This window comes from Garra rufa, chromosome 12 (genome assembly GCF_049309525.1).
Source record: "Garra rufa chromosome 12, GarRuf1.0, whole genome shotgun sequence".
NCBI lineage: Eukaryota > Metazoa > Chordata > Actinopteri > Cypriniformes > Cyprinidae > Garra > Garra rufa.
In genome coordinates this window covers 37586108-37658196 of record NC_133372.1, presented here as the reverse complement: position 1 = coordinate 37658196, position 72089 = coordinate 37586108, and the positions used below count along the sequence as shown (strand labels likewise).

General features: G+C 36.0%; 3 protein-coding genes across 7 annotated transcripts in view; all 3 read left to right on the top strand.

Moving 5' to 3' along the window:
• Positions 1-9613, top strand: part of grm4 (glutamate receptor, metabotropic 4) — a 204362-nt gene extending 194749 nt beyond the window's left edge. Inside the window, exons 11-12 of one of the 2 annotated variants that reach the window (XM_073851720.1) lie at positions 5019-5051; positions 8291-9613. In XM_073851720.1, coding sequence (XP_073707821.1) covers positions 5019-5038 — 20 coding nt within the window. In that variant the 3' untranslated portion in view covers positions 5039-5051; positions 8291-9613. The remainder of the gene's footprint in view (positions 1-5018; positions 5052-8290) is intronic. The other variant, XM_073851719.1, reaches the window with a different exon arrangement.
• Positions 9614-29730: 20117 nt separating this feature from the next.
• igfn1.1 (immunoglobulin like and fibronectin type III domain containing 1, tandem duplicate 1) lies at positions 29731-63812 on the top strand. Of its 4 annotated transcripts, XM_073851222.1 has the most exons (27): positions 29733-29801; positions 36865-36952; positions 38870-38899; positions 40150-40269; positions 41466-41605; positions 42016-42115; positions 42251-42292; positions 42438-42477; positions 42677-42860; positions 42977-43090; positions 45005-45173; positions 45692-45964; positions 46264-47361; positions 48252-48371; positions 49529-49903; positions 52045-52169; positions 52263-52407; positions 52502-52795; positions 57081-57377; positions 57475-57654; positions 57734-57862; positions 58112-58420; positions 58518-58603; positions 58954-59146; positions 60395-60691; positions 61432-61758; positions 63211-63812. In XM_073851222.1, exons 2-27 carry the CDS (start codon positions 36904-36906, stop codon positions 63213-63215), a joined length of 5241 nt encoding a protein of 1746 aa, XP_073707323.1. In that variant the 5' UTR covers positions 29733-29801; positions 36865-36903; the 3' UTR covers positions 63216-63812. The 4 variants fall into 4 exon arrangements, with proteins under 4 accessions (XP_073707324.1, XP_073707326.1, XP_073707323.1 ...); XM_073851223.1 differs by lacking the exon at positions 38870-38899 and having other exon boundaries at positions 29731-29801; XM_073851224.1 differs by lacking the exons at positions 48252-48371; positions 49529-49903 and having other exon boundaries at positions 29735-29801.
• Positions 63813-68273: 4461 nt separating this feature from the next.
• Positions 68274-72089, top strand: part of LOC141347592 (immunoglobulin-like and fibronectin type III domain-containing protein 1) — an 11524-nt gene continuing 7708 nt past the window's right edge. Inside the window, exons 1-10 of the mRNA XM_073852583.1 lie at positions 68274-68322; positions 68436-68558; positions 68655-68794; positions 68938-69037; positions 69163-69204; positions 69308-69356; positions 69510-69690; positions 69985-70098; positions 70197-70359; positions 71547-71819. Coding sequence (XP_073708684.1) covers positions 68274-68322; positions 68436-68558; positions 68655-68794; positions 68938-69037; positions 69163-69204; positions 69308-69356; positions 69510-69690; positions 69985-70098; positions 70197-70359; positions 71547-71819 — 1234 coding nt within the window. The remainder of the gene's footprint in view (positions 68323-68435; positions 68559-68654; positions 68795-68937; positions 69038-69162; positions 69205-69307; positions 69357-69509; positions 69691-69984; positions 70099-70196; positions 70360-71546; positions 71820-72089) is intronic.

Below are 72089 nucleotides of genomic sequence, written 5' to 3'. Positions count from 1 at the left end.
GAGAGTTTTCTTAGCAAGAGCTTAATCATTGTCAAGTTTATTTTTACTTTAGTTATGTACGCTTTAAAAAAATGGTTGTAGATACTATTTTTACTCAGACATTGCTAGTTCACAAACAGTTTTGAATTGAATGTGAATTTTTTTGTGTCATATTCTTCAATTCTTGTGTCATAAGGGTACATTTTTTGAAATTGAGATTTATACATCATCTGATAAGTAAAGTATCAGCTAAGTAAATAAGCTTTCCATTGATGCATGGTTTGTTAGGACAATATTTGGCCACGATACAACTATTTGTATATCAGAAATCTGAGGGTGCAAAACAAATATTGAGAACATCACTTTTAAAGTTGTCCAAATAAAGTTCTTAGCAATGCATATTACTAATCAAAAATTAAGTTTTGATATATTTACGGTAGAAAATTTGCTAAATATTTTCATGGAACATGTTCACATTTTTGGCATAAAAGAAAAATCTTTAATTTTGACCCATACAATATATTTTTAGCTATTGCTACACTCTTAAAAATATAGGTGCCTCAAAAGGTTCTTCACAGCGATGCCATAGAAGAACCATTATTGGTTCCACAAAGAACCATTCAGTCAAAGGCTCTTTAAAGAACCATCTCTTTCTTACCTTTTTATTAATCTGAAGAACCTCCTTTCGCCACGAAGAACCTTTCGTGAAACAGAAAGGTTCTTCAGATGTTAAAGGTTCTTTATGGAACCATTTAGACATCATGAAGCGTGAGTGTACAAATATACCCATGCTACTTAACACTGGTTTTGTGGTCCAGGGTACCTGGTTTTCAGATACCTTGATCCAAACAATGAGTCAGACTGTTGCAATTTAATATCAGAAGTATATTTCTGTCATCTTTTACAAGATATCATGCAGCTTTTAATATTTCCGAAAGCCGATACGCTTATCTAAAATGAATAATATCTTGCTAGGCTTTGGTAAAAGTATTTTTTGTTAGGATTAGTTCATGTATGCAACATATTTCTTCAGGCTACCTTTTAATGACAATTACATTTTTAATGCCTCCTGACAATTTCTGCGCAAGGTCGTTTAATTTCAGGGCAGATATCCAAGTTCAATGGGCCTTAAGGCCAAATGGGCCCCAACAGGTTCAATTATAACACAGAAACATATAAATCTGAGTTTGTTCACACACTGTAGAGCTGATCAATAGAAAGATGTGGATTTTACAGTGTAGACTCCATTCTGTTTACCCGGATTTGTCCTCTTGCTAGATTTTTAGATTTAATTGCGTAGTTGTTTCATTAAAATCAATAAATAGCACTCATGAAAAATACAAAAAACTAAATCCTAGGATCCGTTTGAAGAGTACTGTCCTCGTAAGAGCGTGTTGGCATTAGGCACTGTGTGCATGTAATGATAGCAGAGCTGAGCTGAATGCGCTCATGCATAAAAGAGTTCATAATGTTACTTTGAAATGCGTAATATACTTATTTCAGCACCAAATTATGCTTGTTCATTCATCTGCCTGTGTTAGTCAAAGCACAGATATCCATTTTGTTTAGACACGTGTGCAATGATAATACTGTTAATGTGAGGGATATATATGTTAATAGTTGTAACGTGCACTATCATTTATATTTAATCATAATACTGTTCTTTGTTTCAGAACAGGCACACACAAGCTCTCTTGCATAATACCCAACCTGTCTTTCATTTCCAGTGGTTGTAACTCTGATCTGTTTTTCAAGGACTATCTAACATCCCAGAGGATGCAAGTTCGATAGGGCTTATTTCATCCAAATTCAAATAGTATATTTTTTATAGCAGATTTCAGAATGTACTGTCTTGAGATATAGCTGAAGTGTGTCATTTTTTTAAAGCAATGTGTGTTTACTGTTCACTGAGTGCAAAGTTCCAAAGACTGCTCTGAGCATTTCTGAGCATATTTTTAGATTAGGTAAAAATAACATTACATTCTTTGTATAATTAGCATCCATCCTTATTTGCACTTAGTGTAAACTTAGTGTTAAGATGCTTTTTGTTGCTTTTTACACTTGGTGCAGACGATATCTAACAGTATATGCATTTAGTCTAAATAACAGCTACCTATTCACTTAGTTATTTTTTTATGTTGCTTTCTCCTATTTCAACTTAATATGCAGAGACAACTATAAGTAGGATCATTTCTAGGATCATTTCCCCCAGTAGTGATTTAAGCCTATGTTGTAAAGGATAAATTTGCTTGTAGCAAACTTGTGTACAAAAGAATATGGGGTCCCACTTTGTTAGTTATATTAGGTTTAATCATATAATATAATAGTTACATTGTTGACCCATCCCTTACACCTTAACCCACCCTTAAACCTACCTATACCAACAAACCTGTCCATAATCATAATCGTATCCCACCTTAATAGTGGCAAATGTGTTTTGTAATACAATATGAACACAACCTAGGATGTGCAATATATATATATATTGTCTGTGATAACATAGTAATTGTTGTTTTAACAATGTTCGATTTGACATTATCGAGTATTGATTGTCTAAAACACATTTAGAATGATCACAAAATCAAGACACGAGGAGAGAAAATGTATAGATTTATTCCACTTCATATAGTTAATCAATTTCACACAAAGAGTGAATTTTTTTCTCCAAAAATTGACCATAATTGCAAATGTGATATTGATTTTATTTTTTGCAACAGTTCAATAGACAAGAAGTTAATTAAGAGGCTTACGTTTCAGACACCATATTGCCTGTTTTTGCTCTATTTCCAACAAAAATCATTCCAAACACAACCACAGCACTGTTTTGCATCTCTGAGCAACACGACAGTGTTTAGTTCCGGAACGAATCAACCGTTTAAGGCCCTGTTTACACTAGTATGTTTTTATTTTAAAATCCTTTTCTACAGCATTTTCACTGCATTTCAGAAACGATCTCCATCTGCACTACACTAAACGACAGGCATAACCGTTGCAAAAGTTATGCGTTTTAAAATGAAAATGCACTAGTGTAAATGCAGTCTAAATTATTAGTTTTTAATAGCAATGACTATTTTAACAGTTAATTACTGTCACCTACTTGCGGTTTTAATTTCACATTAACATATTATTTAAATAATTTCAAGTATCAGTATTCAGCGTTTTATGTTTAAAATATCAAAACTATTTTTTAACTGCAGGTTAAATGCATTCCTGACCTTAAACATGGCATTAAACAGTGTATAAATACATCTAAATGTTAGATGTAGCTTCTGTGATACTGATTTTATTTGCTTGGTAGCAGCTCAAATGTATTATTATGCTAATTCACTAATTAAAGTAAGTATTTGACTCAAAAACACACTTTTAGAAAAAAAGATTTAAATGCCCATAAAAGGTGCATCAATTTAAACTTATTGGAAAAGATTTATTTCTATTAGTGTGAGCTGACCACCACACAGAATATGAAGGATGTCAAAAATTTAGGAGTCAGCTTTCCATGGTAGTCCTTAAGATACCAGCACAATAACAGCAAAATATTGTCTTAATTATCGTTATCAATAAAATACCAAAGAATATTGAGATATTATTTTATTTTTGTCAGTATTGCACACTCCTATGTACTATGTACTTGCATAAAAAATAAGTACAATTTAGTTATTAAGGCCACTTAATATAAAGTGGGACCAAATAGGGTAACACTTTACAATAATGTTTAATTTTGTAACCTGCATTGGTTAACATGAACTTACAATAAATAATACGTCTACAGAATTGACTAATTTTCAAATGTTGTCAACTCCTACATTTGTAAAATCAAATATTGCATTGGTTAACATTTCTTGATGTAAACTAACATGAACAAACAATGAACAATTGTATTGTTGCACTTTATTTTACAGTATTTGTGTTTAGGTCTAGGTTCAGGGTTAGTACCTAGCTATTACCTATTGTAATTACTGTAATAGCTACACATTATGTACATGCAGAAAAAAGACTAATATAAAGGTTAGCACTTTACAGTCCTGTTCCCTATGTGCATACTATATACTTATTATGGTAATTACAATAACTAGGTAATAACTATGTACTAACCCAGAACCTACTCCTGTATTTAAATACACATACACATTTACAAATGCTGTAGAAATATATTGCTTGTGTTAACTAATGCATTGTTAACAATGTTAAACAATGTTTAAATGAGATCTTTTTGTAAAGCATTAGCATTAATATTTTAGAGCATTTTGTTTTAAATAAGACTGTTTATGGCTTTCATCTTTAAATTATTTAGCATGATTGACATTTCCAGTAGCATGTTACTGCCTTTGAAAATCATTGAAATCTACTTCTTAGTGACATTTTAGTTAAAAAAAACTCTAGCTCAAATGTATTTTAATATAACAATATTATGTTAGGAAACGTCCTAGCAGAGATAAAATGCTGAAATGAGCTTTTTGCATGAGTATCATGTCTCCGCATCGCAGACGATCCCAATTTACACAGATGGAAAACAATTGCCCTGATGAGGACACAATTACCTCACAATTGTGCTCAGCCTGTGAATCATTAAAATAACGACCACATTTTCTGGATAAAAAAAGTAAACCTACAGTAAATGGATCGTAATTCAGGTTGTGAATATGAAGTACTTCTTCAAGGTTGAGGTACTCGAGAAAGAAAATGCTTAAATCGTTGTAAACATTAAATGCAACTCTTTAAATGAACATACTGTACATCCAGCTGAAAGTTTTCTTTTAAAGAGAGCATTCAGGGGGTTGAAGAGTCATTTGTATCCAACATTATTGATACACACTATGAAATGCATCAAAGTGTGCTATTTTTCTTTTCATGGCCATTTAATCTCAAACATGTTATACTTTCAGTGTGTTTTATTTAAATTTTGTAATGCAAAACCATTAAGTCAAAAAGCAGATATCATGTTTCAATCATTTTTGTTTGATACAGATGCAATAACATGCTGCTAAATTATTGTAAACAAAGCCTGTCTAATATATGTAACCGCTCAACCTGTGTTTCAGGATATGTTGATGATAACTAAACAATGACGACAGGTAAAGACTTTAATTATTGGTTATTGCTTGGCTTACTGTTGGACCTAATTGTTAACTCAATCATGTTCCATTTAGCGTTAACGCTTAAACTGTGCATATCAATTAGCTTATAATAGACAATGCACTGAGAATACGCTGACATTTGTTAGAACTGCTAAAGACAATAATCATGCATGCCGCATTGTTTTTGCAAATCACTTGTTTGCACAGGGCTTTGTAGGTGAGAAGCTCTATACTGGGGAAAGACCTAAAGATAGCAACAAATCTGTTTTTATGCATTTTTCAACCAACAGAGAGTAGGTATGAAAACTTTCAGAGCAGTGCATGGCCTAGATTGCATAAACACAAACACAAATTGGGATAGCAGACTCAAATAGAACAGTAGAAATCCATGCTAGATAAAATCAAGCATCTTCAATTACATTTTCTATAGAGTAAGAATCATTTAAGTCTGCTTTTTGAGACAACGTCCCTCCCTCTAAGCCGAAATGGAGCTATTTATCTAACTGTACCTATGGGTCAGTGCTCCATGCGCCGAGGGAGAGTCCAGACCGGAGTGCACCAGTAGTGTTGGGTCAAATATCACCTCACCTTCCTTATTCCAACGGCTCTGCATGATTGCATGAGGTAACCTTTTGATCTCCATATAACGATGCAATGAGCTTGAATTTTTCCATTGACCCTCCTTCTTTGGCAAGGTTATTACACGAATAGCTGAAGGCAATGTCACTCATGCAACCTTTGTGATTGTTTGCACTACACGGCTATTGCAAGTTGGATGCCGAATGTCAGGATTAGGCTGCTGATTACGGGTTTTTGTTGAATGAATGCTTTAATAGCACACTTGTCACTGGTATCTTGCATGTTTGTGAAGGTATTAAACTGTCCTCGTGTACAAAAGGTGACAACGGTTTCAGTCACGTAATCCGTACTTTGATATCAAGAAAGACAGAGTCTGATATCAAACAAGACACACTACTTGACTTCTGGCAAATTAATAGCGATATCAAAAAAGTTGTCGTCGTATTGCAAAAGGACCTGACAAGAAATAAAATGTGAGGTTCTGCGCCAAACCACTCTGGCTTTGATAAAGGTCCCTGTGAATGCTATCTACTGAATTATACCTCTGGTGTTTCACATCGAAAAATTCTAATAAAGCAACAGCGTTCGTTATTAAAGTAATAGTTCAGTTTGCTAAAAATGGACTCACCCTCAGGCCACCCAAGATTTAAATGAGTTTGTTTCTTTATCTAAAAAGATTTGCAGAAAATTAACACCAATTGCTCACAAATGGATCCTCTGCAGTGAATGGGTGCTGTCAGAATGAGTCCAAACATCTGATAAAAACATCACAGTAATTGACAAGAAATCCAGATGACTCCTGTCCATCAGTTAACATCCTGTGAAGTGAAAAGTTTGTAATAAATAAAACAAGATTTGAGATCTAAGACGTTTTTACCTTCAAGCAATTCCTTTATCCATAACTTTGCTTTCTCCAGTGGAAAAAGTCTGAATCAGGAAAGATGTATGCACAGCACAGATCAAACACAGTTTTCAAACAAAGCAGTCCAAACATATTTTTGTCAGTGGATTTTGAGAGGACAACAGAGAATGGGCTTTTTCACTGACTTGATTATAGACTCTTTGTATTAAAATAAATGTATTTAGTTACCAGCTGAAGTACACTTGAACCTATTCATACACTTTTAAATATACTCATCATACATAGAAATATATATATTTTTTAATACAGAGATAGTATGTTAAAAGCACATTTTAGTTCATATTCATGATGTCTCAAAATAGCACAGTTGAGTACACTTAGATGTACTAAAGAATGATTTTTAGTATATTAAGTACATAATTGGTGTGTGAAAATAGAGCACTATAAGCACATTGGGGAAGTGTACTAGGTGTACTGAAATAAAGTGTATTTTACTGCCCATTTTTCACCTGGGTGGTGTACTATATCTGACTACACTTAAAATCAATTTAAGTGTTAGTGCTAATTAGTGCATTTGTATTAAGTGTACTTACCACAGTTGTTTATAACTAGTACATAGCATTAATAGTAATATATTTTATTAAAATCACCTTTTAAATGTAGGATTACTATGTGAAAGTCTAAGATTGAACAAATTTTTAAAGCATTCTAAGCACACTTTTAAGAAATACACTAGTAAAACTACTCAATATATTTTTACAGTAGAAGGGACTTTTTTTATTTGCTGACATGACATTAGATTCAGATGATAAATATCACATATTATGTTGGGTGTCCATCTTAAAGATAATCACCATGTTTAGAATGAAACCATCATATTTAACATTAATCATATAATAAAATATAATTTGTTGTTGCTACTGTAAATCTATTTTATATTACTATGGGATTCTCTTTTAATGTTTTTTTTTTACATTTTAAAATGATTTCTGCATTTTAAAATGTTTTATTTTACATATTTTAATGACAGTATATATATTAATATATTATTTATTCTTGTATTTATTAAAATAAGTAGAAAATAGTACAAACTTTGCTAAAGTGATTAAACACTAAAGTTCTGAACAAGTATTTGAACAAGTTTTCTGACACCTCATACATTTCTACGATTTTTAAACAAAAAAAATGACTTGTATGATTTATTTTCACACAAAATCTGCTTTATAAATGTTCAATACAAACATATATTTTTCTTCAATCATACACTTTGGGCACAGTGAAAAGCACTTTTATTTTCTTAGGGCGTACATTTAGCCCAATTGTACCCTATACTTTATTTCAATGCACTTAAAATCAATTCAAGTATTAGTAGTATTTAGTATACTTTTTCAAATGCACTGAAGTACCACTGAAGTAGAGATGTATACTTTTAATTAGTGTATTTACAGTATAATGTATAACTTTTAATAATTTTGTTTAGCACAAATAAATATAAGAATGTTCTACTTGCTTGTAAGTATTTTTTCAGTGCATTCAAGTATACTTTATTTCTATTTGGGAATGCCTTCTTACAAACATGCAACATTTTGCTTCACAAGATGTTAATTTATGGACTGGAGTCGTGTGGATTATTGTGATTTATCAGCTGTTTGGACTCTCATTCTGACGACACCCATTCACTGTGAAGGATGTATTGCTAAATTTCTCCAAATCTGTTCCAGTGAAGAAATAAGCTTCAACTATTTAAAATTTTTTGCAAGCACTTCTGAGACTGACATTCTCTCTTCCCTTGCAGGACTCAGCCCTAAACAAACGTACATCAGCTACAGCAACCACGCAATCTAGGTAAGTGAAAAAAGGCCACTACCAAATCCCAGAAGTGACCCCTGGATGACAGCATTTCAAGATAAATCACTCTTACGTTATGTCACTTACGGAAGTGAGATAGCGGATGGTTGGAAGACCCCCACAGACATGTTTCCATTAATGAAGCTTATGTGAAATCACATAGGGAGCATCTGGGGAGGCCGAGACTGTTGAGACGGTGATGTCGGAATGACGGTCTGTCACCCAGACTATTCCATTACAGCTTGCTCTATCTATTCCAGATGTCATTGTTAAAGTGATACACACTAATTAAGGACAACATGTCAGTGTCCGCTGTTTCATTGACGCTAACACTATGTGGTGGTTTTGAAAAAAAAAAAAAAAGAAGAAGAAAAAAGTATCAAAAAATCATTTGGAGCTTTTTCCTCTTGTTTTCTCCTTGGTGATGACAACAGCAAAGACAGTGACCATTGTTTACAGATGTTGAGCATGCTGGTTTTGACATCATGTGCTGTGTTGTTTTTTCTTTCTTTATTTCTTTCCCTTTTTTCAAAAAAAAAAAAAAGAACCTTCTGGAATGCTGTAGAACTATGTTGCTGTATTGTTACCTCACCATGGGCCTTGTGAAACTGTTGAAGATGTACGAAGTGCTCTTTGGAGTAATGTTTGCTTGTGCATAAGTACACACCTTTGAGGAACTCAAATTTGCCCTGTTGTCAAAATGTGCTATAGCTGTCACAGTCACCTGTGCAAATCTGAAATCACAATTTAGAAATGGTGTGACGTTCGTTGAACACCCGAGATATCGGAACCGGCGTCCACTGGACCGGGGCGGCGCGAGCAATTTACTCTCATACAAATACAGCTATCGAAGACTCTTCTATAGAAATTGGAACAGTCACCAATCTCAAGTAAACTGGCGGTTCTGAGAAGCTCGGTTGATGGAGTAGATGACAGGATCCTGTATTCAGATCTGGAAATGTCAGGTGATAGAGAGAGACAAGCGGATTTGTCTCAGATTAGATGTTTGTGAATTTAAGATTCAGTTCTTATGATTTCTCCTCTCTTCTTTGTTTTTGCACTGTTTGTGCTGCAGAATAAAATGTCTATGTTGACCGTGGTAAATGGCAACTTAATGTGTGTTCCTGATTGCTAATGTTTGCTTTTCATCCTAAAAGAGAAAAAAAAAAACGTCAGAAACAGTGCCTGAATTAAAGTATTTGTAAAATAAGACATATGAGGTATGTGAAGCATGTTAATTTTTATACATAAATAATTTCCAATAAAGAAATTTTTCAAAACTCATTGTTTTCTGAAAAATCATCTCTGCAATGTTGGCAAAGCGTCAAATGTTTATGTGAGATATGGCTTGGGCACACTGCAATACGGTTGCTTGGCGTATGTTGTAAATCTTTGGGATTTTTTTTCCCACTTATTTTTCTACTGTCAACCAAACACCGAAAGTCAGATTGCTTAGAAAGGTGATAGCACAGCTCTCTTCAGTAAACCACAGGTTTTGAGAGAAGATTCAAGTCTGTTGCAAAACCATGGATTTTTTTTTTGTCTGCAAGAAAAAGAATATGACAAACAATAATAGTTATACAAGCATAATAATAATATAGACAAACTCTTATCTTAATAAGTAGACTCAAATGTAATGTTTTTTTTTTTATTATTATTTAATGTTAAAGCCTGAAACACACAATATTCAAAAGGGTCATCGGATGCCCATTTTCCACAAGTTCATATGATTCTTTAGGGTCTTTATGAAAAGTCTCTAATGTACTTTGGTTAAAAATTCTCAATAGTAGTGTAAAAATACACCATTTTAACCTTGTCAAAATCAGCTCTGCAAAATATCACCTCATTTTATCGCATGGGCCCTTTAAATGCAAATGAGCTCTGCTTGCCCTGCCCCTCTCTGCTGTGGGATTAGAGCTGTAATGTTTACTTTAGCTGCGTTTATCGGTGAAACTTGCCAATAAGCACATTATTAAGAAAGGCCATTCACAAAGAGGCATAAAAAACCTTTATACTCTCTTCTGCTGTGGGTGAAGCTGCATCACAAATGATTCACACGAACATAGATGCATATGTAGATCAGGATTGGCACTTTCCTTTTAAAAACAAAAGTAGCATTGTCCTCTGCCTCTTAAGGGGCTCAAAATGTCGGGAGTAAATGTTATGTCATTACATCAGAACACCTTAATTGCTCAATTAGAGTCTTCCTCTGCACCTGAGTCGACACAATGGCAATTGTATTAGGACTGTTTCAGTTCAGTGAGGGCAGGTCTAAGGTAAGGCACTCATGTCAATCAAATGTGTTTCGTCACAATGACAAGAAGCTGAGAATGACCTGATTTTAAAAGGGGATATTAGTTTTAAAGATAAAAAAAAAATACCACTGGGTGGATTTTTATCGTTGTAGGATGGTTGTGTACACAAACTGCCAACACACAATAATGATCAAACAACATGTAAAAGTTAGTTTTGCATCTAATGACCGCTTTAAAAGAACCAAGCTGTATTGCCTCTTATTGTGCTAATATGTGATTGTATTTATTTGTATTCATATTCTTGGTCAAAAACACAAAAGCAGTGTTCTTTTGGCTAAATAAAAAATAAAAGATTCCCTATTGTGCCTTTAAAATTTACTTCAAAAAGGCACTTAGTCCTGAAGATTAGGAGAGAACCTGACACAAAAGCACAGTGGAAATTAACAGAAATGTCATTTGTCTGAGATATATTTTTTTACAACAGGCAGCCGTCTATCATAATGTGCATTTCAGAAGACCCATTATTAAGTGTGAGATGTATCTGCCATCAGCGGCAACAGCGCAGAGGAAGACAGGTGCTATAAAGAAAAGCACCGGTGCTTTGACTCGGTGATGTATAACGGCATAGCTACCAGACATAAATTATAGGCCATGTTAGGCTTATTTAGGTCTGTCTCGAATACAGGACATAAAACAGGGACTTGATTGGAATGCTACTCCATCTCTCTGACAGTGCTTAGAAACTGATGGAAAGAGTGTACAGTGAAGGGTGGATCAGGATGCTGTGCAAAGGAGGTCATGTTCTCGGAAATCAATACATTGTGTGTCTGTGTGTGCGTGTAACAATGTAGTTTGATAGCAGAAGAAGGTTACTCCTTAGTTACGAGAACTTATTTATTTAAATGAATATAACATCAATTATTTTATTAAATATAAATATTGTAAATGTAATATTTTATTTTAATAGTATTATTATTATAAAATTAATATAAAAATAAATGTGCAGTAATATTATTTAGTGTGTGCATGTGTGTGTGTTTATAAAACTAATATTTATATTGCTGCTTTTATAGCAAAATAGGAATATTATTGTAAACCTGAATTGTAAATTTTCCTGTTCATTACACATCTACTGGATAAATAAATGAATTAAAAGAAAACATGAAATATTGATGTGAGTTTAAATTATTTGTATATGTGAGATAAAAGCAATCATATCATGCTATATGAAGCAATGTAGGAAAATGGTTGCCAGGGACAACAGTCCAATATACAGCTTATACAACCAGAGAATGTTGTGACTGACCAATCAGAATCAATTATACCGCAGAGGTGCAATAATTTATTAATAATCTAATAATTATACTTCATGAGCTCTTTTAATCCAGTATTTTCAGCAGGTGGTATCTTAAATATTTCTTATTTGCTTATTCACATGGCAGTCCTTCAAAATTTCCACTGAAAGACTTTGAATGTAGTCTCAGACTTTTGGACCCCACTATATGCGCATTTATATGTTTTATATCACCTTTTTCCTGAGTAACCGATGAGCGCCGCCATTATGGATTTGTTTGGATGCTCTCATGTTCTGGTCTCCATAGAAATCCATGTTAAAATGGGGTAAAAAGATTGAATTAAATAATTCAACTGTAACTGTTTAAATATGAATTGACTAGAAACACTAGAAACCGCAAATGTAAACCATCTTTCCATTATGAGACGGACGAGACTTTTGCGTTCAGGAAAAACAGAATGGTCAGTTTTGTTTTGTTTTTTTTTATTGAGATTTATTCATCACTTGAAAGCTGCAAAAATAAGCTTTCCATTGATGTATGGTTTGTCAAAGAACAATATTTGGCCGAGATGCAACTATTTGAAAACCTGCAATCTGAAGGTGCAGAAAATCTAAATATTGAGAAAATCATCTTTAAAGTTGTCTTAGCAATGTATATTACTAATCAAAAATTCAGTTTTGATATATTTGCGGTTGGAAATTTACAAAATATCTTAATGGAACATGATCTTTACTTAATGTCCTAATGATTTTTGGCGTACAATATAATTTTGACCCATACAATGTATTTTTGGCAATTGCTACAAATATACCCATGCTACTTATGACTGGTTTTGTGGTCCAGGGTCACATTTAATCCCTATTCATAGCACAGATTGTACTTTGTAAAAACCATATATTTTTTTCAAATTGAGTGCACTGAAGTAACATTATAGCCTAGATGGGTTATCATTGGTGATATGTATGGTAATTTTAAATGTAGTCTGACTTTATGCACATTGCATCTCAGATTCCATTTCAAATAAGCTGCATTCACATCCATTTGGACACATTGGAGCTAAACAAAGAAATTGAAACAAACAGCTGCTTAGGTTGATTTCAGTGAAACAGCACCTCATAGTGGTAATTTGCTGGTGTGTGTTTACCGTGTGTACTGTGGCCTCATATATCACATTCTGGCAAGCCGTGTAAGTACTGTACGAACAGCCCTGTAGCCTGTCAACACACAAAATAGACACTAAAGCTATTTAAATTCCCTGACTCAGACTAATTTTGCAGCGCTAACTCTACCTTCTGTCTGAAAGAGGGATTCACAAACACTTAAGGATAATGGATTAGGTTTTGTAAATGTGTATTTGCAGGCATACATGTGTTCGGGTGTTGGGAATAGGCTGTGATGAAAAGCGGCTTTGTTTACGGTTACAGAGGTGTCAAGTTATAGTCGGGCCAAGCAATTTGCACCGAGCCTCAATCTATCAAAATGGCAGCTGGTGCAGCAGGTCCTTAGAGAATTCTCCCGAAGAAAGTATGCCTTATTTCTTCTCTTTATTTAGTTTACTGTGTCTTATGATTAAACTGTCAAAAAGAAAAGATCATGTCAGCAGCCTTTGCAGGTTGAACTTTAACATGCTTTTCTTTAAATCTAATGCTCTATACATCACACTCAAAAATGTCAATTAGTTCCAATTTGAATGGCTGACACCAATCTGTCTGGAAATAAAGTTGTTTTTACCAAGTATCACATTGATGAAATCACTGGATTTAGCCAAGTTTGCCATGTTGGTCAATTTGCATGTCCAGAAGAAATAGCTGCAAAGTGTACTAAACTTTACAAATAACTGACAATGTACATGTCAGTAAGACAGTTCTTTCCACTTTAAGTAGGTGTTTGTGTCCAGAAAAAGCTGCAAAGTGGACTAGACTTTACAAATATATACAGTATTTGTAAAGTCTAGTCCACTTTGCAGCTTTTTCTGGACACAAACACCTACCTAAAGTGGAAAGGACTGTCTAACTGACATGTACATTGGTGACACTCAGACGCATAAAGTCAGCCATTTAAATTGGAACTAATTGACATTTATGAGTGCGACATATAGGGCGTTAGATTTAAAGAAAAGCATGTTAGAGTTCAATCTGCAAAGGCTGCTGACATTTTTTTTTTTTGACAGTTCAATCATAAGACACAGTAAACTAAATAAAGAGAAGAAATAAGGCATACTTTCTTCGGGAGAATTCTCTAAGGACCTGCTGCACCAGCTGACATTTTGATACTGTAGATTGAGGCTATCAATATAATCTTTTTGAAAATCTATAACTATATATACACAATATATATACACAATGAAACAAGATTTTAAAACAGGATTTGAGTAGAAGACAACTTAAATGTGATCTATTTCTTGCATTATATACAGTTGAGGTCAAATCTCAGAATCAGAATCTGCAAAATGTCAATTATTTTACTAAAATAGGAGGGATCATACAAAATGCATGTTATTTTTTTTATTTAGTACTGACCTGAATAAGATATTTCACATGAAAGACAAGAGAAAATAATAGTTGAATTTATAAAAATGACCCCATTTAAAAGTTTATATCCTCTTGATTCTTAATACTGTGTTGTTACCTGAATGATCCACAGCTGCATTGTGTTTTCTTCTGAAGCATTAGAGAGCGTTTGAACCTTCTGTAATAGTTGCATATGAATCCTTCAGTTGTCCTCAGACTATATGTAAATGTCTTATGTGAACCATCTTATTCAGATCAGAACTAAATAAAAAATAGCATGCATTTTGTATGATGCCTCCTATTTAGGTAAAATAACTAACATTTAGCAGATTCTGCAAGGTGTGTGTAAACCTTTCACCATAACTGTATGTTAACATTTAAAAAAAAAAATTAAATATCATTAAAATATATAGGGCCATATGTATTACCTTTATGGTACATTTTGCCTTTATTACAGCTTGACAGTCACTGTACACTATTAAAAGCAGTTTGGACATTTGGCTGAATAACACATTACATTCTATAAAGAACAAGAAGAGAGGAGAAAAACAGATGATTATTCAAATCAATATATTAAAATTTTAATTTTAGAACATCGACTTTAGCACATTTGCTGAACTTTGAAGACCAGGCACTTAAACAATAGTGAACAATGAATAAAAGAATCCAACAGGATCATAAAATGCAGAATCAGGTCAAGTGTATTTGCTGAAATGTCCCTTCTTCCCAAAGCATAAATTCACTCAGAATCTTCCCCCAGTTATGCATAATAAACTACAGGCTTAGCAGCTGAGCAGATCCCAGAGCTGCTGAACTGTGGACGTGGTCTCAAGTGTTAGTCGCATCACGTTCTGCTTTATTATTATTGTGCTCTTGAGGAAGTCATTTAACCCTAACTTGCAGTGTTGCTCCGGTGGGAAATCCCTGCAGATGTTCACACAATAACTGTGCTCTGAAGTATCCACTTACTAATACCTTTCAATCTAATAGATGGTCTCATCAGATAGCTGTGCTGGAAAAAAAGTATAATTTGGGCCTTATGAATTTTGCTTTTTTGAGAAGTTTGACTAGAGGCCTTGAGCTTGTGGCAATGGGTATAAAATATTTAATTTAATTGCGCAAACCATGGCTAAGAAAAAAGGGCCTTCAAGGTCTGTAAATTTGGTAATTACTGTTTTTTATTATTTATTTATTTAATTTTAATATTTATTTTCTTTTTTGAAGTCACCATTGTAAAGATTACAGTTTTGTTTTTGTTCTACTTCAGGGAATATTTTCAGTGATGAACATACAGGTAAAGCTCAGTCAGTAAATTTATTTAAAAAATGAAAATTGTGTCATTATAATTACTCACGCCCATGTCATTTCATTTCTTTAAACCTGTACATTTTTGAAGAGAAGAAATAGTTGAATAAAGTTAACAAGAAAACAGAAAGTATTCTTGTAGCTTCATAAAATGAAGGTTGAACCACTGATGTCCCATGGACTATTTTAACCATGGGACTTACCACCTTTCTGGGCCTTGAATGTGTCAGTTGTGTTACTGTCTATGCAGGGTCAGAAAGCTCACATTGACCATTCAAAATGATCACATCTGTTAAGCTTCATTAATGAGACAAAAAAGCCCTTAGAAAAAAGTCAATAGAAAATACACCAAACAAATAGAAGAGTCATTATTCACTGATAATTTTCCACTCCATTGAACTGTTAAACACCACCAGATCATTGAGTGAACAAATCGTTATTTTGGGCCGGTTCTTTTCAATAAACTAGTTGGTCTCATTTCCAAAACAGCATTTCAGACCTTTCTGGGCTTTGAACGTGTCAGTTGTGTCAGAAAGCTCTCAGATTTCATCAAAAATATCTTAATTTGTGTTCCAAAGATGAACGAAGGACTTCGGAACGACATGAGGGTGAGTAATTAATGACAGAATTTTCATTTTCTCTTTAAATATGCGCAACCACTTATCTCTAAAAAATGAGTAAAATCAAACAGCCATGTTTCTCACTTCACAGCACATATGATGTGTCTAATGTAATTATATTTTGCATCAAATGCCAAATGTGGTGAGCTAGATGAAGCAATAAGCACTGTCAATATCATATGTTTTACCCGGTGGGGAATCCAGAATGCACTGCTGCGTCAAAACCCTGGGAGGCCAATGTGCTCTCCACTCAGAGCCTCTGGGTAAACGTGCTGCACAGCTGTTTGATTGATTACGAGCGAACCACAGTTGCTTTGATTAACAGCCAGTCTCTAGATTGTCACCGAAGTATCTGGTGTAATTTCTCGCTTTTTACTTGTCAGCAGATTGAGAGTGGGTAATTTTGACCAGTGCACTTGTCACTGGTCTCTGGGGGATATAAGCGGTAATCACATCTCGATTAGGGAGCTGTACACTGCAAATTACTCCATGTTGGTGTTGTGACAGTGTTAATTTACACCAGTTGAAAGATGGAAATAGGATGTTCGCGTAATGTGCAAAAGGCAAGATACAAGCCAGCAAGCGACCAAATTAGTAGTGTAATTAAAAACATTTGTTTTCACAGATCATTGATGCCTTACAGTTGGGAACAACTTGTAAAGTGTCAAAAGATTTGAATCAACTGAATTGCAAAAGATCATATAAATTAAATTCTAATTACAATATATTCTGTAAGACATTAATAAACATCATAAGGACTAGAAAGCAAAAAGGCATTAGTGAATGGAGATACTAACAAATTAACATTGGTATATAGCTCTCAAATTTGAGTGTAATTATACCTATAATTTTTTTTTTTTAATTTTAGCTCTTTTTCCTATATTGACCATTCAAAATGACCACATCTGTTAAGCTTAAAAAATGAGAAAAAAAGCCGTAGAAGTCTATAAAAAATACACCACACAAATGGAAGAGTCATTATTCATTGATAATTTTCCTCTCCAGTGAACTGTTAAACACCACCAGATCATTGAATGAACAAATTGTTCTTTTGGGCCGGTTCTTTTTAATAAACTAGTTGGTCTGGTTTCCAAAACAGCATGTCGGACTAAATATATATATATATTAAAAAGATTTGTGTTATATTTTAGATACTTTTATAATTATCAAAAATAAAATATTATAAAATATTTTAAAAAATTATATATATATATTTATTTATTTTTTGTTTAGTTCACTGTTCCTAAGAAAAATTCTTCAGGTTTTTCAGCATTTTTGTGTATTTGAACCCTTTCCAACAATGACTGTATGAATTTGAGATTCATCTTTTCATACTGAGGACAACTGAGGGACTCATATGCAACTATTACAGAAGATTCAAATGCTCACTGATGCTCCAGGAGGGAAAATGATGCATTAAGAGCCAGGGGTGTAAACTTTTGAACAGAATGAAGATGTGTACATTTTTCCTATTTCCTAGTTGGTCTGGTTTCCAAAACAGCATGTCAGACTAAATTCTAGTTGAGAAAAGCTTAAATATATTTGCATAGATAAATAATTTCATTTTTTGGACCTTATAAAATATTTGTAAAAATTATAAAATATATATAAAATAGATTTTTGTTATATTTGAGATACTTCTATAATTATCAAAATATATTTTCGAACCATACTAAATATTTTGTACAAATTATATGAAATATTATAAATATATAGATAATACATTTTTGTTATATTTTAGATAATTTTCTAATTATAAATATTTTTTAATCCATAACATGATACACTAAAAGTATTACACCATGTAAAATTACATTAACATTTTGCAATAATAATTATAATTTATATATATTTTTATCATTTTCTGTAGCTATGTATTTTGTATAATGAATATAAATTATAGAATGGAATATATAATTGGTGACAGATCATTCATGTAAATAAAATTACATTGGTATGTCAAATTAAGTGGTATGTAAAACAAAAAAAACACTGATGACTCAGAAAATACATATGTGTTTCATAACAGCTTATGTATCAATGTATCACGCTGTTATGCAATGCTTTTTGTCACACAGTAAATTTATCATGTTACAGTATATATTTACATTACATTCATCATAAAGTCTATTTGTCATCTTGTTATTGAAAGCATATATATCAAAGTTAAATCTTAAGCCCCTTGAGGTTGTTCACTGGTTTCCAGCCCTGCAGACTTTGACTTTCCAGGCTTGAAACATTCCAGGCTTATAATACACCAAGGCTGTCTGCTTTATCACAAGACTGTGTTGATACCCCTCTGACACGCAGCCAAGTCAGGTCCCAGTGAACTTTCACCTTTTAAAAGCATTTATTCATGTCGTAACACGGGATCTAGTGCCGTTAATTAGATGCGTCACAAGTGCACCAGTGGCGGTAGGGTCATGTCAACAGAGAAGACACTATGTCTGTGAGATTCTGGCTAAAGACCTAAAGAATTCACACGACAGGCGGAATCCTCATGGGACAGCTACTGATTTAGCCTCCTATAGAGAGGGAAAGAAAGAGAATACAAATAAGATAAGACAGGGACACTAAATATTTGGATGAGATGGCGAAAATATATTGCCTAATGGGTAACAAGAGAATGTACGAAAAATCACATTGAGCGCGGGGCAAATACCTCGTCAATTAGCTGTTGGCTAGGGGTGAAAAATGAAGCACATCGACTGCAGCTGTAAATAGAGACATCTCGGTTTTCAGCGCCCCACCCCCACCCGGCTCAACCTGCCCTCGCTGATCACATGACGTACAGAAAATACCATGCTGGCCACCCACACATGCTCCCCTCCCTCTGTGGAGGACTCCTCTGATAGTACTTCCAGGTGGGTTTGATCGACAACTGCAGCACTGGAGGCTATATCTAGTACCTAATACATGCATATAGTCGTTCATGTGGCACTCGTGATATGATGTTGCTGGTAGCAATATGTCAGGCTTTTTGGGTCGCGTTCAAGGTTGGGATTGTTCTGGTGTCAGCATTCAAAGTTAAGATCAGGGTATTATTTATCAGGATTATACAATTGACTTAAAGCTTCGCTCCACCCACCTTGGTTACTGATAGTCGCTCAGAGGAGCTTTGCAGAATGTAAACAGTAAAATGTAGTCATAAATTGGCTAAAAAAAGAAGAAAAAAGTAATGTAGAACACATTTAGCTTAATGGCCATATGTGCTGCTTATGCCTCTAGTGTGAAACAGGCGGTATATGTGCAGTAGTTTGCATTACAAAAAAAAGTCATAAACCATAATTGGTTAACATAAACATTCAAAACATATTTATTCATCCATAAAAGAACAATACCAAAATGAAAATAGAAGTCCACTAAATTAACTCGATTTGCAGCAAAAACTTGTAGTTGTCTCCTTATTAATGCTGCGATGTACAGAGTGCAACCACCCACATTTTCAGCCACCTTAGTTACAGAAGTATAGGGATTTTAAAAAGTCTTAGATAAAGTGTTATAAGTCATGAACTAATCCACCCAGCTACAAAGTGAATCACATTATGAACTTGGATTTGAAGCAACAACAAGAGAAAAATCTGATGAGGAAAGCGATATCTTTGTCATACTATCCTTTTGTCTGTTAAGTGATTTCTGATGACAGCACTGCTCAGTGTGTTTGTTGGCTGTGTCTTACAAGGTGCTGTTAAAAGTAATAGCAAAAAAGTCTACGTAAAAATAATGTAGTCGGAATCTAATAGCGGAATAATGTAACTAAAATCACCATCACAAACACACACAGTGTTTCCCAATACTAAATACTAGGGCTTCCCTCGACTAAAGATTTTTTTCTAGTCAACTATTAGTCGCAACTTTACCATATAAATCATAATAATGAGCCTTTAATTGCCTACATAACCTAATAAGCGCTCAAGCGCATACAAAAAAAAAAAAGCTTGCCACAGCACACCAGCAGATATAGTAATTATGAATGTGTCTGGGAAAAACAGCAAGGACACTGCATTAACGTTTTAATAATATGTTGATACAAGGTTTCTTTGTTTTCAGCTTAGGAGATGAGGTCAGCGACACTGACTCGTCTTCCTCATAGTAGTGATGTGCCTGTATGCACGTTTTTATATGGATTACATCATCTGAGAATATTTGAATTGGTTCATTTGAAAGTAGACATTTCACTCTCTATAGATATATTTTTCATGTCTTTAAAGCAAGTATACACAGAGTTTTGAAGTTTCACGCTCAAGTTCACAGAGACTGAGACGGCAGAAAGCACATTTTGTTTGCTTTCTTTTACAAAAGCGCAGTGTTTTGTTATTATTGTGAGTGCACACTAATAAACGTAGAGTGTTTACAGATTCGAAACATGTATTACTTTATCTGTATGACCAAAAATGACATAGTATTCTAAGCCCAAGTGACTGCACCAGCGCCTCCATCTGTCATTAGCACGCTACTATTCCGCTTCCACACTCCGCACACACACTAGAATAGTGCACATTTTTAGTTTACAAGTTAACATTAGATTGAGCTTTGCCAATTTCTGTGAAAGTTTTTTTTTTTTCTGCAACTAAACTATTCATAAAATTTTGGTCGACCAAGCTTCTTCTCGTCGACTAACAGTTAGTTAGCCCTACTAAATACTATCATTAAATACTTCTGTTATTTATAAAAAACATTATTTTTTGAATAATAATATTTAATAAACAACAACAGCCATGATAAAAGTTACTAGGAAATTTAGTCAAAAGTACAAAGGTAGCACTGATAGACCACATTAAATTTACTTTAAAAAGAACATGAGATTTTGCTCCAGCCAAAACAGTATTTGCTCAGGAACAAATAATAGATTCATGGGACCAAAGACTGCCCCTTATTTACTCAAAACGAATTATATCTCATGTTTAACCATTATAGCGACATCAGATTCAGCAGCAAATACCAGAAGATCTGGCCGAGGTAAAGCTGCTCTTGGTGGGTTTGTGATCGCTAAACGGCTACTGATGCCCTGGAGCTCACATCTCTGAAAACATGAAAGCAAATGATTAAATAGACATTATCTTAACAAACTGTATATTTAAAGTCTGAACAAGTACATTCTCACCTAAAAATCTCTTAAAACTATATTCCATGGCATGAAAACAATATTATTTATAAAATCATAGTGGATTTGGGCGTCCTCCATGATACTTGCTTTGAGAAATACTGCAAGCGAAGTGATACAAATGGTGAAATGGAGTTCTGATATCACTAGAATATCACACTACTCTCAGCTTCATATTCAAGGACCTTAAATAACTGTTGTGTATACAGTATATACATAAAATGTAAGTAATCTGAGAGCATACAGTGTTAATTAAATGATTCACATTGTTTCATGAGAGTGGGCAGGCACTTTATTATTATTTAAGGAAATTTTTTATTATTATTGATATTGAGGGAAAAAATGCTGCGTGATTGGTCAGTATTGTGTTTTAAGGTAGGAATATAGCTTAGTGTTGATTTTGCTGCTCTGCTTTCAAATAGCCTATTTATGGCGGTTTTGTAAGTTAAGTGCACCTGGTGTTTCCAAGTTGTGTGAATATAGAAGAATGTAAAACAGTTGTAGCCTCATGATTGATTTTGGAAACCATTCATTTTTTCACTCACAGTGACTTCAAATGAATCAAGCTTTGACCTGCTGGAAGCCTTCTAATACCCTCTCACTGGTTATCATTTAGCCATGGGAGAGCTGGGTAATAGACTCTTGAACTAGATTTCCAACATAAACATGCCACTGAGAAGTTAAGACAGGCCTGAGTGCAAAAGCATTAAAACAATTTTCTCTGCAATACAGCGTCTTGCTCACCAAAATTGCAGCCTGTGGAAGCATTTTGAACAAATGAGTAAGCAATTAATCCAGTCTGAAAGACCACAATTAGATTTTAGGTTTTGAAATTAATTGGTGCTGAAAATATGTACTGCAGCTAAGCTGGTATATACGGTATCATGTTTGTAATCAAAATGCTGTAAGATCATCATTTAAACTGTTACGGCCAGAAACAGACAGCAGTGGTATTTACAGATTATCATGATGAATCACATCTTATTTGGAAATGAATATTTGCATGCGTGACATGACATATTTATAACTGCAAGATGCAGCAATTCCAACTGATTAACTTTGGTGCCTCTCTAAAAATGTATCCTCGCGAGCTGAAATTCACAGATAAGCTGTTGACATTTCATTACGCACATACACCATTTTTCTGTCCAAACACTGTGATTTATCCTTAAAAAAACTGCATTAGTCCCTGTGCTACAACACAAATTTAATATACTGTTGTTTCTTACCAAAAGTTTAATGTAATATTCTCAGGCATCTCACAATTTCATTAATTTTGGGTTTCTTTGTCCCACCAAAAAGATATCCAGACATCTTAGAGATGCAGATGGTTCTGGAAACTTATCTACTATGCTTAAATTTGTAATTTTAGAGGTAAGGTAACAAAATCCTCAAAAAAAAAAAAAGCATAATTGCTTATACTGTACATATGTTGAAAGTATTATGTAAATATCTGTCTAGAGATACATTTCTTAACAGACCAAGCAAAATATTGTTTAAGTCAGTACACTTGCTACATGGAGGCAGAATGTGCATACTAAATCAGACAAAAACTGGCCTGGAGCATACATGGATGGATTTAATTTATATATGTCTTTTTTGCATCAAAGGTGCCAGAATGATGTTCTGGATCTTTTCGGCCCAATTTGACCCCTGGCGTTCCTTGTTGAACTGCCAACGTCAGCCTGGAACTAGAGCAATATCAAAATGATTGTGAGGTACAAACTCAACTTAGCATATTAGAATAAATAATAAAAAATAAAAAAGTTTATAATTAATAAATTATAAAAATAAAAATTGCATGTTCCAAGTGTTTTTATATTTAAAAAACTCTTGAATGTATTTTAAAAAATGATAAAGGGTGAATATTATTAATCTGCCAGTAATTTCTGTAAATAGACTGCAATTATATAAATGTTCCCTCAACGACAACATCATGGGGTGTCAATAGATCCGGATTACCTTGACGCAATGTCTCTGTGGCAAACTTTTCTCACCTTCCAGTAACCTCTCCACAGCCAGTCATTTAATGAGGTCTTCCCTAAAAATAACTGCTGATTTACATTCTGTCTGGAGTTCTGTTCTGTGCACGCTGCGTTGGAATGGCTGTCCTGAATGTGCTGTAAATCTGGAGTCCCGTGTTAGGGCTTCAGTGGGTGACCTTTTGCCACTTGAAGGTTTCAAGAGTGATGTCACCCTAACCGTTGCTTACAAGTCATCGAGAGTCGCCACTCTAGACAAGGACTAACTAGAAAACCAATTGCTTCCTGTGAGGCATGAGCCATGCAAACATTAGCTGTAAAATAAAGGTTTATGTATAGTTGTTCGCTGCAAACTTTTGATTTTCTGGGCCACTGAAGCACAAATAAAACAAAAACAGAAAACCTCATGAGTGCCGCATATTTTTCTGAAGTATAATTGAGTCATCATAACTGAAGTTTCAAACATATTTAAACAAAGTCAGTTCAATATGATTACAGCTAGCGAGAGAGAAAAACATGCCATTTGGCTGTTACAGTCTGGATGATGGTGCAAATACACAGGGTTATCTCAGCTATTTTTATAGAACAAGAGGGGGTGTGAAAGATCAAAAATAAACAAATATGGGAAATTACTGAAGTGACAGAGCTGACAGGTTGTCACATTGGGGAAAGTGTGAATGATGAATGAGAGCATGTGATGGAAGAGGAATATAAAATCCACTTGTTGGACTCGCAATTGAGACAAACAGCAAATCGACAAAACATCTCTTGCAAAGGATCACATTTACATTTGTGTAAATAAGATTATTATATCTATTAGGTCTAGAAAGAAGACAAATGAGACCTTCAAATGAGAACATGGCACAAGATTTAGATGTTCGACTGTTTAAAAATGGTACGTTTTGACTCATAGCTTGCTTAATTGCATTTTCAGAAACATATTCCTAGTTTACAAATATTTGTCTGCATTGAAATAACTTTTCGGTGCAGGATTGCCATTTCGTGTGGATTTGGCTAATCACTTCATTTGCTACCATTGGCTAACACCTTGAAATCAGACTTGTTCTACTTCCTCATTTGCATTTGCACCACAAATTAACACCCTGAAAAAATAATTGACTTTTTCACTTCCTACAGATGTTGTAATTAATTAACAAGTTAGGCAGCTTAAGATAGAGAATAATGCTGGAATAAAACAATTACAAGTCATGTAATATGTTGAGGCCATGGTTTTATTAATTAATGCAGGGAAGCTCATCAGTTGTATTTCCTTAGTATATTAAAACAATACAGTTTGACATTTAATGTGTACTTCTCAGGATTTCTATTCTCAATGCTAATGCGCATAAATCATTTAATGCACAAATCTGCATGTTCTGTTTGATCTTCCAAATGATGCATATACTGTATTATTTAAAAATAGTAGTTGACTTTTTTCATTTCATTTACAGCATTCAGTTTACTACTTCAAGACCTTTTGATCTTCAGAACTGAATACAACACAGACAAAACAACATTATAGTCATGCAACTGACATTCAGTGTGTTTGGCAATGCTGTGATTCTCTGAACATTGTTCATTTACTACCAGGGCCACCAGCTGTGTTCACTTGTTAGAGATTGTCATATATAAATGGAAACTTGTAAACCAAGTGCAAAGCATCACAGAAGGTGCAAATATCCTCTGAAGAGTTTTAAGATGAGTTCATTTTCGGGCCATCTGTATTATTTTAACCTGCTGTGGTGTGAATTTTTGTGAATGTCATATTGTGACGTGATATAATCTAATTAAATAGTGGTTCTGTTCCATGTATTAATATGGTTAATTTTAGTATGCAGTGATTTTATGAACGATATAATGTAATAGAAATATGTTTAATATTGTATTTGTCATATAAATTAATATTTTGCAAGCAGATTTGATACTGATCACTTTTTAAATAAAAAAGTAATTTAATGGAAAATCAAAAATAGGTCAGTACATTTAAATCAATGGCAATGTGTACTGTGAAAAGAGTATTTAGATATGAATCCTGTATGTTTTGCTTGTCTCTGTGTAAATGAACAGCGTAGACGCACGATTTCACCTACTTAAGCACACGTGACGTGTTTTCAGCATCTGCTGCATGTCTTACTAAATGAACACATATAAACACATGAACAACATTGTCAGAACTGCTATAGAGTCACTTTGTGAGCATTTGACTGTTTCAGTTGAGAAAAATACCATCATATATATATATATATATATATATATATATATATATATATATATATATATATATACACAATCAAAACTCTTCACAACTCGTCAAAAAAAAAGTTTGGTTTAACTTAATTAAACAGTGAGAAAAATATATTACTATTGTATAGTAGAATGTATGTCTTAAATCTTACTACCATAATAAAATTATTATTAAATCTTTATTTTTAAGGAATAATCACAAAATTTCTTCCATGTTTAAATTTTAATAGTAAACCTCTATTGTCCAGCACTTTTTTAATATAAAAAACATGTTTTTTTAATTTTTTATTTGAATAAAATATAAATTAAATGATTGTTCAAAGTAATAGTTTCACTACCCAAAAGATTAAAGTACATAACACAGAATTTTTGATGAATGAATGAATTAATAAATAAGCAAACAGAAGCACATTTCAAGGGGCCCTATTATTGTTAAAAACCATCAAGTTTTAATTATTAAAATTTAATTGACTGAGAATTTTATATATAATAAATTTCACAATTAATCACAAAGAAACAGAAATTAAGTTGAGTTAAACATAATTAGAAAGACTGAAATAAATGTGAAACGTGTATGTAAAACATACTCCAATAATTAAATTCATATAAAATGTTATAGTTTTAATTACATTTTATAATTTTATTTACAACTTCAAAAAATATATTTTTTATAGTGAGTTTGAAGAGATATGATTTTAGTGTGTTAAGTTTTTATGTTGTCAAACAAATAATGTTCCTCAAGACAAATGCAGTTACTGTTCAGCTATTGTTTATCATGCTTGGCAGTCTTCTGATTACGAACAAATTTGTTCTGTGTCTATACAATATGTACAGATTGTTGCTCATAGCAAGAGCGACTGCAGGTAATAACAATCAATCATTCATCAACAGAGAACAGGCTTCTTGACTTTAAGCCTTCCTTACATAACTTTGCTCAGTGTGCAATGTCACCCATTCGTCCTGCTTCCATTTGCAGACTGAGCAGCAAGGCCATGGTGCAGTTTAATGAGAGGGTAATAAAAACTAGTGACACAGTGACCTTTGTGGTTCATGACTCCGAGAGGATTAGCCATCTTTTCTCACATCTTACCATGAGTGCTCCAGGTCAGCCTTCATGTGGTCAGGAGAAATGATATTCTGCTTCCCAGAACACCCAGGTCATTTCAGACGCAATTCAATGGTTTATGTGTTGGATTCAATTCCAAGTACACAGGAACTGAATGGACAGAATGTCAAGGAGATTGCAGTGAAACACGAGTAACAACAAACTTACATGGGTACACTAATGCACACTACACTTTTTACATCTAAAATGTGGCCATAAACACATCTGATAATTATGGAGGAGATTATATTTATGTTCTAACACAAATACCTGTTTTATCTGGCTGAAATGAGAGGAGTATTGCTTTCCTAACACTTAAATGCAATTATTGCTGCACTTCATGATTGTAATCTAAATGATAAACACAAACATAATTGCCCAGGGGATTGTTTACTGAATGAATTTAATTATGCAAAATAATAATGTCATGTATTTTATGATTGGATTTTTTTTCAAGGCTTTTTCATGATGCTTTGTCACATGGAAACATAAAGGCCAAAGGTAAAAAAAACAAAAAAACATTGAAAATCTGTGATATTTTGATTTAAACTAAAAAAAAAAATAATAATAATAATAATAATAATAATAACATTTTTGCATGCGCATAAGTGCTCATTCTGTTTTATAGGCTCACTATAAAAAAAAATATTAACTGTAAAAAATGCTACAGAAAAAAATTTAAGTTCCCTTATTATATACGGGGGAAACCTGTAATAGATCCAACCTTTAATTTCATGCAACTTTACAATACTGTTAAATGTACCATTTTTAGAAGTAAAAAAGCACAAATATTATAATTTACAGTGAGAACTTATGAGTGAACACACATAATTGTGTTACTTAAAGGGGTCATCGGATGCAAAACGCAGAGGATTAATGTTACTTTCATTTTTGAAAGGAAAGCGCCGATCTACATTTGCGTCTATGTTCGTGCGAATCATTCATGTTGCAGCTTCACCAACAGCAGAAGTGAGTAGAAGGGTTTTTTATGCATCTTTGCAAATGGATATTCTTAATAATGTGCTTTTTGGCATGTTTTGCCGCTAAATGCGGCTAAAGTAAACATTATGGCTCATCATCCCATGGCAGAGAGGGGGGAGCGGGGCGAGCAGAGCTCATTTGCATTTAAAGAAACATGCAATAGAATCAGTTTATTTTTTGCAAAGCTGATTTTGACAAGTTTTTTTACACTACTATTGAGAATTTTTAACCAAAGTATATTATAGACTTTCCATTAAGACCCTATAGAATCATATGAACTTGTGGAAAATGGGCATCCGATGACCCCTTTAATCATTTTTGCTATCACGTATGTATATGAGGGTTTTAGATAACATGTTTATTTAATGTTCTTTGTATTATTATGCTGTCATATTTGTTACTATTATGGCATTTAGTATTTGTGTGTATGACAAGTTAACCTTTTATATATTAATTTACTTCAGTGTGGAAAATATATGTGATTTGTTAATGTTTCACAAAACACAATTTAATAGTAGTGTGTTTTTGGTTTGTTTTGTAAATTACAGTTTTAAACTAGAATTTACAAGTTGATGTGTAAATATGTTTATGTTTTACTGTATTATTCTTAGAATTATTCTGGCAACCATCGCTGCTGTTTTTTTTCCGTAACAACGACAGGATTATATGAAAGCCCGTTAATGCCACTGAATAAAAAATTTAAAAAAGGTAATTGCAATTTTTCTCATATCTTCTCATATATTTTTTTTCTTGCAATTGCGAGCTTTTGTCTATATTTGTTTATATCACAATTCTGAGAAAAAAAAAGTCAGAATTGCAAGTTTATATCTCACAATTCTGAGGGGAAAAAGTCAGAATTGCAAGATGTAACCTTGCAATTGAAAGAAAAAAGTCAGAATTGTGAGATAAGTTGCAATAACCTTTTTTATTTTTTATTCAGAGGCGGAAACAGGCTTTCATTTTTTTACAGCATTATTAAAATATTAAAAACATGAAAAAGGTACATTTTTCAGCAACAGTACATGTGTCTTTGCTTTCTTATTATGAGCTTTACTGGTCGATTTACTTCAAGTTCATTGATGATGTTAGACAGCAGGCAGAAGAAATATGACTGCAAAATATGACTTAAAATCTGTGATTGATACTCTGGCTTGTATTTTAGATCCCATGTTCTCTGTGCAGCTAAAGGTACATAAAATGCTTCATTTTATCGGTGACATAAAATCAAGTTTTTGCCAAGTCAGTTGTATCGCAAATGATTTCTTTAATTGCTCTGTTTTAAAGGGAATTAAAGAGCAGAAACATCAAACATTTAAACTACTGCTGAGATATTACTAAACGTTCTCTTTGTTGTTTTTGTAATTTCAGAATTTTAATGCTGATTGTGGCAAATAAAGCCAATTCACCAATTAATTCTGGTATTTGGCTGTCAATATGAAGTGTAATTATACACCTCCAAGTTAATATTAAGAAAATATCATGTCAAAAGTCATTTGATAATTATAAGATGTCAACAGGAATGAAGTGTTCCCATAGACCCTCCCTTGAAAAAGGGGAGCCTTCTTTTGGCGGAAGCCAAGGTTGAGTACATGTTGGGTTTACATGTTTTATGGGGACATTCCATAGGCGTAATGGTTTTTATACTGTACAAACCGTAATTTCTATAGCCCTACACCTACCCTACACCTAAACCTAGCCCTCACAGGAGATTGTGCACACTTTTACTTCCTCAAAAAAAACTCATTGTGCATGATTTATAAGCCTGTTTCCTCATGGGGACCTGAGAAATGTCCCCACAAGGTCAAAATTTACTGGTATTCCTATCCTTGTGGGGACATTTGGTCCCCACAACGTAATGAATACCAGGTACACACACACACACACACACACACACACACACACACACACACACACACACACACACACACACACACACACACACACACAGAGCTCAAAGGATTTATTACCTTGGACAACTTGGAGGCAGCACTCAAATATCAGAAGAGGCCAGAGCACTTTGAAAGAGGCAAGAGAGGAGCACAGAGAACTGTGAACAGGTAGGGATTTTTTTTTTTAGCCTTTTTGTTATTGTTGTGTCAGAAATGAGAGACATGCACAAAGAACCAGAAAACAATAAGAGCTTCATATCTTTGTATTATACCCAAGTTTCTCTCATCACCCTGTGTACCTTGAACAGACACTTGTACGTTTTCTGTGTAACACAAACTAAGTGGCAAGTTTCTCACTCTGTTGGGTGGAATGAACTAATCATGTACTTTGACTTAATATAGCGGCTGTGGAGTTTTTACAATCCAGCGCTGACAACTTTGAGTTCTAACACCAGAGACTCTAAAATCCAAAATGATCTTGTGCTGCTTCATACTTCTACTCCCTGTTTATAGACTTACTTTATACTATCTGACAACATTATTAGTCTCAACATAGTGTTTTAAATGCAATTTCTTACCACACATCAAAACCATTCGAGTCGGTCTTCCAGATTTGGGTTTCAGGTTCTGGAATCTGTAAGAGCCGCAAGTCAGGTGGCATGAAGTCAAATCAGAACAGTTGCAGGGATGTTCTAACTATAGATACAGTAAAGCCAATGTACGGGAAGGATTTTGAATCAGTGAGATGATCTAGCTCCATACTTTTTGTGTGTGGCAGATGTGTCATGCAACACATCGGTTCTTCCGTAAAATAATAAAAACTATCTGCTTATTGATGGTTAGTGAACTGATCAGTTTTAAGCTCTGGAGATTTTAATTTAAACAAGAGCAAGTCATGCAAAAGACTATTGTAATAAAAGAGAAAATGCAAATAATAGTGTTCAGATAGTATACGTATAATATATATATATATAATGCTTATACATTTATGTAGGTGCATAAATGTATAAGCATAAGCATGTATAAGCATATGTAGGTGCACTTTTCTTGGGTGATGATGATAAGGCTGTGCATGAAAAAAGCAACAAGACCTTTTGGAACAATTAAATCTTAATAGATATGGGAATTGCTTTAAAATATTCAGTGTGACTATAAAGTGAATTCACAAAAGCTCCTCTTGTTGGCATATGCATCAATGCTTTACAATGTGGTGAAGTGCTAAAGCAAATCTAAAGGTTTAAAGCTGTTCTTGAAATATATATATATAAAAAAGAAAATAAACAACAAATTGTCTCAGCAGTTATTATTCACTAGTAAAGCTTGGCACCAACAGCGGCTTTATGTAAATTTATCTTTAAATGCTTTCTGGGAGCCACAGATTTTTATCCTGCACACTGAGAGGGTTAAGAGGTGCATGGGGACATTTGAGATCCCTGGAGAGTCTATCCACAGGAGCCATTTTAACTGGGCAAGGCTGACAGGACAGAGGAAGAGATTTTATCGCCAATCAGAGAAATAGGAGGGTGATAGACTGAGCAAAATTGGCCTTACCTATTACTGAGGGTGATTTTGCTCACTTAAACACCCTGTGGAATCGCATCTTCCCTACTCTAAATAAAGTACTGACAAGAAGGCAGATTTATAACGCTGTGATTTCCTCACCTAAAACATGTGTTGCTTCAATGTGAGACCTAAGGGGCTCATTGCCAGCCTTCCCTATAAGACAAAATGTAGACTTGACACTTGCATCGATATTGCATTTAGTGTGTGCTTGGCTAGTGAATAGGGTTGGGCGATGTCTACCAAATTGGCATCAGACCAACTACACAGAAACTATTACCCAGCAAACCACAAAAAAACAAAACACAATTTGTTGAGTCAACTTAAAATAATTTATTACCCTGCTTCAGTCAACTCAAATAAGTTTAGTCAACTTGAAATGTTAAGCTGTACTAAGTGACAACTTAGATATTTACTTACAAAAGTTGGTTTGTTAAACTTAAAAGCTGGGTAAGTTACCCAGCTGCCTTAAAATTTTAAGTTGAATCAACTCAAATATCTAAGTTGTCACTTAGTACAACTTAACATTTCAAGTTGACTAAACTTAAAATTTCAAGGCAGCCGGGTAACAAATTATTGTCTCAACAATTTGTTTTTTTACAGTGATACTGAATTTGAAAACTCATGCACATGACGCTGTATATGTGATGACAACGTTCAGAAGTATCAGTTTTCAAAGGCAGGATGTTAAAATCGTTTTGAAGCCATAATATAATATTCTGCAAGTAATTGTGCCTCCAGTGTCAACTGGAAATGGCAGTGATTCGTACATATAAGTACATGTTTTCAGTTTTGCAGAAATGTATATAGAGGTATATATTTCCAATGAGCCTATTTTGTAAAAACAAATAAAACGTAAACTGTGTGGTAAGTACTGACACTTCATAGTATTCACAGAGTATGTGTGGTCGCAAATCTCGAAAGTGAAAGTAAAAAGTGTGTGTGCATTTAAAAGCTATTTCAATGCCCCACATATTAAAAGAGAAGTTCACTTCCAGAACAAAAATTTACAGATAATTTACTCACCCCTTACCATCCAAGATTTCTTTCTTCAGTCGTAAAGTAATTGTGTTTTTTGAGGAAAACATTTCAGGATTTTTTTTCCATATAGTGGACTTCAATGGTGCCCTTGAGTTTGAACTTCCAAAATTGAGTACCAGTGTTGCTTCAAAGGGCTCTAAATGATCCCAGTCGAGGAAGAAGGGTCTGAAACGATCAGTCATTTTCTAAAAAAAAAAAAAAAAAAAATTACAATTTATATACTTTTTAACTTCAAATGCTGGACTTGACTAGCTCTGCGTGAACTCTGTATTCCCACATCACTGTTTTGACTTTTTTTTACAGTTTGTAAACACTGGGTTGGTACTTCTGCAGTGATGTAGGACGATTTTGAAGTTGGAGAAGAAAATGAGACTGACTATTACCCTAACTGTATTGAACCGGAATACACAGAGTTCAGGCAGAGCTAGACTAGACAAGCATTTGAGGTTAAAAAGTATATAAATTGTAAATTTTTTTTTAGAAAATAACTGATAGTTTCGCTAGATAAGACCCTTCTTCCTAGGCTGAGATTATTTAGAGCCCTTTGAAGCAGCATTTAAACTGCATTTTGGAAGTTCAAACTCGCAGACACCATAGAAGTCCACTATATGGAGAGAAATCCTGAATGTTGTCCTTAAAAAACAATTTATTATCGACTAAAGAAACAAAGACATGAACATCTTGGATGACAATGGGGTGAGTAAATTATCTGTATACTTTTGTTCTGGAAGTGAAATTCTCCTTTAATAGCGGCTCCCCGATGCCCGCAATTTCTATACAGTACAATTAACCAACGATATACTTGTGAGAGAAAGTATTGCATTAATGAATCACGACGCCAGCTCAAGATCGTGATGTCTGTCAGCCATCAGCGATGGCATCGTCTATAGGCCTAACCATATAGTGAGCGGTTTGAGAAACCTAGTTGTGCACCGTTGTAAATAGGCGATTACTAATACAATCCCTGCTGTGGAAATGAGACTTCTCTTCTCTTAAAGCTTGTTCGTTAAATCCTCTAAAATGAGTCAATTTTTGAAAGAGAATGTAATTTTAGACATTTCAGACTATTGAAAAGGCCCTCTGGCATAGCCAGAGTAAAACGTACCCATTGGGTTCACATAAATGTCACTTAATGCATTGTATGCTAATGATACTTATGCTATTACTCCCAAGTGTCTCTCTTTCTGAACTTCACTAGTTTCGAGAAATGTAAATAACTAGCTCCAACCGAGGGCTGTGCTAGGCTGGCATGATAGCCTATCATTTGACAAATGACTGTGTCCTACTAAACATGTCAGCAGGGCAATTCTGAGAGAGGGAAAAAAGGTTAGCGGTATAGTTTAAAACTTGAGCATGTCATTAGACTTGCTTTTCATATAGTCGTGTGAAGTGGTAGTTTACTCATGCACTGTTATTACTGCTATACAGCCCGGCCTGCCGCTGGCATGTAATTATGTTATGAAGCATGGCTCCAGTTTCTCAGCACGATGAAAATGTCTCCTTTTATGCAGCAGTTCTTCTGATCTGAGATACAGGTGGAAAATCCTGGAAGCTAAGCTAACACAGGCGAATTTTGCACAATAAACCACTAATTTGTTAAGTTAGATGGGAATATACCTACTTTAAAGTGTAGAATGCCCAAGATGGCAGTGGGATGGAGTGCTTTCTTGTCTCCATATAAGCATGTGATTACGCTGAGTGGTGTGAAGCTCAGGTTGCGTGTAAACTGAAGACCCTCAGCTTGGCAAGCTTTAGTGTGGGGATATTTTGCTTAGGAGGGTTAGATAGCTTGTTTTCCAAAATGAACTGAAGCCAAGGTCTGTTCAGGACAAACTGAAAACCGACATGGGTGTTCAAATAATTTGTCATTCTGAAGACCTTGTGGTGTAATCAGAGAATGTGTAAAAGTGTTCCTCGAATAGTTTTGTTTTAGCAGCCAGATTTTAAACTGGACATCAAGTGGTGACCCAATACGGTAACGGAACCGTTTATCAAACAAAACCAACGGAAATGGACTATTTTGTTTTCTAAATGCCTCTTGAATTTTGATAGATTCCATGCTCTCGGCACAAAACAAATTGGGGTTGGCAGAAACTATGTTTACTCTCGCTTAAAGTGAGCTGTATTTAATTTAGTCTGGGGCCATTTTGTTCAAACTTACATCATATTGTTCATGGTTTTTGAGGATGAAGTGATGTCACACAACCTGTTTTGGCTACTTCTGCCAAGTGACAGATGAATTTGCACTAAAATAATGAATTTGGTTAGATGCACAGCTGTTGAATAGCAAAACATATGGGAAGCATATTCCCTTTCTTATTAAAAAGTGATGTTGCTATTTATTTTGCTATCATATAAGATCCCAAAAAGGTTATTATTTATATTTAGCATTTTTTTCCCCTGCTGTTCACAACCCTTTCAGATTCATAACAGACCTGAAACCCATTTTTGAGTTATGACCAACAGTTGAGACCACTGGCATAATAGTGGTTAAATGTTCAATTTATAGCATTAGTTTATACATTAGATATCATTAAGAAACTTTTTACAGCATTTATTGATCTAGGTTAATGATTATAGTAAACAATATAAACTAATGCTAATTTAGGCTTCTTGTAATGGTATAGTGTAAATGTATTAGTAAATGAACACTGATCTAATAAATGCTGTTGTTTTTTTTTGTTTATGATGCTTAATGCATTTACTAACATAAATGAATTCAACATTACTTAACTTAGGTGTCACCAGGACTTCATTATATGCTACATGCGTTCACTTGTTCAACCTGAAGCTGATCATTATTAGCAATTTTTTTATTACTATCTGAAGCAGTAATATAACTGCCATAGTGTTACTCTCTATGATGCAACCAATTGAAATAATAACTGTCAGGTTTTACGCCAACCGAAATGACAAGGCAAACCATGCATAATGATGAGTGCAATGAATCACATGCATGTTGAAGGATGACACTCAAATGTCAGATTTCAGCAGCTTGTGATCCACAAACCGCTTGCATTTATATCTCATTATGCCCTGTGCAATCTCAATAAGAGGCCAATCAGCATGCTATTGTGTATGGAATATGGCACTCGGTCAGATGACTGATGTAGCATAGAATGCAATTTCATAGAGTTATTTATTGAAAAAGATAGCCACTGCATAGAACAACCTGCTTCGTTCAGGATCTGAGATGAGATTGAGACTACCATTAGCAGGAGTCAACAACAAGAGAGGGAGTCATTGAGGGCCCTAGACTACTAGATCATTCCAAATAAACAATCTCTGTCCGAAACCCAGACAGCTTTTTCCATCGCTTGGCCAAAATTATTGCACTTACCCTTAAATAAGCAGTGAAACCTGTAATGTATGGAAGCCTGTTTCAGCCACAAAATAAAAAAGGTGATTGCGACTTTTCACAATTCTGACTGTTTTCGCATTTGGGGGTCTATATCTCACAATTCCGACTTTTCATTTCAGAATTGAGTTTATAAACTCAACTGGGAGTTAAAAACAATTCTGAGTTTATATTTTCTTAAAAAATCTGAATTCTGAGACATGAACTCAAAATAAAAAAAAGTCTGTGTTGTGAAATCATCACAATTAGCTCTTTAATTTTTTCTTCCTTGGCGGAAATGGGTGCTCAGAGAAAATGTCAATTCCATACTGAAACATTGAATAAGTTTGCCCAATATTTCTGTATGCAATTTTTTTTTTTTGCTTGTTTGACTATTACAATGTGGCTTTAGCTACATGCTAACTCCAAATTGTATTGAAATCAATTGCAGAGCATTTCATTTCAGTTAGGGCGCTGCCTTATAGGAGTAGTTCACTCAGGACATGTTCTTGCTTTCAAAAACAGCTTGCTTACTTGTCACTGTGAATTAAAAAGCAGTGCACATGAATCAAAGATATCTGTCCACCATTTGTTTACACAGACAAACGTTTAAAACAGCACAAATGGAGTTTGTAGGCAGTAGACAGTACACTAGGTTTTGGAGAGCTAAAAATTAGGTATGCAAAGCTAAAAATCTCAAACATATGCTCACTTAAATATTTTCAGATAACCTCGTCAAAGCCAATATGTCTCCCTGCAGGAGACAGTTAAATCCAAACATGTCAAAATCCCATATTATGGCTACACTTGTGCTAGCATACTAGTGAGGACACACTGACTGGATCTGAACCATATATGTGAGTGGATTTGAAAAGATGAATGACTAGAGCCGTGGAGGTTTTGCTGACTAGGCCCAAAGCCTCTCTAATGGAACATAATGCACTGCACTGTCACACTGCATCACATCCCAACAGATGGGATAACCGCCGTCCTACTTTGCTTCATCTTTGTGCCTATTTCACCTGAATTGCTCTTTTCCCTAAACCGTTTGCACTTAATAGGTTATTTTAATGTGCAAATGCTCAGTTTTACCTATTTTGGGCTTTGGGCTTAATGAGGATAAGTGTTGCAGAAGCACATGGGACAATTTTCCTAGACAGATTAATTTATAAAATTATCTTTTTCATACATTTTCTAATTGCGTCTTGTATTGTGCAAACATTTTTAATCTATCCAAATGTTTAATAAGACTGAAATTGAACTGACCTTTCATATTGCTTTTCTCACACCCAGAGAAGCTTCTGATTTCTTGAGCCATTGGACTGCATCAAGATGATGAAAAAAGCCAAGGTTTTAGATCCAACTGCTGCCGGGCAAGGCGGTAAGAACAATATAATTGTTCTCTCTCCCATATGGCAGGCTGACACCGGCACCGAACCTTATCCAACTGCTCTATTACTGAATTACCGAAACAACAAATCCAGCCATGTTCTCCATGAAGACCAGCTAGAGATACGCATGGAGGAAAAAAAATATCCTTTTTTGTTTTGTAATTCGTTGTTTCTGTTTCTTAATGGTCACTATTCCCAGAGGATGTAATTTAGTTAATCAGTTTTCATTGTATTCATAATGACGAGAGTATAGCAATGGAATTTGACACACTTGATAGGACATGGGTCTCATTTAGGAAAGTTCTACCACAGTACGCAGGCAGCTGCGTTAAAATGCAACGCCGGATTTTCCAGATAAAATCTAATGACCTCCTCTCCATGGTAAAGTGAATAATATATCTCTCCCTGAGGGGTAAGAAGAGCAAGATAAAAGCAAGTGTTGAATCTAACCTACTGTAAACCTAGCCACACAAATTTATTTAAACACATGAATGATCAAACAGCTGGTTAAAGTCGTAGGTTGGAGGTTTGGAAACTGGCCACTGTGCACAAGATGCAAATGAAGAGGAGGTTGTGAATGTGGCTTATGCAATCAGAGCCTTCATCAGTGCCTAGTGCACCCTTCATCTAGACGCTCACTAAACAGCCCAGTGAGCATTTGCTGTCATTCAGCACGGGTTTCTTTGAATCGTGTAACCATGGATGCGAGGGACAACCATCAACCGACTAAATGTGAAGTGCCTGTGTAAGTGAAGGACAGTAAATAGAGCTAGAAAAGAGGAGTGGGAGAACTGGACCCAGCTGGAATCGAACCTGTATGCACAGCAGCTCTTACGTTTCATCATTAAACGTTTCCACCCACTTAACATTTAATTTCTTTGATTTTCATTTTTATTGATTTCTCACTTGCTTATTTATTTCATTTCCTTTGAGGAGGGGATTTATTTTTCCTTATCTAATTAGACATTTTTATTATTATTTTTTATTATGTTAATTATGAACCCCTCCTTTTTTTTACGATGATGGGTGATAATATAACTATACACTCCAGGACATGACAAGTGTCCTCACTTCAATGACATTTCTGCTCAGGCCTGTTTCACACCGCAAATTTAAGAAAAGAAAAAGTTAAATGTATATTAACTTTAACTTCTAATATGGAAAAATAGTCGGTGTCACAACCATGATGCTGCAGTAACACTAATATGTTAAGCTAATATTTTCACAGCAATCGATAACTGCGACACACATTGACGTCATTTGCTTTAGTGTAAAGCGCCAGCCTGCGGTGTGACATGAGACATAACAGTAATGCCGTGAGCAGATATCTGTACGGTACAATGTTGCTAAAAGAATGGAGTATTTAATAGCACTACATCACCTTCCGGCAGATTTACTAAATAGTATGCTAACTATCAAGTGTGCCGAGGCATGCATTTTTTTCATGTATAAAGGTGTGAGAAGTTCACTTACGTAATTCTTATTACCTCAAAAAACCTTGAATCTTTTAAAAGGCTGTTTCTAAATAAGCTTATAGTATATTTTCACCATATTACCTGCAGCAGTGTGAATACTGTAACCAGAATAATCACTTGCTGATAATATATGCTGTGTGAAACAGGTCTCACTTTTATTTCCTTCCCAGTTTGTCTGCCTTTTCTCTAGTCTTGTCTATTGCAGCCTAATCTCACATTCAACCACTTTGTGGTTTGAATAATTATGTTTTCTTGGTTTAACCTCCCCGTCTTTTCCCCTGTCTTGTGTCTTTTGGTCGTATTTGTGAGTAATTTTGTGTTTCGTTCGAATCTGTCAAAGAATGTCAGGATTCACAATGTTGTGTTCTCCTTCTTTGTTTCCCCCTTCCTTCGTCGCTGTTGTACTGTAATGTTGTGTCTATACTGTACCAGGACTGGAAATTCTACCTCTCAGGAGACAAGGTAAGGTAATCGAATGACAGCAACCTGAACATCTGCATGCATGTCATGATATCCAGTATATCTTAATATTATCCTATAACATATGTGACCCTGGACCACAAAACCAGTCTTAAGTCGCTGGGGTATATTTGTAGCAATAGCCAAAAATACATTGTATGGGTCAAAATTATTGATTTTTCTTTTATGTCAAATACCATTAGGAAATTAAGTAAATATCATGTTCCATGCAGATTTTTTGTAAAATTCCTACTGTAAACCTATCAAAATGTAATTTTTGATTAGTAATATGCATTGCTAAGAACTTAATTTGGAGAACTTTAAAGGTGATTTTCTCAGTATTTTGATTTTTTTGCACCCTTAGATTTCAGAATTTCAAATAGATGTATCTCGGCCAAATACTGTCCTATCCTAACAAACCATACATCAATAGAAAGCTTATTTATTGAGCTTTCATATGATGTATATATCTCAGTTTTGTAAAATTTAACCTTATGACTGGTTTTGTGGTCCAGGGTCACATATCATCTCATAACATAACATCATATCATATATGTATCAAATAATACATCATAACATATCAAGTTTTCAAGTCATATCCAGTATGTCATAATATCCAGTCAAAGAAGCATTAAGAATGTGTATCAGTATGCTATTTATAATATGAATGTTCAGATTGCTGTCATTTAAACACCATGGAAAGATTTGAGAATTTTCTTTCCTATGTTGATGTATTGAAACATGATGAGATGTTTATAATAACCAATAGACATTTTAACCAAAAGGTTTTCAGGACAAGAAAATGTTGGTTGGGGCATGTTGTCACACAAATGCTAGGATTTAGTACAATTAATGACAGTATTTACTGACCAAAACAAGCTGTTTGATATTTTTGTGTGTGATGTTTTATATTTTTGCTATTATTTTTTCCCTCACAATTTATTGAAACGTGAATTGATACTGTTTATATTTTGCTGTATACGCCTAAGAAGACAAAATAACAAAAGTTACAAAGCTCAACACGTGTGTTGAGCAAACTATATCTTTTGTAGTAATAATAGTGTAAATTTAGGGTGTGTGATCATACAGAACTTTAAGAAATATTCACCCATGGAAGGTTTCAAATATAATAATATATAGACTGCAGTCATGCAGATGAATTTTCAGCATATGTTACGTCACTGTGCACCTGCTGTGTTCTTGTTGTTTCCCCTGATGTTCTGACATTGTACCCTGAATGTGGATTCTCTCAGGCATCAAACGGAGATCTAAGGTTCCCGGTGTTATGATTACACAGTACATTGAGGAAATTCCTGAGGGGTTGACAACTCCAGACTTCACACGTAAACCCATCGCTTTAACCATTCAAGAAGGTAAGCACATTAAAAGAGAAGAATCTACAAAAGTGAAAGCAAATATGATTAGAGGCGACAGTTGCAAGCTTAATGATCCTGCATGTGAAATACAGAGGATTACCACACAGATTTACTGCCCTAAATGTCTAAGCTACACCGACTTAACTTAGGCACTAGATGAGTGATTTATCAAGTTCGCTGCTCGTCCTCCAGCTTTACCATGTGACCTCAGCTATATATGCACCAAGGGAAAGAAATCAAATAGCATATATCCCATTTCATGCTAGTTTGACATGCAAAGACCGCAAATGTGTAATGTATGCTTTCATTTTTCGTTTTTAATGTCATGTGACCTATCAAGCTATAGGTTTTTGCTCTTTATTCTGCCTGTATCTAAACCATTTGACTTTGCCAAAGTGTCATCTGCAATATAAATAAGAGTGTCTCTTGAAAAACAGAACAATGTCAGCCATGTTAAGCATTTATGGGTTGCATTTACTAAGGTCCCATTAGTTAAATGCATCAACTAACATGAACTAACAATGAGCAATATCAAATACAGTATCAAATGTGTATATAGTTGAGATACAAAACTTTACATACACCATGCAGGATCTGGGGGATCATACAAAATGCATGTTATTATTTAGTTCTGACCTGAATAAGATATTTCACATAAAAGACATTTACATATAGTCCACAAGAGAAAATAATAGTTGAATTTATAAAAATTACCCACTCAAAAGTTTACATACCCTTGATTCTAAATACTGTGTTGTTACCTGAATTATGTGGGGTTTTTATGATAGTTGTTCTTGAGTCCCTTGTTTGTCCTGGAGGATTTTGAGATCCATCTTTTCACACTGAAGACCACTAAGGGACTCATATGCAACTATTACAATGCATTAAGAGCCAGGGGGTGAAAACTTTTTGAATTTGAAGATCAGGGTACATTTAACTTGTTTTGTCTTCTGGGAAACATATACATATCTTCTTTAGCTTTTGAAGGGCTATACTAAATAATAATAATAAAAAAAAGATATTTAGGCAAAAGTTCTATTCAAAAGTTTACACCCCCGGCTTTTATTGCATCGTTTGTCCTTCTGGAGCATTAGTGAGCGTTTGAACCTTCTGTAATGTGTCCAGACCTTTGACTTTTTGAAAGCCTTTTAACTTATACTTATGAATTATTTATACCTTTATTTCCTAAACAGGAAAACTAGCTGTTTTTAAAGCCAAAGTGTCTGGAAACCCAGCACCCACTGTAACCTGGCGTAGAGCGAAAGGAGAAATGAACGATCCCCAAAAGTTTCAGAACAAATATGACCCCACAACCAATGAACACACTTTGGAGGTACGCACAGGCTTTTAGCCTCACTTTAAATCCTCTACTTAACATTTAAGGTGAAGTGTGTAATGGTTTAATTTTAAAATACCTTCTCATATCCCAGCTTAATGCGAAGAGACTGTCAGTAGGATGATTCCCACAGAAAGCGTAAACTCTGTTGCCCTGTGCCATCAAAGCATTTGGCAGCCCAAAACAGCAATACTGTCACAACCAATGGCACAATTTTTGGGCGGAACTTCCTGTTTGCTGGTCATCTGGGGAAGTGGTCAAGAAACCTGTTTGGAAACAGTCATTATTATTCTCTTTAGCAGCTCAGACATTACACACCTCACCTTTGAATGTTCATTTCATTATCATTGTCTTCCTATTACTACCCCAGATTCATAAACAACCTTTTTTCTGATTTAATTTTGCAGATACCTAAAGTCAGTGGTGATGAAGCCGACACTTACAAATGCTATGCCTCAAATGAATATGGAAAAGCTGTTTGCACTGTTGTACTAAATGTCATTGAAGGTACAACACATTATCTTAAAAGCTCTGCTTGTTTATATTGTGTTCCTTTCATTACTAAGTTCTTATTCTATACACACAAAAAGTAGCCAATACTAGAAAATAGCTGAAAACACAGTATTTTCTTTTTCTTTTCAGTTGGATTCAAAAAGGACAAAGCATTGCAAAAGACTGAACCAGGTGAGAACATTTTGGTAGCTGCTTTTCCCCAGCTTAGCATGATAGTTCATCATAAAAAAGATTTAATGGGATACTTCTGACATTGAATATGGCACACACAAGCATTCACTTTCTTCTGTTTGTTGATTGCATTTTGGGGCTACAGCAGGTGACCCAACAGGGTTTAGAAAGATGCTCAGAAAAGGGTGAGACATTTGTTTCCATTACATTACACATTAATGCCATGCCATCAGCAGTGCAGTTTCACATTAGGCTCTATTTATACGTCTGATTCTTGCCATAGTTAATTAGCTCATCTTATATTAAAACATCAGTCACATTAACCCAGTTAAGTGCTAGCATTTGGCCCTGAAGTTCATATTTGTCATTACAATCTTCTTAAAGTGCTGGCAAAAAAGTTGAGGACAAAAAGGAAGGTGACATTGAAGACTCTGTATGGGAAGTGCTGCTGAGTGCTGAAAAGAAAGACTATGAGCGCATTTGCATCGAGTATGGCATCACTGATTTCCGTGGCATGCTAAAGAAACTGACCGAGATGAAGAGGGAAAGAGAAGAGGAGCAGGCACAGGTAAAGAGCTGCCATAAATGACATAAGGATTCTCAAAGAATTGCTTTCATGTCTTCATGACTGGATGCACAAATCTGAAAACAAATTGTTATGTTCTGTTTGTTTCACTGATTTAGTTCATCCAACATCTCAGTAATCTCAAACCCATTGAGGTGAAGTCTGAGGAAGCTGCCACCTTTGAACTGGAAATGGAGCTCAAAGACCCCAACAGCCGCGTTTTTCTGTATAAGGTGAGAACTGTGAATCAGAGGATGTGAAATACCAGTGAAAAAAGGTGTGACAGGTACATTAGATCAATCAATGCTAGTTACAAACAATCAATGCCTCTCATTGAGCAACAATTAGTTTACATCAGTATTATTTTAGTATCATTGAGATACTATTATATAATTTTCATTTTAAGTTTAGTTAAAGTTTTAGTCATTTTGTTGTAATTTGTAATTTTAGTATAAATGAAACTAAATTAAAATGAGAAATATTGCTTTGGCAACTAGTTGAAATAAAAAATAAGCTTTTTTAGATTTTATTTTATTTCAGTTAATGTCTATTTTATTTCAAGCATATATATTTTTATTATTTTTGCTATACTTACCTATAATAACCCAGGTTCATATGCAATAATATTTGAAAAAACACTCTGATATTTAAGCAATTTTAACATTAAAGGTCCCATATTGTCAAAACCGAAATTTCCTGGCTTTTTTCATGATAACTAATGTCTAGGGGATATGTAACTACCATATAAGTTTCAAAACAGTCAATCCACAGTAAAATGCACACAGCCTGCATAAAGTAGCTGTGCTTTTTCATGAGCCGCTGTGACTTCCGTAAAAATGTGACGTCCGATCTGCTCAGTCACCGCCTTCAGTCACCACCCTGAGCACCGACCACCGTCCCACCCTAAGACAACATCGCGTCCATTCCATTGCTGAACAACAATGCAAAAACAAGTCGAGAAAACGCTGTTTAGTCGATGGATGTCAGGAAACTACATTACACAGGCTTCCGAACTACATTAATATAAGAGACTAGTGGCACGTCAGCTTTAGCCTCTTTCACACAGCGATTCCGGAAAATACACGGATAATGTGTCCCATGATTTGTTTCGGAATTTGGTTCATTCAGTAAGTAATTTTCCGGAATCTGTGCGTGCTTTATACACAACCCATAAAGATCCAGTAAAGACATGTAATGCAACGCCTACGTTGCACTAAACGGAAAGTGCCGAACGATAGTCGGTTTTCACATATTTTTTTCATTGTTAAGAGTCGCACGATAACGTGCATCATCACTACAACACAGCCTTTATAGCATTGGTTCTGGCTTTTGTTCACACAACGCTCATTCCAGGACTGATCCCAGTAACGTTACTAGGTTCCCAACCCGGGATCGTTCCCAGAACTTTCGGGCAATTTTCCAGAATCAACGCACAGTGTGAAAGAGGCTTTAAGCAATAGTTACATAGCTTACTGCAATCGTATCTTACAAAAAACATTAATTACCATTCTGAAACATCCCGTTGAGTATCACAAGCCACAGCAGGCTACAGAATACATGACAGTAGTTACCTGTGGTTGGCCTGGTCGTGCGTCACTCAGAAAACAACAGGCCAATCAGAAGAGAGATTAATGAATATTAATTAGATGGGCCAAAATCGACCTGTTCTTGACAGAGCTCCTAAAAGAGGAGCTGTAAAAATATACTGAGATGGTTTTTGGCACTTATACCGCAAATATATATTCTTAAGGACATCAACAGCTAAAATAAACCTCCAAAAAAAGTGTACAATATGGGACTTTTAAAATCATGGAGCTGTCCAACACTTCGAACTTCAGTCCAGTAGGTGGCGTATTACATTAGACTGAATTCACCCAGCCAGAAATTCATTTAATTATGATGACATTACAATTCGCTTAGCTGGATAATGACATATTAGGCCACAATAACCAAATAATTTACTAACAATTAAAAACAAAGATGCATATGACTATGAAGGTTTGTTTTATCGTTGCTGTACTCGACTGGGAAATTGCATATTTTTCAAATGAAAAGCTGTTGTATATAGGCTGCACAAAAGATACTGGTCTTATTTTTGTATATGCTTCATAAAAATGCATCATAGTTTCTCTTTCCCTTTTGTTCAGGATGGCGTCATGATTCCATTCACCAAAGAGGCTGAAGGCGAAATGAAGCACTGTCTAAAACAAGTTGGCAAGAAGTACATTTTCACTGTTAAAAATCTCAATCCAGAAGATGCCGGAATCTATCAAGTGGATGTTGAGGGTGTCAATATCTTTTCAACAGATTTCAAGAGTAAGTATTTTTACACCACATTTGTCTATTTGTCTGTTAATCTCCTGCTGAAAAGACCAGCACGAATTCCCATGCCTGTCTATGCTGCCTTGGTGTTTCTCTGGCTGGTTAACCAACATGAAAACACGTCTACACTGGCTGTGAGCTAAGTGGCGTTATGCCCCAAAACTAAATTGATCTCATTATAATCAATAAAGCTGTCTACAGTGGAAGCATCTGTTTGGTTGCATGTCGGACAGTTACAAAGTCAGCATGTGATGTTTCTGGTTTGCTAATATAAATTGTCTTTTGCTTCTGAACATGTTGTTGCAACACCAACATAACATAAAATTTATAGTCAGGTTTTAACTAATGTATTTCCATTGGAAATAAAGCCAGTCGTGCTGTTTAAGCTTGTTGAGAACCCTATTGGAGACACTAGCATTCAAAACCAGCTTTGCTGGTCTTTTCAGCAGTGTTTTTATAGAAAGCATAATGCCATGGATTGACTGAGGTGTGTTTATCCATATTTAACACAGTTCCCCCTGTGGACTTTGCCCTGAAGATTAAGGAGGTGACGGCCCAAGAGAGAGAGGATGCCATCTTTGAGTGTGTTTTATCTCAGCCCGTTAGTAAGATTTCTTGGACCCTAAAAAATGCACCTCTCTCTAACAATGAGAAATATGAGATTACTTGTTCAGAGGATAAACTGATCCACCGCCTAAGAATTATTGATTGTATGCCTTTGGATGCTGGAATCTATGCTGCTATAGCCGGCATTAAGTCTTGCAGTGCTTGGCTGATTGTAGAAGGTGAGTACAACTTTTTTTTTTACTTAGTAGAAATAAGAAATAAAATCTAATTAAATACATCATGCTGATTAATTAAATTAATTGCACATGTTTGCACATCACATACAGGATACCTGTACTGACTTCTTTTTTTTTTTTCACAAAAACAAAAACACAAAAAAAAGATGTTTTGAAAAATGTTTAAAAAATTAAACAGTTTCTGGTCCCCATTGGCCATTTTTTCCATACTATAGAAGTCAATGGGGAACACCAACTCTTCTACTGCCCACATTCTTCAAAATATTGTATTGTTTCCGCAGCTGACAAAGATCCTGCAACAAAGGGCAAGAAGAAACCACGTAAAACCACTCAGGCAGGTGGTGCTGGTGAAGACTTGATGAAGATTGCTGCTGAGCAGGCAGAGAAGAACAAGAAGGAGATAGCAGAAGCTTTAGAGGCTGCTAAGAAAATCAAGGCTGAAAGAGAGGCAGCAGAAGCTGAAGCTAAAGCCAAAGCTGCAACTGAAGCCGAAGCAGCAAAAGCGGCTGCCCAGGCGGCAGCGGCTGCCGCGGCTACAGCCGCTGCCAAAGCTGCACAGGACGCTCTTGCCGCAGCTAAAGCCAAAGGCAAATCTGAGGCTGAAGCTAAAGCCGAAGCAGAAGCAGCTGCACGGGCTGCAGCAGCTAAAGCCAAAGCCAGTGCTGAAGAGGAGGCCAGGAAGCAGGCTGAACTCAAGGCCTTAAGCGAAGGTCTCAGTGCTCAGCAAGCTGCTGCGGCAGGGGCAGCGGCAGCTGCTGCCTTGAACGCACAGGCAGCTGCTGCGGCAGCAAGTCTTGGGAAGGCTGGAGCTGCTGGTGGAGCTGGAGGTGGTGCTGCAGCAGTGGTAGGAGCAGTATTTGGCGCAGGAGCTGAAGGAGCCGGAGGGGCTGGAGGAGCCGGAGGGGCTGGAGGAGCTAGAGGGGCTGGAGGAGCTGGAGGAGCAGGAGGAGTCGGAGGAGCTGGAGGTGCTGGAAGAGCAGGAGGAGCTGGAGGTGCTGGGGCAGCTGCAAAAGCAGGAGGGGCTGGAAAAGCTGGAGGAGCTGGAAAAGCTGGAGGGGCTGGAGGAGCCGGAGGAGCAGAAGGGGCTGGAGGAGCTGGAGGTGCCGGTGGAGCTGGAGGAGCTGATGGAGCTGGAGGAGCCGGAGGTTCTGGTGGAGCTGATGGAGCTGGAGGAGCTGGTGGAGCTGATGGAGCTGGAGGAGCTGGTGGAGCTGGAGGAGCTGGAGGAGCCGGTGGGGAGGGAGGAGCTGGAGGTGCTGGTGGGGCCGGAGGAGCTGATGGTTCTGGAGGAAGTGGTGGTGAAGGAGGAGGAGATGGAGGAGATGGTGGAGACAAGAAGCGTCAAAGAGAAGGACCTCTTGTACCAGAGACTGTCGTAGGTAAGAAACTATACAAGGAGACATTAAATATATCTATACTATACAAATTCCTTCTTGCTTTTATTTGTAATTGAAAAAAAATATGTAGTGTAACATTTCAGGAGTGATTGGCTCTTACAGAAGGCCAGACTTTCATACAGTACACATTTGGTGTTGTATATACCCAACAATACCATTAAAAGTAAGATTTAAGATTTTTTTTAAGTCTCGTATGCTGACCAAGGATGCATTTATTTGATCAAAATACAGTAAAAACAGTAATATTATAAAATACTATAACAATTTCAAGTATTATAATTACAATTTTATATAATAAAAATAAACATTTCTTATGATTATCACTTTTGAAAACTGTTTTGCTCCTTAATATTTTTGTGATTAATTTTTTCATGATTCTTTAATAAATAAAATATTCAAAAGAGTAGCATTTACTTGAAAACAAATATAAGTAAAAGTCCTTACTTTCACATTTGATCAATTAAATGCATCCTTGCTGAATAAAAGTGTTGATTTCTTGGTGTGTAGTGTCTGTATACAGTATATACATGTATACACACACTACATTCAGCAACGAAACTAATACATGTTTAATTTTCCTTGCAAAACTTACTATGGATACCCTTTTACAAAACTGTTCTTCTTGCTTCTTGCTTCTTTTAAAGTGACAGCATTCAGCAAGTTTTGTAAAAGAGATTTTTTTTGTGCAACATCATTGCACAGCTTTCTGTTTGCTTATGCGCTGATGTTACTTTGTGCATTCATATGCAATCATCCTGACACAACTACATCCTAGAGGTGTTTTAGCTCAAGCGGGACACCCACACAACATAATCAAAACATTGCACATCCTGTGCTGATTAATTGACAGTTTACATCAAAAATCATGATAGGAATCTCAAACACACCCAGCACAGTTCCAGATGTGAGCATGGAGTCTTGTAAGCAGGAAGGGGAAGCCGAGGGCCGTACTCGTGTAAGACAAGGCCCACTGATACCAGACACAGTGACTGGTAAGAGTGTGGGATGAACACACTAAATACAGCTCATCTGTATTAAAATCATGTGCAGTGATTACCGAAACTAAACAGTGTCTTTTCTATTAAACATCAACAGTAACACAAAAAGTGTTTACTTGAATGATTGATAAAATATTGATCACGAGAAAGACATTTCATGTAACATTAACAACCTATTTAATATTATTTTTTAAATATGATTGTTTAAGCATGAGTATTAATTTTCAGTGATTAAGAGTGATTAATATTTATGTTTAAATAATAATACTTTTAACCTGGGGGCAAACAGTGGAGTCTTTAAAAATATCATCCTAACTAATATAATTTCCAATAATGAGGTCATCAAACTGAAAACTTGACATCAAATAATCAGCCTTTTTTTTATTTTCTGTCATTAGATCCATAAAATGTAAAATTTTCGGCTTAATGTGCTACTCGGTTTGTCTGTCTCAATTGTTTGTTTGTGTCATGTATTTGTTGTTCATTTACCTGTATTGTGGTGTTTGTCAGTGTTTTTCAACGTCAATGTGTAATGTTTCAAATGTTTGAAATGTTGTGATTGTTTGGTTTCTATGTCTGTGGTGCCACACTGAGTAGCCCCTCCCACTGTAAAAATCTCATTGGCCATATATCAGGCTCTCGATAGTTGTATGTTCTGATTGGTTGTGCAGCATTTGTCATACAGCATTATTGTTGCAGTTTCTGGTAACTTTCTTTAAAAAAAGGCACAGAATCTTGATAATAGTATTCACAATATACAAAAATATATTATCATTTTGCATTATGCATTTTCCATTGTTGTGTAAATACATTAAAACAAAAACAGTGCAAAAAATAACAATGTAACAGCCAATCAGAATATTTGATAATAAATACAGAGCTTTGTGGAGCAGGATTTTTTGACCAATGAGATTTTAGTGTGGGTGGAATTACCCAGCATGGCACAAAAGCAACAAAATTGCTGCACGTTTAGAGCCTCGACCTCGGAAAATGTTCATTGTTTGCATTTGTCTGGTGTTTTTTGTCAGTTTTCTTAAATGTTGTTGTTTAAGTGTTTTTCTTTTTATTCTAAATGTTCTTTCCAACCTCTTTATCATATTATTGTCAATCTTCAAACTGCTTCACCGACTGACCGAACGACATGAATGAAGGTGGAGGTAACCCATCACATAAAGAAACACCAGCAGGATCTGGCAAACCAGCAAAGTCTGGCAAACCATCAGGTTCCGGTAAGCCATCAGGTTCTGGTAAGCCAGCAGGATCTGGAACCCCATCAGGTTCTGAAAACCCTTCAGGTTCCGGGAGCCCATCCGGGTCCGGTAGCGCTTCAGGTTCTGGTGGCGCTTCAGGTTCGGGGGACCCACCAGGCCCCGGGAAGCCACCAGGTCCTGGAGGGCCATCAGAGGGCAGCACTGAAGCTACAGAGGAAGAAAAAGCGTCTGAAGATGAAAAGGATGAGTCAACAAAAGCTGACAAGCGTTCAGGTCGTAAAAAACAAGGCCCACAGGTTCCGGAGACAGTTGTGGGTAAGAGATGTTTGAAGTTGCACTAAATAATGGCATTGCTTCAATGCAAATGTCCAAGTTATTCAGAATACTCAGGAATAACTGTGCAATCGCTTGTAGGAGCTCTGGGTCTAATTCAGTCACATCATCTGAACAAAAAACAAAGTTATCCAAACAAAGTTATTGCTATTCCTATACATGTCTATGGAGAGATGTTTGCACATTGTTAATCAGAAAATGTCTTTAATTGGATGTGGGTGGTTATCAAGTATTCAGTTGTTGTGTCACAACATCCCTGAAGGATTTAGGTCTTTTTAAATATTTTACTTAAATTAGATATTGATTCCGGACATATGTTGGATCATCTCACAACCTATTTGGGGACTTGCTAGATAACATCCCACTGAGAAATTTTGTCAGATTCATTGTCCCAAACACTCATCATTTAAAGAGTATACCCTTAGGTTCCACAGCTATGGAACTGGCTTTGTAAGCATATGCATATTCATATCAGCAGTTCTTGGACATAAAGTGCATGTTAAAACTTAGGCATATGTGATGAGCAAGCTCAAAATAAGTGAGGGATATATTGAGCAAGGCGGGCTGTAATCAGTAACTTTAATAACCTCTTTAATTAGGTTGATTTGAGTAGGCGGGAAAACCTACAGTTTTTTTTTTCTTTTTACATAATGCCAGTGGGTGTTGGATAACTTTGTTTATTAAAAGTATAAATCAGTCAAAATTGAAAAGTCTGTCTTTATGTGTGTTTACCCTCATGCCGTTCCAAACCTGTATGTTGTTATTTTTGTTTCTATGGAAGACAACAATTAAAATAATATAATTTTCATTATTTTAATTTTTTGGTAAATTATTTTATAGTATATTATTGATTTTATTTTACTTTATTTATTGTTTCTTTGTTTGTATTTGTTTGTCATATGGTTTACTTGGTGCTTTTGTTGTGCTTGACAACCTGTGATCAATATAAACTGTTAAGAAAGCATATGGAAAAATCCTATATAAATTATATTTACAACAACAGCAATATATAGGTTTGGAGGGGAATCTCTGAGTAAACTATTCCTTTGAATAAATTAAATGAAAAAAAAAATGTAATTGGAGTGAGGACCAATAATTTTGTGGAATTTTGTGTTTATGTTTTATTGTAAGATTCAGTAATAAGGAAAAAAAATAATTGAAGCCACCCAGTGTGCAATGTGCCAGATATTTCTTATGCACTGTTTGTGTGTCTGCTGTCTGTGTATATCAGTATGCGCTTGCATTGTCTTCACCAAGCTTGCTTGCCTTGCCAAAGGCCAATCACCTCGCTCACTAATCAGAGGAACCAGGACATGATAAGATCTTAATACATGCAGCCAAATAGGACTTCACAAACTTTAATTACGAGAGAACAAATTAAAGATTTTATATGCCCTGGAAGACCTGAAAATTCAAGAAGTCATTCCAGCAAGATCTTTCATTGCCTAAACACTTGGCATTCTTCACAAAAACTGACTTAATCAGCATTTACCTGGAGAATTTAATGCAAATTCTGCACAAGTATCCAAAAAACAAATAATACAAAATAGGGGAAAAAATGGAGGGAATTATATTAATCTAATAGAACAGTAACATTATTGGGTAATACCACTAAATCCAGGTGGTTTCCGTCTTTTTCCCATTAGTGGCGAAGCTAACAAATAATTACAGTGACTTTAATTCAGAGAATTATCTCAACTGAACAACTTCACCCAAGACTGATAATTATGTACTATTAAAATGTCTGTACAATGCAGTTCAAAACAAGGCCGGTTAAATGTGTAGCGGCCATTTAGAAATGCTTCATAACTGGTTTTTATCATCACGATGGACTCTAAGAAGATACGGATTCTAAGAAGTCAGCACTGAAGACAATGGCAAGATATTATGTACCTGTTTTTTTTTTTAGACAACTGTCTAACTTTCCTTCACAGTTAATGCATTTTAACACATGCTATAAAATATGTATGCCCATACTTACTAAGTGTACATTTTCACTGTTGTAGAATTGCTACAGTAGGCCTCAATTAATGCGTGTGGACTACAATTCAAATAGAAGTGCTGCAAAATGATAACCATGCTTGAATTATTAATTACTCATTTTGTTCACAAATCACCTGCAGATCCCGGTGTTCAGTTTTCTGCTGGGCTGGAAGACTGCAAAGCTATTGTGGGAGAGGCAGCTGAGCTGGTCTGCAAACTTAGCAGTGCTGACTGTAATGGCGTCTGGTCCAAAGATGGCGAGGAGGTATAAAGATGCCATATGTATAATATATAGGGTGTGTGTATGTATACACCTACAAACATACACTCAGTTTTTTTTTTTTTCATTTCTCTGTAGATTACTGCCGCCAGTGAGGGTATGACTATCAGTAAAGATGGAGCCACTCACAAACTGACAATTGCCAAAGTAACGGAAGAATTTGCTGGAAAATATCGATTTGAGGCTGATGGGCGTAAAACCGAATGTGTGATTGCTGTTGAAGGTTTGTTTTGTAATATCTGCTCATTTGTGCTAATGCATATCCACATGTTTTGGGATTTAACATTTATATGTTTATACTCTGTTTGTGTGTTAAGATCCACCCAGGTTCAGTGACAAGGAAATTGAAGAATTTGCAAAACCGACAGTGATCAAACACAATCAGAGAGCCACCTTCAAAATTCCATTTGTTGGCCGTGAGCCTTTCAAAGTCCAGTGGTACAAAGATGGTGAAGAGCTCACACCAGACTCTCACTGCAAGATTGAGATTTCAGAGAATGAAAGCCGCCTGCTTCTCAGCAAATTGCAGCGTAAAGACACCGGGGAAATAAAAATCAAAGTCAAAAATGAGTTTGGCGCATCTGAAGCCATTACTAATCTAGTTGTACTTGGTGAGTATAAAAAGTGAACTTATTTAAAAGGTTGTACTTTTAAAGGATTAGTTCACTTCAAGAATAAAATTTTCCTGATAATTTTCTCACCCCATGCATCCAAGAAAATTAAGGTTTCTGAGGAAAACATTGCAGGATTTTTCTCCATATAGTGGACTTCAATGGAGTACAGTGGGTTGAAGGTTCAAATTTTAGTTTCGATGTAGCTTCAAATGGCTCTACATGATTCCAGCTGAGAAACAAGGGTCTTATCTAGTGAAATCATTGGCCATTTTCTAAAAAAAATTTAAATGTATAAAATCCACAATTTATGAAAAACTCCATCTTACCTCATCCATTTCTCCTCCAACTTCAAAATCATCTGACATCGTTGTTTTACCTTTTTTTTGGAAAGGGCATTTGACTTTCTTTGCACGTTCACTTTGGAAATACTGGGTACTTCTGGCTACACCACGTAACCTTTCCGATGTGACTACGTAATGCATAAAGTTGAGCTAGTGCAAGACAAGCATTTGTGGTTAAAAAGATGAAATGTTTTCCTCAAAAACCTTAATTTCTTTTCAATCTAAGAAAGATTGTGGAGCAAGATGGCGCCTGTGACTGGCGGTACCACGGCTCGTCTCCTGTTGTGTAGATTGCTAATGGTCATTTTGTCAACATATGCGATCATATCAGCCCTAATAACGAAAGGATATCTGGCTTTACGGATCGGGACTCTTTGTTTCAAATAAAGCAGTCAATGGAGGACCTGTTTGATACGTGGGACAGTTACAAACAAGCGTTTCCTCCCTCTTTCATCATCGATCCCGGCTCACCTGACTACTTGTTGCTGTGTCGGGTGCCAGGTAGGGTTCGCAGGAAAAGAGGTTCTCGGTCCGGTGTCCAGGTTAAGCAAAGGCGTGCCGCAGCGCGTGGGGGCTACGCTGTCTTCGGCCGCCGGGATCGCGCTCGGTGCCTGCGCTGGATTCCTCTCCTCGATGTGTGTAACAGGGTGTCCATGCAGACGCCTGTTCCGGCTATAACGAGTGTCCTTGACCCATTACAGCGCTGGAGTTGTGGTCAGGAGCTTTCATCACTGTTGTTTACTTCCGTGTTTGTGCCGGCTCTTCCAGCATGGACCAGCTGGAGTCCACGTGACCACGGGACGTGCCTTCGACCAATCCCGCTGCGCAACTCGGGCACTGCCTTTGTGACGTCATCCACAATCCACGTTGGCCTGTTGAATACTCGTTCAATTGCGAATAAATCTCATTCATTGAATGATCTTTTCGTAAGAGAAAGCTTGGACATCATGTGTCTTTCAGAGACTTGGCAGAGAGAGGAAGAGTTCATTCATTTAAATGATCTTTGCCCAGCTGCCTGCTCTGCTGTTGGGAAGCCCCGCCCCTGTCGCCGTGGTGGTGGCCTGGCTTTTGTGCACAGGGATGTCCTCAAATGCAAAGTGTCCCAGTCTCAAGAATTCTCATCTTTTGAATCGCAGATGGTTAAAGTGGGATTTTCATCCCCATTTTACTCTGTGTTGATTTACCGTCCTCCTGGCCCTGCTGCTGCCTTTTTAAAGGACTTTAGTGACTTTTTATCCTCTATAATAAAGTTGGAATCTGTTTTGATCCTTGGGGATTTTAATCTTCATGTTGATGACTGCTCATCTTGCCCCGCAATGGAACTGTTAACATTGACTGAATCTTTTAATTTTGAGCAGCATGTTTCTGAGCCTACTCACCAAAAAGGCCATATTTTAGACTTAGTTTTTACGCTTGGCCTAGATATTTTAAGCATGTCTGTGATTGATGTCCATATGAGTGATCATAGCCTTGTTTTGTTGGATCTGCATTTTAGTCCTGAGCCCAAGCCTTCAGTGGTCAGGTCTCAGAGGCGTGTCATCTCTGCGAATACCGCAGATAGTTTTTGTGAGACTGTTTTGATGTGGACGATTTTATTCACTGTTTTAATAATCACTGTGTAACAATTTTGGATCAAGTGGCTCCTGTTAAATCAAATTTGTCACAGAAAAAAGTTTGTCCTTGGATGAATGAAGACATTTTAAAACTCAGGAGGCTGTGTCGAAAGATTGAACGCTTGTGGAAATCCACTAAACTTGAGGTGCACGGGCTCTATCTTAGGGATCTTGTGTCATCATACAATGTGATGGTTGAAAATGCTAGATCTGAATATATTCGTCAACTGGTAACATTAAATAAGAAAAATCCCAAAGTGTTGTTTGACACCATTAATTATCTTGTATGTCCTGCTGCTCCAGTTACTCCTGTTTTTTGTGAAGCTGACAGCAATGCCTTTTTGAGATTTTTCACAAACAAAATTAAGATGATCAAGGACAACATCCCGCCCCTTCTATGTGGTACCCCTGCTGTGTTTGAGCCTGTAACCAGCATGTGGTCCTCATTTAAGACTGTGACATTTGCTGATATTTCAGCACTGGTGTCTAAGATGAAGCCCTCCTCTTGTCCATCTGACACCATTCCTTGCAGGCTCTTTCAAAAAGTGTTTGAGGTAATTGGCCCTTGTGTTACCAGAATGGTTAATGTCTCTTTGTCAACTGGCTGTTTCCCAGTGCCTTTAAACATGCCATAGAGGAGCCATTATTAAAAAGAGCAGGCTTGGACCCGACAGATCTCAATAGTTTTAGGCCTATTTCAAAACTCCCGTTCCTGTTCAAGATCCTTGAGAAGGTGGTCTGTGAACAGCTTACGTTTTTCCTGGATCAAAGTAACATTCACAAGCCATTTCAGTCTGGTTTCCGTAAACAACACTCTACGGAAACGGCCTTACTGAAAGTGTCTACTGACATTATGATGGCTGCTGATTCTGGAAAACGCACTGTTCTAGTTCTCTTGGATCTGTCCTCAGCATTCGACACTGTTGACCATCAGGTCCTGCTGAAAAGACTGAGGGATCAAGTAGGACTGTCTGGGTCAGTTGGTTCTTCTCATACTTATCAGGGCGTAGCTTTAGTGTTTCAGCTAACCAAATAAGATCCGAGTCTGTGGATTTGCTGTGTGGAGTGCCTCAAGGGTCCGTTTTGGGCCCTGTTTTATTTTTGTTGTATTTGATTCCTTTGGGAAAGATTACCCAAAGGTTTAGTGATGTTTCTTTCCACCTATTTGCTGACGATATCCAGCTTTATTGTTCCTTTAAGCCGTCTGAAATCCAGAAGCTAAACTCTCTGCTCCATTGTCTAGTGGAGATTAAACACCCTGCTGAAAAAAACAGCATATGCTGGTTTTTTCAGCAGGGCAATGGCTCAGTGAAAACTCTCTGCAGTTAAATGCAGACAAAACGGAAACGCTGGTTATCGCACCCGATGATGCAATTCCTGGGATTAAACAATACCTGGGCGACTTAGGCCAGTTTGCGAAGCCAAGTCTTCATAACTTGGGAGTTATTTTTGACAAAGATATGTCATTAGCCCAGCACTGTAAGCAGCTAACAAGGAACTGCTTCTTTCAACTAAGGAAAATTTCTAAACTTAGGAATATGGTTGCACGTAATGGTCTGGAGCTTATCATTCATGCGTTTGTATCTTCACGTTTAGACTATTGTAATAGTTTGTTTTCATGTTTAAACAAGAAGGAGCTCTCTCGACTGCAATTAGTGCAAAACTGTGCAGCGAGAATTCTGACCTGTACTAACAAGAGGACCCACATATCTCCTATTTTAAAACAACTTCATTGGCTGCCAGTGTCCTATAGGATCAAATTTAAAATTTTGGTTCTAGCATTTAGAGCCCTGCATGGTCAGGCTCCTTCTTACCTCAGCGATCTGATTCAGCCTTATACCCCTGCCCGGGCTCTGAGGTCTGTGGATCAAACTCTGCTGAAGGCTTCACGCACTTGGTTTTGGACTAGAGGTGACCGATCCTTCCAGGCTGTTGCTCCTAGGCTTTGGAATGATCTTCCACTCTCTTTGCGCTCTATTGATTCTGTGGATACTTTTAAAAGTAATCTTAAGACTTATTTATTTATTCAAGCTTTTAATTAGCAACTTTTTGGGCTGTTATGATTTCGGTGTTGTTTTTGACCCATTTATACAGTACTGTATGTTATCTCTGATTTTAACTGTGTTGTGAAGCACTTTGTGGCCTTTGCCTGTGAAAGGTGCTATATAAATAAAGATTACTTACTTACTTACTTAAAGATCTTGAATGACATGGGGATGAGTAAATTATCAAGAATTTTTATTCAGGAAGTGAACTAATCTTTTAATAAGAATGTAGTACAGTTTGACAATAAAATTACACTCCCTAATAAATTTTTACCTCGTTTAGATAAACCTACCCCCCCACTTGGACCACTGGAGATTGTTGAAGCATCTGCCAACTGCATTGAGATCAAGTGGAGACAACCAAAAGACAACGGTGGTTGCCCTATTAAGCATTACATACTCGAGCGTAACCAAATTGGACGCAACACATGGAAAAAGATAGGCCAGATCCCAGGTGAAGCCCACTACAGAGACAGCGATGTTGACCATGGCAGGAGATACTGTTATCGTATCAGAGCGGAGACTGATGAGGGCATCAGTGAACTGATGGAGACTGAGGATGTGCAGGCTGGCACTAAAGGTGACCTTCTAAAAAATTCTCTCAGAGTAGCCTTGTTCTAGTCAGTGGCTATCTAGGCTCACCTTAATATAAACCTCTGAATTGTTTTACTTTCCAGCATATCCTGGTCAGCCATCTGCTCCCAAAATAGCCAGTGCCTTTAAAGACTGCATTAACCTGACATGGACTCCTCCAACCAAAACTGGAGGAACTGGTATTTTAGGTTATAATTTAGAGAAACGCAAGAAGGGCAGCAACTTGTGGGGCCTAGTCAATCCACCAGATCAGCCAATCCAAGGTTCGTATCTCACATTTTTACATGAGTTACTTTAAAGCACTGTGTAGTAAAATTTTTTTCTCTCAATTACCATCCACAGCAAAGAAATACGGTGTAAAAGATGTTGTTGAAGGAATGGAGTACGAGTTTCGTGTGTCTGCCATCAACATATCCGGAGCTGGTGAACCAAGCATCCCCTCAGAATTTGTGTTTGCAAGAGATCCCAAAAGTGAGTAATTTCTCAGGTTGCTCATTATCCTCAAAAAGAGAAGTGGAATTCAGCATAAGTATTCTCAAGGCTGTACATTTTGACAAATGAACCATGGCCTCCTCTCAAAGATATGCAAAAATAGCAGATTTAGGTCAGAATTTTCTGGGTTTCAAAATAACAAGCTAATTCAAACTCTTCTTGCACTTCTCCCTATTTTCTCATTCAACGTTTTCTCATGCAAATGCTTTCGATTCAATTTCCTGTCAGAACCCCCTGGAAAAGTCATTGACCTTAAAGTGACAGACTCCACCTACACTACCTTGTCCTTGTCTTGGACTAAACCAAAAGAAGAGCCTGGTGTTCAGGATGAGGCCAAGGGATACTTTGTTGATGTCAGGCCTGCTGAGAACACAGAATGGGATCGTGCAAACTCAAATGCCATCATCATGACCTCCTACACTGTAAAGGGAATGAAATCAATGGGCATGTATTGGGTTAGAGTGATCGCCGTCAATGAAGGTGGAGAGGGTGAGCCACGGGAGCTGGACAACTACATCTTGGCTATGCCTCCTCCAGGTGAATCATCTATGGTCAGAAAGACCCAAAATTCTGTAATTTTCAAAAACTGAACTGAGTATGCCACATCATTAACTCAATGTTTTGTTTTTCTTAGTGAGACCGAGATTCACAGATTCAAAGATTAAGAGCTTCATGGTGGTCAGAGCTGGAAATTCTGCTCGATTTAACATCAACTTTGAGGTAACAAGCAAAACTAAAACTACACTTTTAGAGAACTTTTATCACATAAAGTTTGCCACTTTTTGGGAGACAATCATTATATACTGCCTGCGGTGCGAAGGGATAAAATATAACCGCTGTCGTGCAGACTCCTGTTCCCCCTCCTCGATTCCTTGATCAAAAATGTAGTGCTGACTTACATCAGCAAATCATTTGGGACTACCAGCTGAATATTATGTCCCTTAATTAATATTCATGAGCCAGGCTATAACATGCTCCCTTCCCATACACTTTTTAGATCATTCCTTCTCTCCTCATTAAAACTATATTTTGCACTGGTCCGATACTTGTCCTATATTACCTTTTCACAGGCTTCCCCATGGCCAGATGTCATCTGGCTTAAAGATGGTGTCCCTGTGTCCAAACGTGTCACTGTTAGCAATGCTGAGGGAGGCTCTCAGATCCTGATCCCATCTGCAGATCGCTCCGATACAGGAATCTATACCATCATAGTCAAGAACGTTGTGGGACAAGAGACCTTCAGTACTGAGATGAGAGTTACAGGTAATATGAGGGAACCAGTGTATGTCTGTAAATCAAATATACCATCTTAAATTGTTTACTACTGTAGCATCACCAAATAGAATTGATTTTTTTTTTCAAATGTGTTTTCCTAAATAGTCCTAGTTTGTCACTGGTTAAAAAACAGATAGCCGTGTCCCCAGCTCACATGATTGGTTAAATCATGTTACTAGGGTTGGTTGGAATTCTTAAACAAAGCAATGTTTTGTTAGTACTGTACCACAGAGCCACAGTGCTTGTACTTTTTGGTGAAATCATCTTATAAATAACTGATAGTCTCTACATGTTAAACTGGGACTGTAGAGGGAACCCCAGGGCTAAAGTGGAGAGAACAAAGAGGCTGTTCTTTAGGAAGTTTTATTCGTCCACAGGCATCCTCCTATTCTTTTCTCCTCATCTTATCCTCTCCTCACTAGGAAAGCAGTAAAGACTTGCATCACTTCTCTTGTTGCCCTTTGACTAAAAATTACAATCAAAAGCCGCAGAATGTGGCATTGTATCAGTATTTTATTTATCAGTTGTGTATTCCGAGCGTTGTAAAAAATAGCAACAGTTAGCGCCAGTAGCTCACTGAATGCAGCCATTTCACGTCATCAATAATGGCACCCCCCATAGTCCAAAACATGTATAAAACGATGTGTTTTTTTTTTTTAATAACATAAATCTTTCATGGGTTTTCCACTACATATTTCAGTAAGAGTAACATCATTTATGTTATATTAAGGCATACACGTCTTAAGGTTCCCTTTAATAAACTCAAAGAAAGAAAAATGTACACTACCATTCAAAAGTCACCAAGGCTGTATTTATCTAAATACAGTAAAAACAGTAATATTTTAAAATAACTTTATGCTATTTTAGTATAATTAAAAATGTAATTTATTCCCATGATGGCAGAGCTGAATTATCAGCCATTACTCCAGTCTTTAGTGTTGTTGATCTTTCAGAATTTATTCTAATTTGCCAATTTTGTGTGCAAGAAACATTATTAATATTATCAATACTGAAAACAGCTGTACTACATTTTGAAAAAAAAATTTAAACAAAGTAAAAATCTTTACTGATGAAAAGTATTCAGTTCCTTCAAAAAAATGTTTTTGGAAAGCAGTGTAGATTTATAGACAGTTATGAAAACAATATACTCAACTACGCTTGCTCTGTAGAGGAATGTACATCTAATAGCCTTGATCCTCCAGTCCTGATGAACTACGACTGATTGTTTTGGTGCAGATGAGCCAAAGCCCCCAGGCCCCGCAGAGCTGGATGAGAATGTTCCAGGCACCGTGACAGTTTCCTGGGAACCATCCCCAGATGAGAAACGCGATGATCGCCTGCATTACATGGTGACCAAGAGAGACTCCAGCAAGAGGACCTGGCACACTGTTGCAGACCGTATCTTCAACAACCGTTTCACAGCCTGTAACATCATGCCAGGGAGAGAATACCAATTCCGTGTGTACTCCAAAAATGACATTGGCCTGTCTGCCCCTTCAGAGTCACCAAAATGGCTAATCACATGCAAGAAAGGTTTGTGATACTGGGGTATGGGGATTCAAACTACTAGCATTATTTATGTTCAGTGTTTTGTAAAGGCAGTGGCCATTTACACTAAATGTAAAAATGGAAGATGCTATTTATACTGGTATAATGGTAGATACTGTATGCACCAACTCTAAATAGCAATAAATAGCATAGATGTAAGTAACAGATGTTATTCACACAGTGTAAGTAAAATACTATTAGTAATAAGGGATGTCTGGGTGGAGTTGGCTATTTGCACTTAAATGTACAGTAAATAGACTGACATTTATAAACTGGTTGATGATGAAAATATTTCAAAGTAAATAGCAGCTGTTAATATCCGTTAATATTTAATAGACATGAACTAACTAACAAAGAACATTTTACATTTTATTAAATAACAATGCTAGTTCATACATGAGTCATGCATCACAAGTTTAACAGAATGTCCCTCAACAACAAATAATATGGGAAGTATTTTTACCCAAATGATAGTTGCACGCTATTATCTGCGTTTAGCTATGTTTTTCCTGTTATCACAACCCTGTCAGACCTGTAAGCCATTTTCAGCTTGCGGCCCACTAGTTAGAATATGCCTTCTCTGGTCTTACACACGTTCTGCCACTAGGGGGTGTCTGTTTACTGCACATACACTACAATGACCCTTTAGGTGACCCACCCACTGGCATGTCAAGTACACAGCATTAATTAATTGTTTTTTAACCAAACTCCTTCCATTTTTTCAGAAAAATTCAAACTGAACATCCCCGAGTCCAAGACCTGCAACTTGGAGAGTCCTCCGAGGTTTATGGTCCCCTTGAAAATTCACACAGCCCCACAAGGCTATGAGTGCTACATGAGCTGTGCCGTGAGGGGCAACCCCACACCCCACGTCACCTGGTACCGCAACAACGTCAGCCTCAACACTGACACCAACTACCTCATCACTAACACCTGTGGAGTTTGCTCTATGCTCATTCTCAGGGTTGGAACCAAAGACATGGGCGAGTATAAAGTCATAGCTGAGAACCAGCTGGGAAGATCAGAATGCACCACCAATCTCACAGTGAGAGGTAAGGGTCTACATGAGGAACTCACCTCAGTGGTTGAAAATTACACCATTAAGCACCTGATGACAGCTGGGTTTCCCAAAGCTCTGAGTACAATTTTAGAAGTCATATTTTATCCCTAGGCTAGTTTCCCAAAAGCATCATTACCTACTTACTATGTAAAACCATTTAGAAATTCTCAGACCTTTTTTAGCTGAAACAGAACTTTTATGAAACTACCTTACTAAAGCATCAGTAATCAGGGGTTCAAGCATGTAGCACCAAAACCCTTTTGTAATTTTTAGAATGGCCAAGGATCAGCAATCTCCACATAAAAGTGATTGGGCAGACTAAACTGTAAGTTGTAGAGACTTGAAATCTGGAGGGATGGTAGTACTCACACCATCTACAATGTCACCAAGGCTTGCCCCAATCAGCCTGACGGGGGTGCTACAGCGGTCAAAAACACAAAATTGTTCATAACTACTAAACCGGCAGTCGCAGGCTCAAGTGTCTTCTGTCGTTGGAATCTTTGGCTTACGCTGGACAAAACGCATGATTTGGGCCAAAACTTTTGAAAGGGACAGGGTCATTTTTTGCCTTGACATAACTTTACATATTCAGCAGCATTTTCAAACTATTTTCATGATGTGGAGATAAACTCCTAAAGATCCTGGTAACCATGTGGTCTTTGGACCTGACAGTATCAATGCACTTACATTTTACTAACAAGCATTTTATGTGCTGGTTTGAGAAACCAGCATCAGTCTATCCAAATACAGGACTTATAAAACTTAGGAAATGCCACTCAGAAAAGTTACTACATGACAAAATTAAAACATCTAAATGCTCCTGAATCCAATTTCTAAATCCAACACTATCCATATACAGCTATATGCAGTATAGTGATTTCTAATTATATCTTCAGAAATCCTAAGAATACCTTGGTTAACACTGTTTTTTCCCTTTTTTTAACTACATTAGTTGCCATTAACTAACTATTAAATACTTTTGCATTTGTTAATCTTAGTTTATTTTGATTATTTTTATGTAATCAAAAGTTGTATCTTAATATTATTTAATGGAACTGAGCAAACAAGAACTAGCAATGAGCAGTTGTAGTTTTTATTAACTAACATTACCAAAGATCACTCCAACAAATATATTGTTAGTTGTTAGTGATTGCATCAACGAATGCAACTGAGACAGAATGAAAACATCTAAATACTTATAAATCCAATTTTCCAGGAATTCCTACCGATGCACCACTCACTAGCTAATAGCTACAGTATATGATGTATAATGTTTCTAAACATATTTCTCAAAATATCTTTACTAATCCTTAGAATAACTTGGTTTTAAACATTTACTCATAAAAGTTTTTAAAAGTAAATTCAAAAAGTGTAGAACAATTCATACATAGCACTGCAAATACATTTAATCTAACACCTTAACCATATTTTCTTTGTTTTTCAGAATAAAACTTAGACGTGGAGAGGATGTCAACACATACCGCTTACAAATCACTGTGTTGTTTTTTGGATTTTAGGCCCTTTGTAGAACTACAGCATTGAGTATTTTTGCAGAAAGATGGGAAGACCATTGTGTGGCCTTATGAGACAGAAATGGCAGAATCAAATGCATGTGATAAACTATGTATCGTCTTACTGTGTTTAATACCACAAAAACCTGAAAAAGTAAAAATAAAGAAAAAAACTCTTGGTGTTGTGCCGCTTGGGTGGCTGATGCTTAATACGCCATGCTTACCTAATCCTGTTTGGCAATGATTTTACTTAAGCTTAGTTCAGGTTTGGGGGGTTTTATTGTTCTTGTACGCAATTTAATTTATTAATTTATTTATTCTTGGCTTTTGTGTACGTACCCTGCTCTTTCACACTTTCACAAATTCAATTACACTACACAAGAAAAAAGTGTAAAGTGCTGATTTCTCGCATCCATTTTTTCGTTTGGCTTGTCTGGAAATGAAAAGTGTAAAAGAAGCTTTTGCTTCTTCACATATGCTTTATCAACAAAAATGGTTTGGTGTAAATAAAATATTCAGGGTTCTTTGAACAGCGCACTTGTGTATCGACCGTTATTCTACCTTATCATTACAAATCCATTACTCTGTGTATGAATTTAAAGCACAGTGATCCGATTAGTAATCCATGATCCTATGCTCCTAAAATTCTCAGGAGCTATTTTTTCTGAACACATCCCTTCACAAACAGACAAAGTTAGAAAGAAATAGTATATAGAAATGCCATATGAATGCATACTGATGACACCATAAAGTCTCACTTAGAAGTACATGCTGTCCTTGTTATATTTGGACTATTTTACTGCCAATAAATTTGGTAAATGGCCTGACAGGGTCCAGCACATGTAACATCAGTACAGTGCTCCTGTGGCGTGGTTATGTGTATATGTCAGACTTAAGAGTCACTATATAATTATGATTTATAACCTTCTCTGTCTCTTGTGATCCATATATGGGCCATAACATCCTGGCCTGACCATACCAATGCAACTTTAAACTCGTATCCAACAAGCACAGGATTTTCAGTCTTGGCTAGTTAAAAGTTTACACAACCTATAAACCATTTAACATAATTTATCTCCAAACAATTGCATTGTTTTACATTAAGCATCAACAAACAACATTTTTTCTTATTTCGTCTAATGAGAGCCATTCTGTTTTATTAATATAAGCTAGATTCAGTAATTTAGAAACAAAATCATCATTATAATTAGGTTCAAGGCACATCATTCTCATAAACACAAGCTTACCTTTCTCACATCAGGAGAAAGCTGCTCTTGCTGTCACCGCTGTGCCGCACGTTAACTCCTGGAGTTTCTTTTTCAGTGGATAGTTTATAAGACCCTCTAAGCTTCATTCTCCAGCCTGGTCCTATATCTAAAGGAGGAGTCACAGTTCCTCATCACATTCATGTCTTTGATCAGTACTCATGGGTAAGCCTATCCCTCAGCCAACACCCCTGAGGAGCAACAGGACGCCTTTGAGGACCATCTCAAGTTGGGTCGCAAAGGTAAAGACAGCACTCAAAGCTGAACAAAGAGCACGGGGCACAAGTCACAAAGTAAGTAGCCAATGCAATCTTTAGTATTTATACTATTATGCTACATTGCATCAGGATTATACACAAGGAGTAATGCACCTAGCCAATCAGCATAGGTTGGGGTTTCCTTAAGTGTTAAACAGACATTACTGCATATCATTGGATAACAGCTTACTCTGACTCTGACTATAACTATGCACTGATTTTGTGACTTTTATATAGGAAAAAAAATCATTTGAACTGCACTTTCCATTAATTTACATATAGAAAGCAGCATGTACAGTATTATTTGTAATTATTGTTAAAGCCAACAGGTAAAATACATTTTTTATGGTGTTTCTAAACACAAATAGAGATGAAAATGTTTGATTCCCGCTGGAATAGTTCTTAGGAAGATGAACAGAGACATCTGTTGAGCCAAAAAAAAAATAGTCATGATGGTCTCTGTTCCTTTTAAAGTGGTTTCCTATTATAATGCAATGATAAAAGGATGCTACACCATCTGTTTTCTTAGTTTGGAGCAATGTGTGTGACATGCGGCATTTACATTGATTTGTAAATGTAAACAATGTTTATTTTAAGCCATTATGTTATTTTTATTGGTCCCACATCGGTCCACAGCCAGCAGCTCTGAGATTTCTGGTCAATTATATTGGAGTGCAATTACTTTTAATGGGTTAGGGAAACTTTAATGGTGAAAATAGATCAGAATTTATTTATCAGAATTATTGTGAAAAACAAAGAACTGATATATTCACATTATAGATTTGTTTAGCAATTCCATACTGTATGTTATAAAATAACAATAACTAATGTACAAGAATAAATATGTAAATGGATAATGATGATAAGACCAAAAATTATATCCCTGTAAAGTAGCACAGGCAATCCTAAGAGCAGAATAAGCAGGGTAAAGGAAAAGATCATTTAATAAGTCATAAAATCTGACATAAAAAGGGTCAAAGCAGAAAGTGAAGCCTTGCTGCCATTAATGGGAGGTTGACATCTCAGGACACAAGAGCCTTTCCAGGCCTCCCTTGGGCATATTTATAAATCAATCATATGTCTCAGCTGCTAGGGATGGCTATTTTTCATCTCCTACAAATATGGTTATCCCTGATAAGAAACTGTCTGCAGATAAACTTATCTTGATGTACTGCTTACACTATAAATCAACACCTAATTTATAGTTGTATGATTATAGTGTGCTCTGTCACATAGTATTTAACTACATCTAACTCTCTCTCTCTCTCTCTCTCTCTCTCTCTCTCTCTCTCTCTATATATATATATATATATATATATATAAAACTAGAAAAATATTACATATGTAATAGTTATATAGTTTCTAACACAAATGCATAAAGTATTTATATAAAATGTTTTTATTATCTTTTTTTGTGTGGATGCACATATATATGCATCAAATCACCTAGGCAACTGCTACACATAAATATTAAAAGGCATAATGGCATAGTTTATAAAACCTTTCAATGTAGCTGTTATGAAATGCATCTGGGAAAAGCATTACCATCATAGGAGATTGTGAAGAAATAGAGCTCCACAAAAATGTTGGCACTCTGCATTTAAGATGAGAGTGTGCGTCAGAGGTGTTTTGATGGATAGTTTTATGAGGTATGTGACCTATAACAGACAAAAACATGCAGTGCTACTTGACTCACACAAGTGGCACATGCTATAGTGTTAATTGAGAAAAGAAACCTTCAGTTTACCATAGCTTTAAATAACTACTCTATGGAACGCAGCAGTTTTGATGTATCTTTAGCTTTGCTGTTCCTTGTGAATAATTTTATTATACACTTTTGAAATTTCTGAATCTAGTTTCAAGTGTCAGTTTAGGTTACATTCAATATACATGGATGCAAGATCCGTTAAGTCACAACCTCTTATCAGCTCACCAGAAACAAAACTAATGAGGCTTTACGGCTAAAAGAAGCTTTAGAAAACCTTCCCGTCTCAAGATGTAATCTAAAGAAACATAATTGCTGCATATTTCTTTCTAGCAATTTACAGCCACCACCTCCAGACACAATTATTGTCTCTATCTTCATTCTAAAAATCCCATCTAATAGAGACTTCAGGAGGTATGAGGTTTACTCGAAATGTGTCAGCATTACATTCCAGTAGCAGACATATTGCTTAAATCCCGAGGTTGCGGATTGGTGTAAGTGACACTGTTGCCATCTTTTTTTCCTTCCTGTGACTGGCCCATGAATTACATTCTAGACAGCTGGAGTGTTCGTGTTGCTGTAGAGAAAAGCTGACAGAAGCGCTTAGCTTAGCCCTGCTGCTAAGCTCCATGCTCCCTGCCTCAGGGAACAGACATGATCTGAGTCAAAAAAATTCATTATGCTTCCTCATCAGAACTACGTCTAGCACTTTTTCAAAAGCAATATGGTCTGGAACTTTGTCCTAATTTTATAACAATCACAGAATCCTGAAAGATTAACCACATCGACCTCAACAAATACGCTGAAAGATCTGTAGTTAGAAGTGAATTCAAAACATGAGTCATTATTTACTATTAGATCTTTCAAAGCTATTATTTTTCTGTGGAACCCAGAAACAGATGAAAAAGGTGCACTTCCATAAAGTACTGTACTTAAAGTGGTCTATTTTTACACACTAATTTTGTACTTAATATACTAAAAATTATTCTTTAGTACTGCTGAAGACAATCTTAAGTGTACTTGAATGTGCTATTTTGGGACACCATGAATATGAGCTTTTAACATACTATCTCTGTATTAAAAAAAAATGTATTTAGTTACCATTTGTAGTACACTTGAACTTACTAGTGTATGAAAGAAGCTCATTTCAGTTCATATTCATGGGATCCCGAAATAGCACATTTGAGTACACTTAGAAAATTATCTTCAGAAGTACTGAAGAATCATTTTTAGTATATTACAAATTTAGTGCATGAAAATAGAGCACTTCAAGAACATTATAGAAGTGCACTCTTTTTACCTGGGGACATTTTACAAAAAAAATCCATGTTTTTCATAGTAAAGAGAGTAAAACTAACACAAATCAGTCCCATTTGTGAATGAATCGTTTGGACTGATTTGTGAAGCAAATCAGTGGTTCAAGGGAGGGGAAACCCCCTAGCTCAGAAGAACAATTTGTTCTCTGATCCAATTATTGAGTTCAAATCATTGACTTAATGGTCCGGTTAAGGCAGTTCTCGAGTTAACAGCGTATAAAATAGAGCAAAAGATTCCTTTTGCAAAAACACTTTAAAATATCTCATCTCATCGTTTTTCTATAGAATAAAGAAACTCGTGCAGATTTGGAAGAACATAAGGATGAGTGAATGATTTTGGGTGAACTATACCCCCAAAACAGTTAAGATTTCATAGGTGTAATGATTTTTTGATAAGCCTAACTAATGTTATTGATCTCACAGGACTGAGTTTTCTGAATCCCACATACCAAGATGAAATTTACAAAAAGTAAAGAAGAGGAACCCACTGCTCCTGGGCAAGGTGGATATTCGTCTACACACATTTTCAGCAAATCACTGAGAACCTTTTCAGAATCCATTGATTTTATGTATAAAGTATAGCAGCTTTTAAAATTCTCTTTTCATTCCATTCAGTGGCCATTAAGAAGCGATCTAAAGTCCCAGGAGTAATGATCACACAGTTTGTGGAGGTAATCCCAGCAGGAAAAAGTCATCCTGACTTCTCCCGCAAACCCATCGCCTTGACTATTCAGGAAGGTACAGTACAGCAGCTCAAAGCATCTTTAATGCTGAAAGAAAAGACATAATGACTGTGTTTTTTAGAAGTACTGACTTTGTTAAACCATTTGACAGGAAAGTTGGCAGTTTTCAAAGCCATCATCACAGGAGATCCAACACCAACTGTGACATGGGCTCGAAACAACGGAGATGTATCTGATCCTGAAAGATACATTGTATCGTATGATCCAGTCTTGGGAGAACATCAGTTGCAGGTGCCGTATTTTCTGCAACTTGTTCAACAGCATAAATTTTTCATTAAAAATCACTTTTATCCATGTATTGTCAGATTTTTAAAGGAACAGCTCTTACATCTGCTATTGTATTATTAATTAAAACAAATTGCATTTCCTAATAGATGCCTAATGTTGGAGTTGATCAAGCAGATACATACAAATGTTATGCAAGTAATGAATATGGACGTGCTTTAGTCACAGTCACACTCAACGTGATTGAAGGTCAGTACAAAACCTCTAACAATTGTACCTGGGAAATTTGTGGCAAGCAGAAAGTACAAATAAATCAAGTGAATCAATTATCGGACTCGGCTGTGCTAAAAAAAAACTATTTTCTTTTTTTTCAGTTGGGTTCAAGAAAAGCAAAGCAATGCAGGAGGCACGATTAGGTCTGTTTGCATTCAAGTCACAAAAGCAATAAACAACCAAATATTTTAAATGCAACCTCTCGTGCAGAATAAAGATAAATAGAGCAACTATATTTATTTTCAGAGCAACGAGAGAAAGCAGCAGCTGATTTAAAAAAGACCCTGAGGACCCGGTAAGTTCTTGCTGATCATACCAATGATGGCTCTTGCATTCTGAATGGCCTGTTTATCTGTTTTTTGAAATGCAAAAGCAGCTGGATGTGTCCAGCCTGATCCTGAACGTCCCGGGAAGGGGTGTTCATGGTCTATTGTGTTTTCTTTCGCAGAGCCGAACAAAAAGAGGAGAGGAAAGATGGAGAAGTTGATGAGAAATTTTGGGAACTGTTGCTGAGCGCTGATAAGAAAGACTACGAGCGAATCTGCGCTGAATATGGGGTGACTGACTTCCGTTGGATGTTGAGGAAACTGAACGAGAAAAAAAGGGAAATAGAGGAGCAGCAGTCACAGGTGCGTTTCAAATGAACAGTGGAAAAATCATTATGTACTGTTGAGGGATATTCATAAACCATATTAAAAAGTTTTTGCTAAGGGCTAACCAAATCCATCAAAGCAAATAATAGACGTCAGTTTTCAACATATAAATACACCGAGGCTGGAAATGAATGTGATGTGTGAAATACCTCACCAGTCTCTATTACTATTTTTGTTCAAGAAGTGCATGTGCTAAATGCCTCTGTAAATCTAGCCCCTGGGGTGTCTTTTGAAAGTTACGTATTTTTTAACTTGCTTTTTCTATAATAGTACATCGAACACCTGAGCAACCTGAGACACATTGAAATCAAAACGCCTGGATGTGCCGAATTTGAATTTGAGATGGATCTCAAAGATCCCAATGCCAGAATCTTCCTCTTCAAGGTTAAGCAACAGACACATTTTTGGATGACTTTTTTTTTTTGCAGTTTAAATAAGAAGAAATTAGTTTACAAAACATATCTGCATTTTGTTTATCACAGGATGGTGTTATGGTTCCGTTTAACACTGATACAGATGAGAGGCATTTTTTGCGTCAAGTCGGGAAGAAATTCATCTTTAGCGTACATGGCCTGAGTGCAGAAGATGCTGGATTGTATCAAGTCGATATTGAGGGGGTCAATGTCTTCTCCACTGACTTTAAAAGTGAGCTTTAGACATGTAGTTTCCATTAAATGTTTAACATTAAAGTATAACATTAAAAGGATAGACCAAATTCTGTCAGCATTTACTCAACCTCATATTTTTCCATCATGTTTAGGAATTTCCTTCTTCTGTGAAACAATATTTTGGAGAATATATATGGATATATTACATAAGACATGATTTATGTGTTGCACAACATGAAATCTAAGTAATTAAATACTGAAATCACCACATTAGCTTTCAAATCTCATCTGCACTTGGATTAAAGATCAAAACATTCAAAAGAGGGAACAATTTAACAATGATTTACAATTTAGTACTTGGCATGGAGGTTCATGCAAAGTATCTCTTGTGTTTCACAGAAGAGAGAAAATGCAAAAAGCTAGAACAACATGAGTGTGAACATAAGATTTTTTATTTATTTCTGAATTATGCCTTTACATGTAGGAAAGCTATTCTGAGTGCTGACTACTATTTAAAAGTTGCTACAAGGATTAATTCACTCCTGAATAAAAATTTCTTCATAATTTACTCACCCTAATGTCATCCAAGATGTTAATGCCTTTCTTTCTTCAGTCAAAAAGAAATTAAGGTTTTTGAGGAAAACTTTCCAGGATTTTTTCTCCATATGGACTTCAATGGGAGCCAGCAGGGTAGAAAGTTGCAAATTGCAGTTTCAGTGCAGCTTTAAAGGGCTTTACATGATCCCAGCCACGGAATAAGGGTCTTATCTAGCGAAACGATTGATCATTTTTGTACTGTAAATAATAAAAGTGAAAAATGTAGACTTTCTTTGCATGTTCGCTTTGTGAACACTGGGTCAGTACTTGTGCCAACATCATGTGTGACCTTTCCAACTTTTCCAGTTTTTTGTAGAAAATGACTGATCATTTCACTAGATAAGACCCTTATTCCCTGGCTGGGATCATGTAGAGCCCTTTAAGGCTGCACATTCAACCTGCTGATCCCCTTTAAAGCCCACTATATGGAGAAAAATACTGGAATGTTTTCCTCAAAAACTGACTGAAGTAAGGAGTGAACTTCAGGAACTTCAGTAAACTAATCCTTTAATTTAGTACTATTAAAACATTTCTTTGACTTTAATAAAAATAAATAATTTATATGTTATCAAATCAAGCACAGTTTTAGGTTAAAGCATGCTTTTGTTTTTGTCTCTACCTTTACAGTTCCAGCGGTAGACTTCTTGGTAAAAATTCAGGAAGTGAAGGCTGTGGAAAGAGAGGATGCCGTGTTTGAGTGTGTCTTATCTGCTCCGCTCCCTAAGATCTCTTGGCAAGGCAAGAATGTCTCTCTGGAACAGGGTGAAAAGTATGACATCTCTGTCTCTGAGGACATGCTAATTCATAGGCTGGTGGTGAAGGACTGTGTGCAAGTAGACAAAGGCATCTATGCAGCTGTGGCTGGAATGAAGTCTTGTAACGCCTGGCTGATAGTGGAGGGTAAGGTCAAATTAAGACATCACCCACATTTAACAGATTAATTGATAAACATGTTAAATTGTGCTGATCCTCACATATCAGCCATGTGATAAATATTCATAAACTTATATCAATGTAGTCAAGACATTTAACTTCCAGTTGAATGATCACTTTATTGATTAAGAGTAGGTTTGATTCATAAATTCAAAATTTGAATCTTTTGTTCACAGCCAGAAGTTCAAATTATTCTAATTTAATGAAGACTGATTGCTGCAATTAAAGTTTCAGTAT

Coding starts and splice junctions, on each gene's coding strand:
- igfn1.1 (XM_073851222.1), top strand. CDS start 36,904: ATGATGAAAAAAGCCAAGGTTTTAGATCCAACTGCTGCCGGGCAAGGC. Junction 38,900..40,149: donor TCTACCTCTCAGGAGACAAG/GTAAGGTAATCG, acceptor GGATTCTCTCAG/GCATCAAACGGAGATCTAAG. Junction 42,861..42,976: donor GAGAAGAGGAGCAGGCACAG/GTAAAGAGCTGC, acceptor TCACTGATTTAG/TTCATCCAACATCTCAGTAA.